Here is a 72,089-nt window from a genome sequence, read left to right as displayed (position 1 = left end):
TCACCATTTATGTAAACAAGTATTTGCGAGGAATAGGCTACCTTTATATGATCATATAGTTATTTAAGAGAATAAATGAAAAACGGGTATGAAATACTATAGGACACAAGAATACAGTTTAAAAGGGGAGTGATTAGTAAAATATCCATAAAGAAAAAGTAAATCTGTGTACAGTTCTGTTTCATATGGATGTTGAGAGATGTAGGCTATCCATAGATCTCTTCATTTTGCTCTCAAAGTGCACCAGATTGATGCATTTAACTTCAATATTTAAAAAATAATCTTCCCGGGGGAGCATGCCCCCAGACCCTCTTAGAGGAGCTTAGGTCCACCCCCACCTAAAACATGTTCACATGGATAGGATACTAAATACATTTGCACACTTTTATATGGTGGCCTATGTCCATATGTTTCTGTTTTGGTGGTCGTGCCACAACCGTGCATGTATGCACAAGTCATAGGTGCGCTATAAAATAGCACTACACCCCTGCAATGTGTGTGAAAGACAACAGACTTTACAGCATGTTTTTTTAAATTGAAGTTGCGTTGGTGTTTGTGTGTTGGTTGTTGACGGCAGTGTGCCCCCCCCTTGGTAAATGATTGCCCCCCCATTTGATTTGTTCTAGAGCCGACCCTGTGTGGAGGTATTTTACTGCTAAAAACACTCATAGATATATAGACGTCTTACCTGAACTAATTGAAAGTTACAATAATAGTTATCACCGAAGTATTAAGATGACACCATTGCAAGTGACTAAGGAAAATGCGGCTCAAGTGTTCCGGAACCTGTATAACCCTTCCAGCCTTTGTAAAAAAGCTGTTGCCAAAATGAACTTTAAGGAGGGGGAGCTTGTAAGGATATCCAAATTGAGAGGGGTATTTGATAAAAAATATGAGCAGAGTTATACGGACGAGTTATTTTCGGTGTCTGAAGGCATACCTCGACAGCCACCTGTTTACAAACTCAAAGATTATGATGGAGAAGAGATCAAGGGGACTTTTTATGAGAAAGAATTACAAAAAGTAAAGATATCCAAGAACAAGGCTTTTCAAGTCGAGAAAATTCTAAAAAGGCGGGTGGTGAGGGGGAAAAAACAAATGTTTGTATCTTGGCATAATTGGCCCGAAAAATTCAACAGCTGGGTTGATGCAGGCGAAATCAAAGATGTATAAAAGCAAACAGAATCAACGCTCAGTCCTTCATTACAGCCATGGAGATAAATGAAGGGTTCTACATTACGCTGCCGTCCAATGCCAGCCTTGATGTATTTCAAAACAATACAAGCTCTAGTTATCAGGTGAACCTGGCCCAGCCTTTACACTTGGATGATTTGTGGCAAGTCGCCATGACAGAAATGTCATACCCGCACACCTGGTACAATATACCTTTTGAAGTAGCCTACTTTGAATGGATAAAGAAACCAAAACTCCCCGACATATCTAATAAGTTAAAACTTCATATGTTTAGAGCTGGTTACTATAGTAGCATAACTCAGCTCATGGAGGAACTAGAGTCTTGCTTCAGAAAAATTGACTCTGATGTCACTTTGTACTATAGTCCAATTCACAGGAAAATTGAATTTCTAGGAGGGGGCCAACATCGTTTCCGCTTTCCAAAACCCGTCGCTTATATGCTTGGAATAAAACCAGACCACTGGCACACATTTGACGATAAATCAGCAGTCTACCCAGCGGATATAAATGCAGGCTCAACTCACTTGTACTGCTATAGTAATGTGGTCAGTCACCAGCGGGTAGGTGACGCTTTTGCTCCTCTCTTGAGAACTATAGATATAAGAGGAACATTCGGCGATACCGTAACTCAGTATTTTAATGCATATTACTTACCGGTAACAAAAACGCACATCGAGAATATACAGATAGAGATAAAAAACGATCAGAACAAACCAGTAAATTTCACCTACGGGAAGAGTGTAGTGAAACTTCATTTCAGACCTTCAAAAGCGGGGCAATCTTTTACAAAACGATGATTCATCACGACCCCCAACGTTTTGTGAGTTACTATGAAAATCAAGTGGGAGGATCCCTGCCGGGTTTTTATGGTGCCCCAGTGATGTACGGGCGAGGCATTGGCTCTATATTTTCCAGATTATTTCGTTTTGTCGCACCCCTGGTGAGAAAAGGGTTCGCCATAGCTAAATCTCATCTGAAATCGGCTGCCAAAAATATTGCATCAGATGTTATCAGTAAGGCTGTCCGTAAATTTGGCCGCCAGTCAGACCCCGGATCTCAAGAAGGAGCAGGTGGTCTGATGGTTCTGGCAAGAAGGGCCAGGAAGAGACCTCCAGGCAAACGGGTTCCGGTAGGTGTTAAAAAAGGAAAGCACTCAGTCAAAAGAAAATCATTAGGGAAAAAACACCCTCGGAGAAGGAACGTATTGGGGAGAGATATATTTTAGAGTGTTAAATATGGCTCTTTTACATCACAAATCTGCTGAATGGCAGAGCTGGATTTATTTTCTGCCCCCATGACCCAGCTTTCTATCGATGAAAAACACTACACAGAGGTCCTTCCATTGTCTGCCATTACGGAGGATGGACCCATTGAATTTTGTATTCCCGGGGATGGGGATAAATACCTAGATATGAATGACACTTTGATGCATCTCAGGATCAAAATAACCAACGCCGATGGGACTAATCTGGTAGCTGATGCCCCTGTGGCCCTGGTTAATTATCCTCTGAATACCATTTTTAGTCAATGCGACGTTATTCTAGGGGACAGGCTAATTTCTCAATCCAGTTCGACTCATCCTTACAGAGCTATGATTGAAACGCTATTGAATTACTCTGATTCTACTTTAAAAACTCAGTTCACTGCCGGCTTATTTTATAAAGACACTGCGGGTTCTATGGACTCTGTAGTGATCGCCAATGGACCAATGGACTAGACAAAGGGTCTAGTAAAGAGAGCTATATTCACGGCAGAATCTAGAGAGCTTCATCTGATCGGAGCCCTACACACAGATATATTTTTCAGCGAGAGGCTTCTCCTGAACGCTGTAGATGTGAGAATCAAACTCACCAGATCTAACGATGCCTTTACGCTCATGTGTGCAAATGACTCTACATACCGTATAAAAATACTGGGGGCTTCACTTTTTATCAAGAAGGCCACCATCTCACCTGCCGTGCGTTTAGGTCATGCTGCGGCTCTGATGAGAGGTAATGCCCTCTACCCTTTATCTCGCGTGAATTAAAAAACCTATAGTATCCCTGTGAATTCCAGAATATGCAACCAAGAAAATCTCTTTCTGGGTAATATGCCTAAATACATAGTATTGGGTATGGTAAATCACGAAGCCTTCACCGGAAGGAGAGAGCTTTCACCTTTTAATTTCCTTCATAATGATATGGAATATCTGGCTCTATGTCAGGACGGCAGACAAGTACCGGCCAAAGCATTCCAACCTCAATTTAACCGAGGGTCGTCAATCAGAGAGTTTTACAACATGTTCACTGCTACAGGGAGACACATGAAAGACTTACCTCTGAGTATTGACAGAGATGATTTCGAACAAGGATACTCATTGTTTGTGTTTAATCTAACTGCTGCTGAAGATGCGGACGCACTGTCTCCCATTACAAGCGGTAGTTTAAGACTGGAAATGAGGTTCAGAGTACCATTACCCCAAACGACCACGTTAATTGTGTATTCTTGTTTTGATTCGATTCTGGAGATTAATTCAAAACGTCAAGTGTTGGTAGATTATTACTAAGAAGACTACAAACATGAATAACCACCAATTGGCCAGTCTCCTGTGTCACATGGTGGGGGACTCTTTCGGTGGGGTGTGGGCCTCAGATCAGCTACACCGAGTAAAACAATTATTTAGATGCCCTGTATACATGATTGTAAACACCCATCCCTCCCACATGCCCGGAGAACACTGGCTAGCAGTGACTTTAGAGGAAGAGGAAGGGGTTGGAACTTTTTTTGATTCTTTCGGATTTCCCCCCGATTTTAGTCATTACCCGAAAAGCATCCTACATTTTCTAGAAAAACAATGTAAAACTATTTTATACCATAACCGGCAACTTCAGAATGTCATGTCTACAGCCTGTGGTCAACACTGTGTTTTTTATCTATGCAAAAGAGCTTCCGGGTTGTCTTACGAAAATGTGTTATCTCTGTATCAAGATGATGTGGTAACAAATGATTCTGCTGTAACGAATTTTGTGAAAAAATACCAAAGGGGTGAGAGACGTCATAAAGACACTCATTTTAATCACAGTGTTTGTTCTCTACAAATGTTTAAAGATTGTTATAAAATGTAGAAATAAAAAAGGTCTGAAGACAAAATTAATTCAGGTGACTCTGTCTTTATTAGGAAAATAAAATATATAATACAACTTTAAGGGGTTAAATGTAACCATCTTGGACTTAATATTCTGTCTTGCATTATCCTTTTCTTCTTAAGCAGGGCACTCAGAGGTTCTCCCTCCTCTGTGGTGTCTGGCCCCCCTGCCACCCCCCATCGGGGGGTCGTAGGAGATGATTTAGTAATCCTTCTTCTTTTTTTGGGTATATTTTCTCCATTTGGCTCTCCCTCTTTGATTATACGATATTGTTCACGAGCGTGCAGGTTTTGAAAAGCTGATAAAGGAATGTTGAGCTCATTCAGACTATTTAAAAAACCCCGCCAGCCTTCAGGTTCCCGGGCATTTGTTTTATACGAACAGGATAAATGTTTAAATAAATCTAACATGTGTGAACCTTTTACAGCTGCCCCTTTTTCTACAAATTCCCCCGCGGGTGTCCATCCAGCTGTACTCGTGATTCATTTACTCATAATGTACTCGGCATTCTTACGGCTGCGCGCAGGAATATTATGAAGTACCTCGTTTTTTATTTTATCATCGCACGCACCATCCTTTTCTTCTCCTTTTACCAACCCGGTGTCTTCGGGTAGAGTTAAAGTAATATGTCGTTCCTCATTCCCGTCTTGTTTGAGTAAGGTGAGATATCTCTGTAGCAAGGTGTTGTATTTTCATATTTTTTCATTTCGTTTAACACTGCTCTAATTTTTTCATCCAGAACATTTCGGCAGTGCTTCTCATTGTTTCCTTACTATGGGGGGTAGTTACACCAGTCTGATTGAGCTGATTAAACTGGTGAGGTGATAACAAAAACATCTTTTGACTCATGATCGAGTGAGCCCTCCTAAAAGTTGTCCTAAAATGGGGATCACAGCCAGTGCTTGAATTGGAATGAAAAAGGTGCCAGTACTCTACAATCAGCAACTTTTTCAAGTCAATTTTATATATACAGCCCACAAACAAGAATTTGGCTACTATAATGCTGGTGGGTTTGTCTCTTTACTACTGTATATTTTAGAAAGGTTCACTGTACTTAACATTTTTTATGATAGGCAGCGGATATGGCTAAAGCTCGGTAAGGTCAATATTAACTGAAAATATAGCAATCAAAGTCTAGATCTTCTGCTGAAGACACATGAAGCAGAGACCTTTCAGGTGAGAGCCCCTCTGGTGGTGTTCAACATTACTGACAAGGAAACAAAGCTCTGGTCAGAAGCATTTTTTATAAAAAGCTTTAACAAAATTAAGTATTTCTGTACATTTTGAATGCAATCTAACTTTCCAACTCAGAAAACGAAAAACGAAAAAGTGCCAAAAGTCTTCTCACATGGCTGAGCTGCTTTGCAATATACTTCACCACTGAAGAATACAAATATGTATAAAGTAAACTATGATGCAATCTAACTTTCCAACTCAGAAAAATGATAAAGAGCATGAACAAAGAACATGTAAAAACAAATGCAAAATTTGCACAATCTAAAATGAGAAACTGTAACTGCAAGTAACAAAGTCTGAGCCATGGTAAAGAGTTACATTGAACACCAAGCTGATCAGATAACTCCCTGGTTGGTCTGAAGTCCTTCTATCTCCAGGATCTGTACAAATCGGCACATTATGCCAAAAGTCTTCTCACTGGGTGAGCTGCTTTGCAATATACTTCACATTGTTAGAAAAGGCTCCAGAAGGCCTTGGGGACATCAGTATCAGGGGCTGGAGCTGGACAGGCTCTTTCATCAGCACTTCTCCTTCCCTTTGCCAGCCAGGACCTCACATACTGTTCCGGATTGAACTGTCCTAGTGATGGTCCATTACATTTAATGAAAACCAGGCTGGACAGTCGGCTGACAGAGAGAGCATTCCTTTTTGCAGTAAGGATATCGTTCATGCAGCTGAATGCCCGCTCACACTCACTAGTGGAGACAGCGATGTTTCGGACTGCTTTCAGTAGAGGTTCCATGGCAGCAGGTGTACAGGATGCCCTGGTTTCCTTGTATTCGCGAAAGCCCTGAACAGTCTCTCTTCTGTCCACTTTCAGCACTTCGCACAAACGTAGCACCTCTACGTCCCCATACTGTACGTCTAACTCCTCTTCAGGCCAACTTCCAGGATGGATAACTTTCATGTCCTGGATTAGCTGATTGTCCCGGGCCTCCCGGCCATGTAATGGGATTTCTCTTGTGCTGACATGAGAGGAGGTTGTGGAAGTCATTCTGTGTCTCAGATTCTCTACCATACTGCGGAAAAACTGACCTGCATGAATCTGTACAAGCCTGCCATTCTCACGCAAGGCAACACCCTTGAAGGACTTCTCAGCTAGAGCTGTATGAACTGTAGTCATGTGTGGGCCAGGCATGGTGACCATGGATTCAAAAACTCGTATTTCTCGAGTTAAGAGCCTATCTGCTGTAGGCAGTGTCATCTCTCTTTTTTGGAGTTGCCGAGAGAGGTCGCTGAGCTCTGTGAGCGCATCGTACATCAGTCCCAGATTGCTGACAAACGTTGCAGATGTGAGCACATCATCCAGGCCCTTGTACTTTGCTCTGTCTCTGGAATCCCTGCTCGTGTCGTTTGCAGCATTTGTGAAGTGATCATGAAGCACTCGGTAGTTTTCCCAGACTGCTCTGACGCTCCTTTCACTTGAAGCCACCCAGCGGATGGACAAAACACGCCCTATCACCAGGAGACGCTGTCCGACTGCTTGCGCACACTGCGCTAACTGCCTCTGATTTTTGGGGGAGGCATGGAACAAGGAATAGAGTTTGTCAAAAAAGATCTGGAAATGATTGAGCCCTGAGACCTCTTTGACCACATCCCCAACTGCCAGCTCTAGACGATGATTGGAGCAGTGCCACACAAACAGGCTTGGGAATTTACTACACAACTGGGTAGCAACGCCTGTTCTCTTCCCTAGCATGACTGAAGCCCCATCACATGCAAAAGAAACGAAACACTGACCTAAAAAGTCCTCGTTAAAATCTCTTCCAAGACACTCCATTAACGCCTTTGTGATGTCATCAACCGTTGTTCCATCCAACTCGATCAGCTCCCAAAAAAACGTTTCGGGCTCAGCATCAGCTAATGCTGAGCGTAGACACACAACAAGCATCGTTTTACCACTAATAGTGGTAGATTCATCGACCAAAACACAGAGTTTTCTTTGGTTTTCTGTAATGTCTTTTGCCATTTTTTTCTTCAGCTCATGAGCTATGTGGTCGATGATTTCGCCACAGGTTTTATTGGAGTGCAAAACCCTGCCCACGTTCAGCCCATTCAGTTTCTGTACATTCAAATCAATTGGCATGTCTGTGAATGGCCGGCTATGTTTGCCAATTTTATATGCCGTTCGAAAAACTCTGATAGTGGTGTCTAATTCAGATTTATGCATAGACTGCACTTGATGTTGAATAGTTTCACGTGAAGCAGATGTAAGGATGTCAGCAGCTTTTACATGGGCTTGTGATTCTTTATGTTCTTTGATTTTTTTTCTCAGGCTAGCTTGTTGTTTGCCCTTGTCAACACCGAAATGAGACACTGCACACTCACCCCATTCAGTTGACAGTTTCAGTCCTTGTCCAGTGTGTATTCCCAAAGATTTGACATCTCTGCATATCCGACATCCTAGCTTCTTATCTTTAAGAAGGAGCCATGCATTGGTCTTGCAAAAATATTGCACCTGGTCCGTTGTCCAGCAGTCAGGTGCATCGCTTTGCCCGGTGTTGGTGGTGGCAGTTGCGCCAGCAGCAGCTAACGTTAGAGGCTCTGGAGGAGGCGGCGGAGCTAGTGCTAATGCTAATGCACTAGAACTTGGAGCAGGAGGATCAACCAAAGAAAGCTCCCCATCAGACACAATTTCCAACACAGGCACAGCATTCTCTGTATTTGAAGTTTCTTCCGGCGACAACCGCTGTCTTTTTGCACTTTTATTAATCCACGCTAACATTTTAGAAATGCTAATTTGTGACGTGACTTGCTTTCCTTCTCTCGGGGGCGTGCCTGCTCTGTTCTATCACTCTACATAGCCACCCACTGGGTGGGAGTTGCACTGCATAAACACAACACACGTGCATCTAGGTATGTAAATTGTAAAGCATTAAAACATGGTTTTACTAACAGTTTTCAGTATGTTGTTACTTCGGCATTATTATTATTATTTTGAAACGTGTATTACTATTAAATCACGGTCAAATAGGTTAATTTTGACATAGTCGTTTCCACCACAGTATTTACATGGAGAAGATAAACCCCGCCCCCTCTCCAGCACCTTCTGTTTGAATGACAGGAGTAAACAGCTGACAGCCGCTGTGAAACTCCAGCGGTTAAAGCGATGAGAATGTCCGTTCGGCACCTCATGACGCATCTACTGAGTACCGGGCGGCTGTATATATATATATGGATGTATAATAAGAACGGCGGGAGAGTTTTGAGTACTGGCACGGTGCATGAGTACCGGAGTACCGCCAGCATGCCGGTACTGAGCAAGAAGTGCCGGTACTCCATGGGTCAGAACCAGAAGTGCCGGTACTGCGTACCGGTGCGTACCGGCCCAATTCCAGCACTGTCACAGCACCAAGCAGCGGCAAAATAAAACCTCCAGATTGTTTTCTTAAGGCCGTGAATTTAGTTTTTAAGTTAGTCTTTTTATCGGCCAAGAGTTTGAAAATGGTCTTTTGTTTCTTGAGCTTCTTATACTGAGCGCCTGATAGTGGAATGTTACCCTTTAAAAGATTTAGAGACAGCTCACAGAGTGATTGAAGAAAATCCGTGGAGCAGTTCTTGAGAATATCCTTGCGCCTCGATGCCTTTGCGTTACACAAAGCCTTCAGCATAGGCATGTTTCTTTTTAAACGGGCCGACATACTGTTTTAAGTTTTCGTTTTTGGTACATAAACAACTGGCCACTGATTAGGTAGTGCCCCCGATCTAAGTCTGTAGATGTCTGGACAGCTGGGGGTCATGTCTACGATTAAATAACCGTGAGGTTCCGTTGTAGCGTCTTCAAAACTTTGTAGGAAAAATGATTTATTACCCGGGTGTATTTGTTGAGCAAGTATGTTCATCTGTAATCTGTCTCTGTTTTTTTTAAAACAAGACCATGTAATTAGTATTCAAACTAATGGTACGACTGTTTTTCCCCTGATGAAAAACATTTTGGGTAAGCATGATAACACTCATATTTCTGTGATGACGGTATTGGGTGAAAAGTCTGACTACTTCAGGATGCTCCGAGGCCTGAAATATAACATCGTCCAATATAATCAAATGACTTTGATCAGGAGGAAATAGAGATTCATCTTGAAATGATTCAGGCAAATCTTTGATGAACTTTATATTTTTATTCTTTTCCTGCAGTTCAGCATACATGGGCTGGAAAGAAGTATACATCTACACAATATTTTGAGGCTGTACATCCATTACATGAATACAATTTTGCAATACATTCTTGACAAAAAAAGGTTTCCGCACCCACTGGGGCCCACGACTAAACAAGAAAAAGAAACTCGTAGTCGGGGCTCAAAATCAATTTGACGGGGTGAAAACTGTCAAGGAGAGACTCTGAGGCATGAACTCAATTGCACGACACAGATAGTGTTCTCAAAAAATAAAGACTTTACTGGAATTTTGCACAGTAATCAAAACAAGGAAAACAAATATACTCTTTCGAGGAAAACTAGCAAGTGATCAATGAGGTAGATCCGTGGGAAGTCCGTGAGGTAATCAGGAACGTGGGTCATAGTAAGACAACGAACTGACAATGAACAGGAGGAAGCTACCACAATATATACACAGGTAAAGGGGACACAGGTGGAAACAATCAGGGCGGGGAAAACAATCAAGGACGCAGGAGACAGAAGGGGGCGGGGAGCGTGGAGGCCTGAAATGAGAGGGATGATTAATTAAGGGAATAAACATAAAGCACAGGGCAAAGGGACATGACAAAACTAACATAAAGAATACACTTTCACTATTAGTTTCCTAGACATGACAGTACCCCCCCCTTCTAGGGACGGCTCCTGACGGCCCAGGCTCCTCTGAGTTGAGGCGGTCAAAATCCTCAATGAGGCTTTTATCTATGACGAAGCGGGAAGGAATCCATATCCGCTCCTCAGGACCATAACCCTTCCAGTCAACCAGTAGCTGTCGCCCTCTACCCCTTTTCCGACTAGCCAATATCTTCTTGACGGTGTAAACCGGACCTCCATCAATCATCCGGGGGGCGGGGGGGGTTTGGCGGTGGGAACCATAGCGCTCTCCTTCAAGGGTTTTAGTTTCCCTACATGGAAGGTGGGATGTACCTTCATGGACCTGGGAAGCCGTAGTCTCACTGAAACCGGGTTGATGACCTTGGTGACGGGAAAAGGACCCACAAACCGGGGAGTCAATTTACGGGAGAGTACGTGGAGGGGAAGGTCTCGTGTAGAAAGCCAGACTTTTTGGCCTGGCTGGTATACAGGAGCTGGTCGGCGTTTTCGGTCTGCTGCTCTTTTCACCAGTTGTGAATTCCTGCAGAGGATCTTCCTAGCCGCAGCCCACACGCGCCGACAACGCCTGACCAGCGCGTGGGCAGACGGGACCGTGACCTCCCTCTCCGTGGCTGGGAACAGTGGCGGCTGGTAGCCATAAACACAGTGAAATGGGGACAGGCCCGTGGCAGAAGTAGGGAGGATGTTGTGCGCATACTCAACCCAGGTGAGGTGCTCGCTCCAGGAGGATGGATTCTGGGACACCAAGCAGCGCAAACAGGTCTCCAGTTCTTGATTTAGGTGCTCTGTCTGGCCGTTAGACTCCGGATGGTATCCTGACGAGAGACTGACCGTGGCACCGATGAGGCGGCAGAACTCCTTCCAGAAGCGTGACACAAACTAGGGGCCCTGGTCGGAGACAATATCCTTTGGGAAACCATGAAGCCGAAACACATTATGCATCATGACCTCAGCCGTTTCCTTCGCTGAGGGCATCTTGGGCAAAGCAATGAAATGTGTCATTTTAGAAAAACGGTCCACTACCGTAAGAACTGTGGTTTTACCTCTAGAGAGGGGCAGGCCAGTGACGAAGTCCATGGAGATCTCTGACCAGGGTCTGTTGGGAATAGGGAGTGGTTGTAATAGTCCTATTCGCGCCCTGGAAGAGGTCTTATTTCGAGCGCAGACAGGGCACGCCTCCACATACTCCTTCACCTCCTTCTCCATGGATGTCCACCAGAAACGTTGTTTTATGATGAACATAGTTCTCTTGACTCCAGGGTGACAGGTGAGCAGCGAAGTGTGAGCCCAGTGGATCACCTGTGGTCGCTCGGCCTCCTGAACGAAAAGCCGGTTAGGCGGGCAACCCCTTGGTGCAGGAGCTCCAGCATTGGCTCATATTACCTCCTTCTCTACTGACTAAGTCAGCGCTCCTACCACCCGGTTTAATGGGATGATGGGTTCCGGCTCCTTGACTGCAGGCACAGGGTCAAACAGACGGGACAGAGCGCCAGGCTTGACATTCTGAGACCCCGGCCTGAAGGAAAGAACAAAGTCAAAACGGTTGAAAAACAAGGTCCACCTAGCCTGGCGGGAGTTCAGTCTTTTGGCCTTTCTTATACATTCCAAGTTTTTGTGATCGGTCCAAACCACGAAAGGATGCTCGGCTCCCTCCAACCAATGCCTCCACTCTTCCAGTGCCAGCTTCACGGCCAGCAACTCACGGTTTCCCACGTCGTAATTTCTCTCTGCTGGGGAGAGCTTCCTGGACAGTAAGGCGCAGGGGTGAAGTTTGTTGTCCTTCTGTAGTCGCTGGGAGAGGACCGCTCCCACCCCTTCGTTGGAGGCATCCACTTCTACCACAAACTGACGAGTGGTGTCCGGCAAGGTGAGTATGGGAGCAGAGGTGAACATTCCTTTAAGCCGAGAAAAAGCCTCCTCAGCCTGAGGAGACCACAAAAAAGGCACTTGAGGGGACGTGAGGACATGAAGAGGGGCTGCAATAGCACTGAACCTCCGCACAAAACGTCTGTAAAAATTTGAAAAGCCTAAAAACTGCTGCACTTTCTTACGAGAGTCAGGGGTAGGCCAACAAGCTACTGCGCTAACCTTCTCTGGGTCCATCCTAACCTGACCTGGCGAAATGATGAAGCCCAAGAAAGTGACTGTCTCTACATGGAATTCGCATTTTTCTGCTTTGACAAACAACCTATTCTTGAGCAGCTCTTGTAGAACCTGGCGGACATGTTGTTTATGGGTGTCAAGGTCAGGGGAGTAGATCAGAATGTCGTCCAGATATACAAAAACGAAACGGTTCAGAAACTCCCTCAACACGTCGTTGATCATAGCCTGGAACACAACAGGAGCGTTTGATAATCCAAATGGCATTACACGGTATTCATAGTGGCCTGAAGGGGTGTTGAAACCCGTCTTCCATTCATCACCCTCCCTGATCCTGACTAAATGATAAGCATTACGCAGGTCTAACTTGGTGAAAACCTTGGCTCCCTGAAGCTGTTCGAAGGCTGACGAGATGAGAGGAAGGGGGTACCGGTTTTTAACCGTAATGTCATTGAGATGCGAGTAGTCAATACAGGGCCTAAGAGACCCATCCTTTTTCCCAACAAAAAAAAACCCCGCTCCTGCTGGTGATGAGGAAGGGCGAATAAGGCCTGTTTTGAGGGAGGCATCAATATAGTCCTTCATGGCCTCTTTCTCAGGTCCTGAAATAGCATATAGTCGACCCTTAGGAATTGTAGACCCAGCAATCAGGTCGATAGCACAGTCATAGGGGCGGTGAGGTGGAAGAGTCAGAGCCTTGGATTTACTGAATACTTCACTTAAATCGTGGTAGCAGGAAGGGACTGAAAGAGCATCAGGAAAATATATTTCTGGGATAGTTCCCTGCCTAACCCTCCCAGTGTTACCTCTTCTGTCAATCTCCGCTACCTGCTTAACACAGTGATCTCTGCAATTCTTTCCCCACCCCTCCACCCTCCCAGATTGCCAATCAATGTGAGGGTTATGAAGTTTCAACCAGGGAAACCCCAAAATGAGTGGATGTTGGGCTGAATTAAAAAAGTGAAATTACATTGTCTCGTGATGGTTATCACCACATCTTATTTCTAAATGCTCTGTTTGGTGAGTCACTTTAAACAACAGCCGCCCATCGAGAGCACTCGCTTCAAGAGGCTGGGGTAGAGGTTTAGTTTTTATGTCCAGTTTTTTAACTAAACCCCAATCCATCAGACTTTCGTCTGCCCCTGAGTCAATGAGTGCACCATGAGTAACCACATTGTCTCTGATGTTTACCTGGATGCGGGTCAGGGTGCGAGGAGGAAAGTCAGAGGAAGAGATCCGGCTCACCAACGTACTCCTCTTTATTGGGGAGCCTCCTCTTTTACCGGACAAGCCGCTTGTGGATGTCCGCGCTGCCCGCAGTAGAAGCACAGACCCTCCTTTAATCGACGCTGACGTTCTGCCATCGAAAGCTTGGCGCGGCCCAACTGCATTGGCTCCTCCACGGAGCCAGGGGGCGCTGTTGTCCGGAACGCCGGTGAGGGGTGACGGGGCCTCCAAGAAGAAGTAGTATCCAGCGGCGAGCGTCTCCTCTGGGGAGGCGGATCAACCGCATCCTTGGATTTATTCCTTCTCCTCTCCGTCAAACGATTGTCTATCCGTATTGCCATGGATATGACAGAGTCCAAGTCAGCGGGCAGATCGAGAGGTGCCAGCTGGTCTTGTAGGGAATCCGAGAGACCGCTGACGAAAGCGTCAAACAATGCAGCGGAGTTCCAGCCGCTATCGGCTGCCATAGTCCGGAACTCGATGGCGTAGTCAGCCACACTCCGCTGATGTTGTTTCAGCTTAATCAGAGCCCGAGCTGCTTCCCTGCCCGGCGTGGTTTGATTGAAGATCTTTCTCATAGTGTCTATGAAGTTTTCCAGAGACCCGCAGATGGGGGAGCCTCGGGACCACTCTGCCGTAGCCCACGCTGCTGCTCGGCCGGAGAGATGGGAGATCATGAAAGCCACTTTGGAATTGTCCGTGGGAAAAGCAGCCGGTTGGTGGTGATAGTGTAACTCACACTGCACAATGAACGTCCGGCAGCCCTCCGAGTCTCCGGAGTATTTTTCGGGTGGAGCCAGACGCATGGAAGTACTGTGCGGCTCAGTAGACCGGTTGGGATCAGAACCGGTCGCCGCCGGAACCGGGGGAGTCGTGGGAGGAGAAGCAGCCTTCAGGTGAGTGAGCACACGCTAGATCTCAGCTGCCAGCAGATTCACCTGGGTTGTCACCGATGATTGTAGTTCCCCGTGGCTGTTGGATAGGTGCTGCACTCCGTGCTGTATGGCGGCCATCTGCTCTTCTTGTTGCCCAAGACGTTGGCCCTGAGAGCGGATGGCGTTCTTTAGCTGGTCTGAGTCGGCTGAGTTCATTTTAATGGTCAGTTCGTACTGTCAAGGAGAGACTCTGAGGCATGAACTCAATTGCACGACACAGATAGTGTTCTCAAAAAATAAAGACTTTACTGGAATTTTGCACAGTAATCAAAACAAGGAAAACAAATATACTCTTTCGAGGAAAACTAGCAAGTGATCAATGAGGTAGATCCGTGGGAAGTCCGTGAGGTAATCAGGAACGTGGGTCATAGTAAGACAACGAACTGACAATGAACAGGAGGAAGCTACCACAATATATACACAGGTAAAGGGGACACAGGTGGAAACAATCAGGGCGGGGAAAACAATCAAGGACGCAGGAGACAGAAGGGGGCGGGGAGCGTGGAGGCCTGAAATGAGAGGGATGATTAATTAAGGGAATAAACATAAAGCACAGGGCAAAGGGACATGACAAAACTAACATAAAGAATACACTTTCACTATTAGTTTCCTAGACATGACAAAAACATGTTGTCTCAATACCCAAAAGGCAAAGTATTTCTTCCGTCTAGCAGACGTCTCTTATCAAACACAACTCGGAACTTTTTGGTGAATGACACATTTCTCAAAACGAAACCCTTTTTATTCCGTACAATGTTGTGTTGATGGGCCTGAAGACACCTCCCCCTCTCAGAGTTTTGAACGTAGCCTTCCACCAGATCTGTCAGACTGTCAAAGTTCACTCGTTCACAACATTCATGCGTTTGTGTAATGCCTTTCACACGCATCACCACCTTTTTTTGATTTTTGGTCTGATAGGCATAACTTTTAGGGCCTGCTGAAACAAACTCTGCAATCGTGTCGCCCCTCAGTTCGTCTGTCAGATCCCCCAGATAAACCCCCATGGGCAGTGGAGTCTCACCCGGTCTCGTCACATATATGATACTGTCTGTGTCGTAGTCGAAGACTCTGTGCTGTAATTTCTCCAATTCACTGTACAGTTTCAGCCTGGCATACACAGTGGTAAATGCTGCAATGAATATGTTATCTACCTTGTTGGGAGGAGAGTAGCATTTTTCACCGTAGCACCACTGAACAAGAGCCGTTCTGTCGTTGAGGAATGAGAAACACTTAACCTTATGTTTAGCTGAAAACAAGAGGTTAAGAAATTCTTCTGTTTTGGTCACAATCTTAGTCTGAGTCAGGTTGCTTCTCTGGGCAAATTTACCCCAGAAACTGTTGAGACATAGTTTTGCCAATTGTCTTTTGGCTGGATTTGATTTGATTTTATCTGCATCCAGCAAGATACCTTGCTTAGCATGATAGTCTGCCACATACTTTTGTCTGCTCTCATCATCTGTGGCCTCTGAAGGGTAACCTGATGCTTCTTGTTTGCCCTTCAAAAATGTGTGTATATAGTCTACAAAAATGCTGTCACTTTTCTTCTCAAAATGCCACACCTCTGTGATCTGAGTCATCTTGTATCCCATGTCCAGGGCTTTGGTGAATTCTGTGGTCACCCAAACTCCTGTTAATGCTCTTTCCTCTTTGCTGTGCATGCAGGGCCCCTGTTGATTGTTAAGCTCAGCGCATGTACGGCATAGGGTGAACACACAGGAAAGTAAAGACCCCTGGGGGGGTCTACTGTGGCTCTGATTAACCCAAAATAACTGCGAGGGTCTTTGAAATCTCGGAATATGAGCTGGGGGTGTCCAAGGGGATATAGGCCTGTACAGTTTACAAAAGGGTAGAGTGAAGTGAAATCACAATAATGAACCAATTCATCTGCCACTGTCGTGTGCCTCAGCTTTACAGCACATGTCCTCCCTCCGTATAGAGCATCGCGGGGGGTCAATGGCTCTGGCGCTTTGTATTCCCTGAGGAAAGCCTGTAAATCTTGGTTGGATTTTTTCATCTCAACCCGTATGCTCACGCATAACGATCACTTTGGCCCCGTGAACAGACTGTAGCTCATGCAGCTTTTCCTCACTAGCAGCATGGAGCTGCTCAAATGTGCCACCTGTCAATGGGTTTTTCTCATGGCCCTTGTAGCAAGATGAACACCCGTGATAGAAGCAACCGAGAAATTCCCAGACAATCTTGCCCCCGGCTACTTCGGCAAAACCATCCACGACAAAACGTCCCACTCGTTTTTCTCCTTCGTTCAACGCATGTTGAATAAATACACCTTCTGTTTGGGCTATCCACTATAGCCACTGAACACCTGCGTCAGAGTACGTCTTGTTTTCATAGCGGTAGTCATCGGGTGGTGGAATTGCCAAGGTTTTGGGTGATAGAAAGTTGGTGGTAAAAACTTTCATACACGCAGAAGCTATGGTCGCACGACTAAAAGGATCAACTCCTGTCTCTGCGAGAAACCCTTTCCGAAATAAAGTGGCTCCCTGGGCAAGAATGTCCACATCGTTTTTACAGTAAAGCCGTGCCTGCTTTTGAAAATCAAAAGTACCTGTGCGTACCGTCTCATACCAGGTGAAAAAGTCACTTTTTTCATCAGTGGTCATGCATTCAATCCCATAACAGTGTGCTGGGGGGTAAGGTCCGATATAACTCAGATTAGCCTTAGAGTTGAAACTGTGTGGGAAGTATCCCTTGATTTTATCTTCAAATCCCAAAGCTTTTGGCATTGCTGCTAAACGCATAGAGAGATAAGACAGTGAGTCTATGTACTTTTGCCCGAAATCCTGGTCAGTAAAATAAATCACTTTACTTCCCTGCATTATCAAAGAGGGTTTTAATCCTTGTTCTAACATTGCATTGATAATTAGATAGCTGTCAAAACCCTTAGCATTGTGCGCGATGAAGGTTGCATTTTTGAACTTTGGACGCCTAAAGTGTGTCAGAAACTGCAGTGCACAGTCGGTGCCCTCCGAGACCCAAATTTCACCCGCCAGGGTTTTTGTGCACACCAGGAAGGGGGCATGTACACCATCTGCCCCAGCCATGGTTTCAAAATCATAAAACACAATGTTGTCATTGTGTTCTGTCTCTTTGGGCAACACTCTGATGTAACACAGATGTTTTTCACCATCGGCTGTAGAAGCAGAGGGTAATTTTTCCTTTCATGTCTTACATTTTTTCACCGCACACTTGTGTGTTTTATCTGCACTACTCTTGGGAGTGTAGTAGGAAAGTTGACAATCTACACACTTTTTGTGTAAATCGCATTTACTGGCAATGTCTGATGATCTTTGTGTCTGTTTTTTATGTCGAGAGTGACAGCCAGCCGTACGACACGTTTTGTTACAGTCTTTACAAAAGATGGGTTTAAACTCGTCCAGAGTACATGAGGGGTCAAGACAGACATAACAATGACCAGTACAGGAATGACTCCATTGAGAGCTGTAACCTGTGTAACAATGTTCGCAGACAAATGCAGAGCCTAAAAACCCCTTCAAGTTTTTAATCCCATAGTAGTGGTTTTTGAAGAGAAACAAAAACACAGTTTTGTCTCGTTTGGGACCCTCTGTCTGGAATTTACAGTGAGTACGATCTTCATCGTACTCACTGTTTAATTTAATTCCAGCTATGTTATTTCTAAGGCATGCTGACCTTCACTCCAAAACAGTAACATACCATACAGCAAACCACCGTCCAACCCTGCCAAAGTGACCACATACAATATTTAATGCTCATGTAACATGTTGAGTAATCTTCTGCGTAAAAGATGCGTTCCAATCAAGCCGGATCCTCAGCAAACCTTCACTTTAGTTGCTCTGTTTCCTAACCCTTGTGGGTCAGCCGCAGTATACTCCATTGTTTGCTGCTGGTTGTTTAAAATTTCGTCAATTATACTTTCTTACTTGACAGGCTCAACTATGTGTGACTGTGGCTTTACATTTATTTTACTGTTGAGCTTCACTTTCTGAGTAAAACCTTGCGAGGAAGGAAACTATTGGTATGATAGTGTTTAAGTCTGAGAAACAGGATATCACAGATGTACATATGAATGTATTGCACTGTGGTATTTTGTTTGGAATGACACATTTGTTCTCTACTGCATCCTACAAGTATGATAAAGAGGAAGGATACCTTAATAACTGTGCTGTAGCAAAAATAATACCCTTAGCCTTGCAAACTAGACACCATTTCAATAAATACATTGACTTTTTAACTAATTTGTATCAATTTACCCTTTGAGACCATGAAGAACACTCATAACTGTACTTTTTGAAAATTCTATTTTTGTTTTGGCATGTGAGCAGTGGAAACTTGTTCTAATCACTGCCCAATCCCAGTTAATCTTTTCACGTTTACATTCAGACGGAAACAATTTCAAGCTTTTATGTGTACTGACTACTGAGAGGTCATTTTGGTTTCTCTTTACCAACCTGACCACAGTATCAGCACTGTAATGGTTGCCTTAAGAGCCTACATGTTTCTTGACTCGAGGAATGGCGGAATTGGTCGGTCGGTCGACCACTTTGGTTTAGATCAAAATATTTGAACACATACTGGATGGAATTTCCATAACATTTGGTACAGATATGTAAGGTCACCAGAGGATAAATTCTGATGACATTGGTGATCATCTGACTTTTTATTCAGGCCTCTGACCTATCATTATCATCTGTACTTTGTCTCTACTTTGTTTGTGTTAAGCGCTAGTTAACACGTTAGCATGCCAACACATCAAACTGAAATGGCAAACGTCACTTCTCAACAGAATTGTTGCATTGTCAGTGTTAGCATTAGCATTTAGATGAAAGCACTTCTTTGCATAGCGCAGTCTCACAAAGTTGCTAGCATGGCTGTAACACCTGACACAAGCTCAGTTATCATGGAGAACCAGCAGTGGTGTAAAGCAGGTAAGAAAGGTCCCAGTGCACTCAATGAGTTGACCTAAAGACAGCTTGTTACTGATTTTGAGACACTCTTTGGACTCTTTTTGCCAGACCCAACCGGCAGCTGAAAGGAAATGGCAGTAATCAAAATACCCTGATGACCTTCTCACCTATTGATCTGTTTTCTGCTCTTTCTCTTCTTGCAGCTTAAAGCACTTTCTTTCAATCTGAAAATCCAATATTCCTTTCCCAACCTCCAAAAACGTATCACCATCTTCTCCACACATGATTACCAAAAAGGTTCAGCTCATTTAAAGTAATGCACCAGCACTTACTGTACAATTATTTGGCTTATTTGAAGTAAATGAGCATTCAGGTTACTAGCTGTTTCTTGCTGAGTTTGTATCATTAAAGTTGATTGCACTTGATTGCAAGTTACTTTGTATAAAATGTGTTAGATGAAGTGTGATGTAATGTACTGAAGTGGTGACTCAGAATGGATTCATATTTATTGGAATGTTCTGTTCTCTCCAAATGATTCAATAACAAACATACAATCAAATACAATCGGTGTGAAGCTGACCGTTGAGCGGCCCGACCAAGCAAGGAGGCAGAGAATTCAAATATAACCCGGTGTGGGCATTTATTCATCGCTGTGGTACAGGATACACAGCCTCAATATTGCTGCCCAGGTGAACACAGTCACCAGCCACAAGGATCTCACCCACACTACCAGCCTCCACCAAACAGGAAACACAGAGCCTAAATACACACCCACTAATCAGCAATTAGACACAGGTGAGGGGGGAGGAGACAACACAGGGCACCAGGTGAACATAATCAGGAGTAATAGAAAGAACGGGAGGGGGAACACTTTTCAAAATAAAAGACATGTGCAATATACAAAGCCGTCAGTCCACAGTGACGAAGCCATCTTCGTCACATTTCCTCCTTCCTCTCCCGAAAGAGTACAGTACCTTATTCCTGCGACACTTATTGATCTTGGCCATTTTGCTCTCCTCCATGTGTCTCCACTCCGCCCGGTGTTTCTGCTTCCCCTTGTGCCGCATGGTTTCCTCAGAGGAGGGCGTGAAGTCGGAAGGAAGCTTCCCTTTCTTCCTCAACTCTTTCTCCCGCTCCTTCGCGATGGCCTCCGTCAGGTTCTCCACGTACGCCGCCTTCTCCGCCTGCAGCGTCTTCATCACCTGCTTCTCCCCCTGAGTCTGAGCGGCTGACAGGGCCTCTGCATAAGCCTGAGCCCTTATCTCCTCCAGCTGTTGCTGCATGACGCGCTCTCTCTCTCTCAACGGATCCCCTCAGCCATTTTCACCCGCTCCTCCTACGCTAGAAAAGCATCTTCCTCGTCTTTAATTTTCTTCTCCTCTGCAAGTTTCTTCTCCTGCAGGTGTATCAGACGAGCCTCCTCCACTAAGCGCATCTCCTCTTCCTTTCTCAGCATCTCCTCTTCCTGCCTCTGCAACCTGAGCTGCTCCTCTTTCTCTTCTATCAGGGAAACATGTTCCTGTATCGGCTGCTCCATGTTCCTCAAACGACACTCCTCCCGCTTGAATCTGGCTGTCTCATACTGCAGGAATGACATCATCTCCCTCAGTTCCTCCATCGTTTTCACCTCCTCACTTGGTCAATCCCACTTCTGACACCAAATGTGAAGCTGACCGTTGAGCGGCCCGACCAAGCAAGGAGGCAGAGAATTCAAATATAACCCGGTGTGGGCATTTATTCATCGCTGTGGTACAGGATACACAGCCTCAATATTGCTGCCCAGGTGAACACAGTCACCAGCCACAAGGATCTCGCACACTACCAGCCTCCACCAAACAGGAAACACAGAGCCTAAATACACACCCACTAATCAGCAATTAGACACAGGTGAGGGGGGAGGAGACAACACAGGGCACCAGGTGAACATAATCAGGAGTAACAGAAAGAACGGGAGGGGGAACACTTTTCAAAATAAAAGACATGTACAATATACAAAGCCCGAAGCCGTCAGTCCACAGTGACGAAGCCATCTTCGTCACAATCGGCGTATAGGAAACAATCAGTCAGGAAGAGCTGCTTTTGGAGTTTGCCACAAAGTGACTCATTTGATGGGGTTCGTGCACTTCACCACCGTATCCCTTTCAGTGATGCTCTCACGCTGGATAAAACTGTCTGCTCAAGCTTGAGATTTAATTTTACAGCCAAATGCCTCAACGTTTTTTAAGGACTTCACGGTTTCTGAGTATGCACACACTTCCACAGACTTCTGTATTTGATGATGTCCTTCCCCCTGACTTGTAACCACTGGATCTTCCGGTTGAGCATTCTAGATGATTGCATTTTCTTATACAATAGCAAAGACAACCTTTCTAAATGTCCTTGAAGTTCCAATTCAAAGCTAAACCTTTTTTTCCTACCACAAGCCTTACTGGACATCAATACCCAAAAAAAAAATACTGAAGATGGTCTTGAATTTGGAAATACCTGTGGAAACCTTCTGTTGCTTACACAAAGAACATTTTCATGTCTGTGTTCCATTAAAAGTAAAATGTGTTTACCACGGATACACGCCACTTTAGGTCAAACTGATCTATGGTATTTAAACAAAAATAATTATGTTTAAAGTTTGGCTAATATAACATGAATACTTCCTGGTTTTGTGAGCTGATGAGTATAGCACAAGAAAGCCGTGTTTGTGGCTGGAAGGATAAACTGTCTCCGAACTGCTCCTGAACGGGTATGCAATTCATATTTGTGATTAATAGGAATATGATTTATGGACCGTCACTGTTATTTCGGTTAATAAAGTGCAGCATGCAGTCTACAGCTTTTATTATGGAAACCCCGCATCTGTTTGAAGGCACATGCTTTCACTTTGCTTTGCAAGCCTCATTTTCCTAAATGGTGCCTTTCTGGTGGCGGTTACTTTAAAAGCTTCCCTCTGCCAGTATTCTCATCACAATGAAAACTCAAATGTGGTGAAGGTCGTAGTGATTTTTAAATGTGCTATTCTCTGGAAATCATTGGCTTATTTCAAAGGTCTAATTGCCTTTAGGTAAATATCTCTCACTTTGATGTCTGGCACAAAAGCAGAAGGAACAAATGAGATAAAAAAGCCAAATCACCACAGAGAGAGGGAGCAGCTGGCCTGCATGGATGGGCTAGATTAGAAATGTTACGAGATCTTTAGATGTGGTAACAGTGTGGTTTTTGAATCCTCTCTCCTCTGCAGCAGCAGTGTTTGTCCTTTCTGTCCAATTTAAAGGTTTGAAAACCATAGAGGCTGCCCAGATTCCAGTTTGGAGGAAAAGCCAAGCAGAGCCAGGACCTTCTCATTATTTAAACCCCCTATCCAGTCTGTGACCCATAAATTCAAATAATTTCAAGCACGTTTCTATAATTCATCAATGGTTTATGAGACATAGGAAGAACAGCAGTTTTGCCTCTGATTCAACCACACACATTTATCCTGATTGTCTTTTGTAGACAGGAAACTGACTTTAATAAGGACTGGTATTGATAGGAAGACTATTTGTAAGACCATACTTTGAGCATAATGTCGCAACAAGTGATTTTATGTTTAAATACATAACAATTCCAAAATGGTAAATTCTGGGAAAATCTTCAAAGAAGTATCATGTTGTTAACTCTATTAATTTATATTTATATATTTAAGTCTATTCGGGATTCTATTAATTCCCAGCTTTTCTTTACATTGAAATGTTGTCATTGTAGAATGTAAGTCTTGAATGGTCATCATACCTTATTAGAGCTTACAAATTGAGCAGAGTTTGTCTGAAAGACGGTTACTACAGCATGCAATCAACACTTTGCCCTCCAGCTTTTTTTGAAGAGAGGATCAAATATTTAATTGCAAAGTGGCTGTTCGAGCAACTTAAAATTACATTGAGACACAATCAAAACAGGATCTGTAAAAGGTATAACAAGAGATACAGCTTTCACTCAAACTAATTAAAAAAGTTTGATATATCCAATAAGTATCTTCAAAAAACAATTGTTTTCCTTCTTACTGCCCTCACCAAGTGGTCAGAGTCAGACCATTAGCAGAAACTGCGTCTTTACATTTATTATATGAAATAACCAAAATTCAACTTATATCCTTTGGAAGGATGTTTTCTGAGGTACAGTGGTGTTTGTCTCCATCTGTGGGAGAACAGAGTTACATGCAGGATGAACCTTCATGGTGTGGATAGAGATAAACTCACATAGCCAAAGCAAGAGAGAGTTAGTGTTGCTTAGCACAAACCAGACCTGCACTTGAAAAAGTTAGTTCTGATTTACATACTGCTATGTCAATATAAATGAACGTGCAAATAAGAAGATTGCTATTATTTTTGCATCAAACGCTTTTATTTTTGCAAGGCGGAACTGTTCCCTTCAGATTCGTGGGGAGGGATTTGCTGGTCGGACTCGGTTGTTGCTTACATTTTTCGGAACAGGAACTACACTGGTGAGTGTTTTCTTTATTAAATGATGTTCTCTGCAACTACTGTATAACCTTATTAATAGATACGTAGCGTTGTTTACAAAAAGGTTCGTGTTGTCGTGTAAGAGTGTGCGAAAATAGAAGATGTGCTGTCAAAGCATTGTGGTTTAAAGGCCTGGACAGCTAACGTTAGCCGTGCTAGGCGGCTAATGACAGCAGCACATCAACTTCCTCAACGCTGGCAGGCAGCCCTTTATGTCTTCTTCTCTTCTTTGTTCCTGTTTGTTTGTTTCGCACTGTAGTCTTGACCCACTTGCCTTTGCTCAACCTCCAGGGGCGTTGTTTACTAAAGGCTTGAAAATGCAATGCAAGCTACTGTAAACAACAAGTAAGTTTGAGTCCAAGCTAATGCTAAGCTAAGCAACCTTATTACGTCATTTCAGACCTAACCGAAAGTAACTGTAATCAATAAACCTGTCCATACAACAGCTACTGTTGTGGTTCAATAGTGTATACCACAATGACATTAATAGGATACAATGGAACACAATGATAAGGTGTATGCAGATATATCCGTTACTTTAGCTAAATAAAAGTAGCATCTCTTTTTCAAATGTAACCTAGCCAACAGGGCATCATAAACACTGATGGAACAATAAACATAAACAATACAAACAACTGCCACACCCCAGCAATGAGTACCACAATGTCCAGTAAATATTCAAAACAGGTTCAGCTTTCTAAAACGGTGTCAGAGGGAAATTCAGGAGCAATTACATTGTGCAAGGGTCACATTTTATCTCTGCTCTAAAATGGAGTATAGTCCAAAAAAAACCAATTTGATTTCATGTATTTTCTTAATGATAAACCAGAGGCATGCCAATTCATGAACCGCAGCATTGTTAGGTTATGGTTACATCCGTTTCTCAACACTTCCTTTTTAAGAATATAAAAGTTGTGTTAATAAACTTCTCTTGCAGCAGACTATAATGTTTCCTTTATTCTATCCCTGATCCAGTAACAGAGAAAGGGTTAAAAATGAGTGAGTATTACATCTCAGAGACCACATTAGCAGTGGTCCTTTATAACATAATACCCAGCGGCCCTATTAAGCAGTGGTTCATAGAAGTATGGTAACTCCACCCTAATTGGATAATGGATTCAATATAGATGTAATAATGTCTAACAGTCTCTATCCCTCCCCCAGCAGGCGGAGGGATGAGTCTCTCCCCTGTGATTGGCACAGACGTGCCAGAAACAGCTAATGGGGATGTGGCCCCCATCTCTTCAGAAAACGGCCCTCACGATCCGACCTCAGTGAAATGCGGGGGCAGCAGAGTGCCCTGTCTTGGAGAGGGATCAGAGGACACTGACAACCACGTAGAAATGGAGAACAAAGTTTACGATGGCGAAGGCTGCTTGGACTCAGAGACATTGAATAATGGTAGAACATCTAGTTTATCGTTACGCTCTTCTGACGAGCCGGACGCCTCCCTCCCTGCTGCCACGTGCACAGGAGACTCAGAGGACTCAGAATCTGGCTCCAAAGACACAGATATTCATGAGGCCTCTAACACTGTAGGGCCTCCTGGTGCAGCTCTGCTGTGGGACCCTGCACAGCGAGCACACTTCAAAGAGTTACCTCCCAGAAAAGGCCCTGCCAAGTCGGACAGACAGCCGAGGGAGACGGACACCGACAGCCGAGACGAAGAGGAAGATGGAGAGAAGGAGAAACAGGATGAAGAGGAAGATGAGAAGAATGAAAAAAAGTGGATTCATCAGCGAGCAGGAGGGAGAACAAGGGTCGAGGTGATTATATTGTCCTTTAGCAGATTACATGTACCAGCAGGAGCAGATGGATTTAAGAGATAATACCGGTCATGAGATGTAATGAACTCATCCTGAACAAAGGTCAATGTAAGTAAATGCTTTAGAGCCTTTAGGAATGAACTGTTGGCTTTAAAGAAGAGTGGATCATAACTCTAACGCTTGAGGATGATAGAGAAGAGATGTGAAGCTTTAAAGCTGGTTTCATAGTGATCTGTCAGCATCATTGAATAAGCAGAAATGTAACCGTTCCTCTTTACTTCCTCTCCTGCTTTTCAGTCTTCACGACACTACTCCTCCTCCGCCCCTGGTCCCAGCACCTCGTCCTCTTCCTCCACCCCGCCTCCTCTTCTTCCCTCAGACGAACTCCCCTGCCCCCCCCACGTCATGGCCCAGGTCTGGGTACGCAATGTCCGGGGGATGCAGGATAGCAAGAGCCTGGATGAAATCAGCCAATCGTGTGGAGGTAGATTTGATGTTGTGTGTGTTGCAGTGTGGCTCATCCCGTTAGTGTATGTAAGTGAACATAAACATTTGGAAATCAGTCATTTCTGGAACATTTTTACAATTGTATCCATCCGTTGTTTGCGTTTTCTCCTCAGGTGGTTTGGGGGCCCGGGGAGGGGGCAGAGGGGGCCAGTCAGAGGGCCGACGGGCCACCATCTCCTCGGCTCTGGAGCTAGAGGGGACGGTCCACCAGGAGGGGGATCTGACTCACTTCATCTGCAAGAACCTGGAGCAGAAAATCAAGATGAGCTCCAAGCCCAGTCTGGACTGCAGCGACTGTGAGTATGAAGCTGAGGCAGAACCTTAAACGTGAATTATAATAATCCTTATATGGAAAGGATTTAGAACTCCTGTAAGTGTGAAGAGAAGTGTAATAATGTGAGTGTATTTCATGTACTGTTTACATGTACATTTGTGCTAAGAACGCGTGTTCGTGCTGTATATGTACTGATTGACATAGATGATATGCGTGTTGCCTCTTTGTACGTTGCTTTCATTACTGTGTTTTTCAGGAGGGTCTAACAGATGAACTGTTCAAATTGAGGTTTCAGAAATGTTTTTCACAGGTTAATAGCATTTGGAGAGGCAGTGGGGCTGAAACAGCAGTCAGATACACAGACACTTTTTCCCTGCAGAGGATTACACGCTGAGTCAGCCACTCTTCATCATTTATTTATAACTTTGGTCATGTCTTACCCAAAACCAGTAACGGAGAATCAATGCGCTATCTTACCGAATGAATCGCTGTGTCTGTCGAAGCGATGCTGACATTCATCATCTGAATGACTTTAAGGAGGCAAGTGTGATACTGATGTATGACTGAGATATATGGAGTCCATGAAGAAGTCCACTGTGAACTCACCATAGCTTTGTTTGAAGATCAGTGCAGAAACTTTATAACAGTCAAAAGCTTGTTGGTTGGACCGTAACCTTGAATGATTACATGACATTTGGTTTTGTGGTAACAGTGCAAACACAATTGAATGGAAGTTGCAAAAAAAGCATCAAAATGTTTGCGACTTGTTCAATCGGATAGATTATCTGGTGCCATATTTATACTGAAAAAGTCTTAGTGTCTCTCTTTTGTTCTACAGGTTTTAGTTTCGCGACCCATTCAGCAAAGGCTGGGTTGAGAGACACTGTTTAAGTAGACTACATCATTATATTATTTTAAAGTGGCTCTTTGACCTCTAGTGTCATACAATTTGAAGGACATAAAAAGGGATTTTTTTTTAAGGAGAAACCTTTGCTTGAACAAGGAAATCTCAGGTTATTGAATGAAATGAGTGTTATCATTTCTTAGAGTCCTCTCTCTGTGACATTTTTAGTTGAATAATTAAATTGTGATGAACTCTGTTTGCCCTTGCTCTCTCCTTCTTCCCACTTGTTCCTGGTGGATTAAATTAGCCTCAAGTCTGTTTTTTAACGAGCAGCAGAGGCCCAGAGGAACTGAAACAGAGATGGTTTTCGAAAAGGTCACACATTCACTGCAACGTCAGAGATTAAATCACGTCTATAAAATCAGCAGGTTGTCTGTGAGTCCAGCAGGTCCATTATCAGCCATCTGTCCTGTCACATTTTCCAGGAGAAAGATGCTGAACCGCTGCCCTTCACTCAGAGGAAAAATTGGAGGGTCAGATGAACTGGCCACTCAATTTAAACAGAGCGACACAGTCAATACGCCCTCTGTGGCAGCTCATTCCCTCTACCTGCTGATTCAATTAGGAGGCATGACTCAGACTGTGTTTGGACTGGAGACATTTATAATGGAGATTGAAACCTGCGTCTTCCTCCTTTGGGACACTTCTATTGTGTGTATTCCACAATGCAACAAGGCACATCTGTTCTTTTAATTCAGTGCCATGATTTGTTTTATTCTGTTTTGGCAGAGCAGCTGTTTCAGTAAATAGGAATAATTAATCAGATTCTTTTGACTTTGTGTGTGTGTTTTTATTTGATCTATTTTCCTAGTTTTCTTGTCATTTCTAAAGCGTTCCTATCATGCTCTTTTGGGTTTTTCTTTCCTGTAGTGTGTTATAAAGGTTTTTGTGCATGTGAATGGTCTGCAAAGACCCACAACTCCCTCCACTCCTGAATAGCTTCCATTGTAGTCCTTTGTTAACTTCCGTGACATAGTGACATCACAATGAAGCCCTCACATTTCTATTGGCTAGTTCTCCAATACATTGTATGTGATAGGCTAAGGGACGGGACATCTATTAGTGGTTGACCGATCACAACAGAGCCAGCCAGCTAACCAATCAGAGCAGACTGGGCTTTGTAATTCACTGTAGAGGCACAAAATCAAAATATGAAACCTTAAATTGAGCATAATAGGCCCCCTCATTTTGTAACTTCTTCTTACCAGCGGACTGTTCCGGTCCCATTTACCGAAGCCGGGGGTCGTCACGGAGACCAGCAGACATCCCCCCCATTGATCCTGCTGTCTTATTGGATCTTGAGAGACACACCCAGGAAGTGTCGCACAGCGTGGAGATGATGATGCGGAGCCTCAATGGCACCATCCAGAATGTGAGTTGGTATAAAATGCATTAGGCTTCTTTTCATTGTCATCGCTCACTATTGGATTTGTGTAACAAATGTAACTCTGTACATCTGTGTGTTCATCCAGATGACGGCTCTGAGTGTGGGCTACATCCAGACCTACAGGGACTCAGTGGACAGCCTGGGGGAGTCTGTGGATATGAGCATAAAGGTGACACTGTGTGTATGTGTGTGTTTTCTCCATTGACAAAAAAGGCTCTAACAGAACGAAATAATACACTTTCACTACAAAAGGGGTTAAAACATTATCTTACTTCTTTATAAGAATAATGTTGTTAATAATTTACTTTAATTCTAGAAGCAATGTGTTGCATTTTAGCCGTATACTCAAAGCAAAAGAAAGGCAGAACTGAGCACACTTATTCATCACATTTTCATTCATTGAATAATATCCTCATATGGTGCTGTCTATAAGGCATCATCTTTTTTATCGCTTGCTTTGTGTGTTCCTTCCAACAGGGCATGTACACACTGATGGCTCGCTGCGAGGAGTTGGACCGCTCCATGCAGCCCATACACACCCTGGCTGCACAGATCCGGGACATCAAACGCACCCTGGACGCCCTGGAGGTGATCTGCAAGTAACCCCGCCCGTCCGGTACGAATACACACTCCACCTGCAAAGATCTGACGCCAAGCACATCCTGAGCGAGGCCATCTGCAAGTAAACACACCTTCCTGCAGGTAGCACACACACACTGCAGCGGGATTAAGTGCACCTCTGGATTCTTGGAACCATTGCCACCAGGAATTCTGGATGATTGGCCATCATAGCCCCTCCGCTTGTTCATAATTTGAAGTTGTTTGTCTCGTGAGATTGACTAAATAGCGCTTGATTTATTCTCGGGCCGAGCTTAATCCTCTTCTTTTTTTTAAAGAGCACCCACACTTCCCCTAATGAAGTTTTCGCAAAACTAAATCTGACAATTTTACTTGCTTTTGGGACACTTGGTCAAGTTCCTTAACACATACCTGTGGAGAAAACACACAAATACAAACAGATACGTTGAGTATGTGTGGCTGAGTGCTGCCTTTCTCCACTTTACAGCCTGAGGAGTATTTTGTGTCATTATCCGTCCAGCCCGCTTCGTTCAGATTGCACTAGTCGTTCCTCCCCACATGGGGGCGATGTTTCTCTCTCTGTCACTCTCTTCTCATATGGAGAGGCCAGTATGAACTGCTCAGAAGACACTTGACTTTTGCACAGGAACAGAAAGTCTATTTTTTAATCTTATGCAACAAAGATCAGATTCTTTCACTGCGGGCTAAATGAGGGGAGGGAAGCATTATGTCTGTCTGTCTGTCTTTTTAAATGTTTATTTATTCGCTTCTCTCAGTGTGCATGCTTTTTCAACTACACTGCTACTCTGTGTCACTATGAACAGACCAGTACAGCCAGATTTGTTCACAGGTTGCCACTGAACAGCCCACCTGTAGCATTTGGAGTTCTAACTCAAATGCTGCTTGAAGGTATTTACTAGTCGAAGGTCATGAAAGTGTTTTCTACTTAAATTCTCTCAGATTATTTATCAATTAAAAACCGGTAACCTTTAATTCAAATGTCTGCCTTCCTAATTTAAAGCTATCACCAGCCATGTGTCATTTGGCCTTGAAACTTTCCTCCTCTGCGCCAATGCAAGCTGTTTTCGAGCACATAACTGGAAAAATATCTCATGTAGCCGACAACAGTGGCTTTAAATGTTTGAAAAGCTCTTGGTACTCATTTGACTTTTAAATGTCATCAAAAGTAAAACAACTATTTGTGCAATGCTGATAAATTCAGCCAACTGAAACCATTGAAAATCGAATTGAATTTCCAGACATGGAGGTAGCTAACAAACCGCTCAGTGTCATTAATTGGGTTGTGTTGTTTTAGCTTTCAATTAGTCAATGGAAAGAAATGATATTTTGTATTAGAAGAACTCGGTGTCAAACACATTTTGAATCTATTAAATGTGGCCAATATTCAACCAAATAATATTCCGTTTTAGGTTGTGGCTGTAACTGTACTTCTGTTAAATGGTGGATTCCTTCATTTGGAACATTGTTTATTTATATCTCATCCCCTAGGTTTGTGTTCGAACCTAGGGGGGAAAATCCTGTAAATGAAATGTAATCAGTGAGGCTTCTGACTGTACTGAACAGTCACAAAGAAGCGAGCATTACATGTCTGTGCAGCATGTCCTAGCATTTGTTTTCTTCAACACTGAGGAGATTGTTTGAACAAAAGAGGATCTGGGAAACGGCGCTGGAGTCGGGACAGAGCCTCCGCATGGGAACTAACGTGGACTCTTATCACGTTCTATGAAGTGAGTATTTATTAATTTACTTAACCGACCAAAAACCATTTGGAGCATTATACTTAATTTAATGAAAATACTGCAGTACGTCTGTCATTGCACTGGTAGTAGATAATTGTACGCGTTGTACGTATTACTGATGGATTTGGGGATTTTACATCTACAAAACATTTATCAGAGCAATACTGCAAAGCAGAGTAGTTACACTTTTTAACCTTGGCTCTGTACCTGTTAATGTGTTTTCATCTCTGTGGGGAAAGATAATGTGATTGGCTTCACAAATTAAATTCTGTGTGAAATCTGCTCTTTGTCTGCTTGTCACTTCAGTTGACCTTTTTGGCAAAAGTTTGTGAAAATTGTCGGGGATATTATTAAAAGTGAAGATGAGCATCTCTTAAAAGCCTACAATAAAAAAATATATTGATCCTGATTCCCTTGATTTAACTGTAATTTCCTCCACGTAGTGAAAATGTAAATGCTCTCTTGCAGATGAAGGTAAATGTCCAGAGAGTGGACCTTTGGTTGATTTTCCACGTGAGAAAGGATCCTTGAGCTCTGGCAGGAAATGTCCTTGTTCATATCCAGTGGCGAGCCGTGACTTTTATACCTAAGCCCTCTGACCCCCACCCCTTCCCTCGAAAAAAGAGTTATTACGTATAACAGCGTATACTTCAGCGGAATATCAAAACAACGGCCCGGGGTGCAAAAATGAAAGCGACCCTCTACCACACAAAACAACACCTGTAAATAACCCAATTGGTGTTCTTTGAAATTGAAAAGGATATTGCATTGTTTGTTACTTTCGTTGCAGTTGTATGTCTTAAGTGTAATTTGGCATGCTTTTATTTTGAAGGCGAGTTTACGCTGTTGACAGGAAGTTGTTGTTGCTATGGAATCAAGAAAAGCTTCACAGTGGGCAGAACTTGTCATAAAGTCCGCGATAATAAAACCCACCCATTTAGAGGGAAGATATGCTGTATAATTTACAGCAGGACCACCAAGCTCTCCCGTCTTCACAGTAACTCGCAGGAGCTTCTTTCATTTAACCCTTCACATTCAAACAGAAACTGAATTGGTAGATTCGAAGGATTTATTTCTTTGGAAATACAATTTAAATCAAGTTATTTTGGTAAAACTAATGAAAAATATAACTAATAAAAATAATATATTTTTTAACGTTTTTAAATATTATTTTGTAGAATGTCTTAGGCGGGCCTAGAGGGCCCTGACGGCTCGCCACTGTTCATATCTCATAAATGTATGATACACAAATGTTCTGTTGTACAATCAGATGCACCTGTGTACATATTTCTTTCTGTAACTAAAAGTGATTTAGATAAATAAAAATAGAATATAGAAAAATAACAAATACATTTACATCAGCTGCAAAAACAATCATTTCCGGGTTTATATTTTTATACTTTTTTTTACAGTGTAGGCTACTGCCTCAAGAAGCAATGAAGGATGTGATGGATGAAGTAACAAATATAAACAACACTTGCTTACAAAAATATGTACATATATGAACAGATGCCTATTGTGAACTGAATGTATGTCCTTTAATCAACAGATACTGCATTTGAAACAGACATTTTAATTTCACTAACTACATGCTGGTGAGACCAAGAAGCTTTTTCACAGAAGATATTTTGATGTCACAGCAGGAAAAGCACAATGTCAGAAATAACATGGCTCTGTTGTATTCCCTGTAAGCTGTGACAGTGAGCCAGCATGCACAACAGGACCCTGAAGCTGAATCAGTTAAATTAAATCCAGCCATCAATAATGGTAATGTTTACACCTCTGCTTTTGCTGCTTTGACATTTCAATTACAATCACCATGTTGAATTTAGCTACAACTCAGGCAGAAGAAGCTAGTGAGCTGCAGTTAAGTGAATGGACCTTTTTAAAAAATACTAATATTTGATGCCACAAAGTCTGGATGTTTTTGACAATATGCAACATTTGAAGGCCAATGTTAACACATATGTCCTTTGTCCTAGATGTCAAACTTACTAATGGAAAAGAAATGAACAAAAACGATAACTCGTTAAGACAGATTAAAGGGCTGGTTCACTTGTATTTCAAATATACCTCACCCCTTTAAATCCCACTTAACTACTAAATGAAAAGAGAAACTTGCAAAGCACAGACAGACAAATGTACAAACAAAATGTGCAAAAAAAACAAAAACAAACAGACTGCTTTCCTGTATCTGTTGTCACGGTAAAACATGGCTGATTCGATATGACAATAAATATCTAATATGTCACATCTCCTTTCTCTGAAAATGATTTAAATACAGCCTGGAGAAACTGAAAGAAAAAGTGACAAGTGTTTGTACCACTAATGTCTCTTGGCACATTTGTTGATATGTTTGAAGTTCCAGCTTTAAACATAGGGTGTTGTACTGAACAGAGCAGCACTCCTGCAGCTAGCAGTGATCAGTGTCTTGCTCAAGGGCACTTCAGAAGGGCTCATATTGCATTCCTAACCCAGAGCTTCCTGATAAAGGCTGGTTTCTTCACATTTGAAAGTTCCAGGTAAGACTTCCAGCCACCAGCAACAGCAGACCAGTAAGGTTTGGGGCACTTGATGGAGTCGTACAACTACTGGTAGTTACTTCCAGGGAAGGCGATGGACTTTCAGTACTAGCTGAACTGCTTCCTCTTGACTCAATCACAGAGGCCCCTTTTGTTGTAGAAGCTCTTGGAGAAGGAGCTCTTGTTGTCCCCATTACATCTTCAGCCTTTTCTTTTACTTTAACCCCAACGGACGCTCCGTCTTTGGGGGACTGCTGGTCTGAGACCTCCCCGTCTGCGGTCTTGTACCACTGGCACTGGAAGTCCTTCTTCCAGATCTCTGCTGGGTCTGGTTCGGCTCCTTTAGTGTTTGAGTCTGGCTGATCTGTGGCTTTTTCTGCCTCTCCCTGAAAGAGAAAATAATGTTCAACATTAGAAGATGTTTCTTAGATTATTATATTATTTAGGGGGGGAACCATTTATAATATCATTGTGGAAATGAAATTGGATAAATAAAGTCGGCCTCAAATTCAAAGGAAAAACAAATGTCATGGTGTTCTGCGGTTATAACATTCTTCAGACTCCACATCGTGTTGTACTTTTTATGACAACTGAATATCCTCAAAGTACATCCAGACATTTCCAAGCAGTGATAAGTGTTCCCAGGGAGCACTTTGTTCCTGTGTTCCGGGCTCCAGCTAAACTTTATCCATTGTACCTCCTCTAATGTTTGCCTCGCTGCTTTCTTACTGTCCAAACACAGAAGATCCTCAGGCAACTGCTGTTGTCTTGGTTATCTTTATCTTTCGTGAGTTAAAATTAGTTGTTCCGTTTCCTACTCTTCACACCGAAACACAAGTTGAGAACATGTTTCTCTTCCTACACCTTTCAAATCTTCGGTAGCAAAGGGGAGGGATGTCAACGAGACTGAGAGATTTTATGATCTTTTCAGCACATACAGTAGTACTAGGCTCTTGTATCTCACCATTGTATGGGTTTGTTAACTTTGACGCTGTAAAAAGCAAGTCCAATTATCTGCCTCGGCCCGCGGCAGATAATTGGATGGCCTACCTGCATGTCAGCTTTCCATCTCGTGCACAAACTTATCTCGTGCCCTCATTGGTCACGTGCGCGTTCGTGTGTGTTGGTGGAGGGGCTCTGTAAGGAAGTCTGAAGGAAGGGGCAGATTTTTTTCGGTTGTGTACTTTCAAATTCTAGCGCACTCGAGCTGGTTTCTCCATTCTTACCTACCATACCTTTTAAGGACATACTGTACAATCCAGAGGCCAACATGTAGCTAAAACTGTGGTTTGCTCAATTTAAAAGCAAGACAAAAGACAGCCTACAAATAATTATAATGTTGAATCAACCTGGCCTGATATCAGAGAGAATAACACTCAGTTTCGAATCCTTCGTCGGACATTGCGTCTACCAATATTTGAGTGGAGACCAAAGTATTTGCCTGAACATAACCACATTTTTATTTCAACACTGTAACGTAGCCATGCAAACATACTAGATTTGCCATAGTTTTAAAAGTGGAGAGGAGCAAAGGAAAAATTACAAATAATTTAGGAAATAAAAATACATTTTGGAATCAAAGTTGTCATAGCCAATTTACTAATATTCAACATCCCAAATGCTTGACAACGCTGTCAGTACCTCCTTCGCGGTTATTGGATCAATGGCTTTTCAACCGAGGAATCAATGTTTCGTGTCAGGATGCCAGATAAATCACTCAATTTAGTGGGTGAATTCAAAGCTCTGGAGCCAGAATGAACTCCTCTCTAAATACAGTTATCATAATATTCTTTAAGTACTTGGGGTTTATTATTGAGCAGTTGCTAAAGTCTTAAGCTACGCGTAGCCAATTAACTGAAAACTGAAAGTTATTCCGTAAGGCTCTTAGAGTCACCCCACGAAGAAGAGAACGAGCCATAACCCGAGTGGGCATCAAGCTGGTGGACAGGATTAATGGTCACTGCAATTTAATAGTATAAGAGTATACAGGGCTTTATAAATCTGGAACGGATACATCCTTACATCTTCCTTAAAATCACATTCTCTCACCTTTTCTGTCTCCTTCTCCACCACTTCCGATGGAGATGGAGATGGAGGTGTGAGTGCGGAGGGCGGCGGGAGGTGGAGGTATGCCGAGCTTTCTGGATTTTGACGAACACATCGTCCCTTTCCCTGGCACAGAGAGGCTGAGCAAAGCAGAGTTGCCGTGGTTACGTTCATGGAGTAGGGTCCCAGTACCTTACGGACGAACTCTGCTAGGTCCTGACATTCTCTCTGAGAAGTAGATGGGTAGATCGTAAATAACGTTTGTACTTCTTTTGGATGAAGAAACTGTTTGCCCACATAAAGCCATTTTTGTAAGTAAAATGGTAAAGCTATGGATTAAGAAGCTGAAGTCCATTATTTCCTTTATAATACTCAGTGGCTGGAAAAAACATGCAGAGATATTTGTGGGTGTACTGTATGCACTTTATGCAAATGTATAGGTTTATACCTCCGTCTTAGTCTCACTTCTCTCCCAGATGACAACTCCGGCTGTTCCCATGGCAGCACTCTCTCCTATGGTGCTGACCAGGTCTGCCTGTTAACAAGAAAGTATTCAAAGAAGCTGTAAAAGTCAAAACACAGCACACTGTTTTTCAGCTATCCTCTGTATTAGTATGAACACCATTATACTTGTTACCAGAGGAATCTGTTTATTTCACCCTTAATTCATTCACTGAAGATCAGAGTGCAAATCCAAAAATCCTTTCTTATTGTTTATTTTCCAATATTCCAAGAGATTTGAGAACCTCTTAGAATAATTATTGCTATAATACAACATGATTCTGATCAAATACCGGACAATAATACCTCACCTGTGACAGGAAAGTGTTAGTAGAGGCGTAGACACTCTTGATCAGTGGGAATACAGGAAGATCAAATGCCGTCCCACTCAGAGACGAAACTCGTAGTGCTTCTTTGATTTGACTGGACAAATAAAGCCTTGCTCCAGAGGTACCACCCTATCAGAAAAAGTGGCAGATTTATATATTGTATTGAATATCTGGCTTTACAAAGGTGTTGGTTTATGATGGTTTTGACAAATTCACAAGTCCTCACTGATAATCCAGTCATGGTGTTTTTCATGTGCTTTTTTGGTGTTACACTACAAGTAGTCTTTTTGCAGTTGAGTAACGTTGTTAATGTTCGGCGGACTAGCTGAAGTGCCACGTGCGTAACTGTCATGCAGCAATCGTGTAGTATTTGCGCGTTCAACTAAATAACGTTTTGGGGGCTTTGCCTTTGGTCTGAACTATTTGGTAGGACCTCAATCTTTTATTTTAAACACATTTTTCTTCATCCAAATAGATTTATTTTGGTTGTTTGTTTAGATGATGCAAAGAAACACACATCATACAATTTGCAGGAAAATTAAGTTGCGTGTTTTACAGATGACATCAGCATGGTTTGCGGAAGTGGTGAAAAATATTACATCGTATCGCAGTCCATGCAAGACATAATGTTCACTTGTTTATCCAGTCTCCAAAAGGTACTGCAATGCTCTCAAGGGTCAAACTATTTTATTCTAGAAAATTGGGCTACCAGTTGATTCTTTACCGAAAACAGAAATCTCAAATGATAGACAAAAGAACAACACATTAACGTTACCCACCTGCATCTTCTCCAGGGTGAAGAGAGGGTAGAGAGCGGAGCATCGTTTCCATAGCCACAGAAGCTCATCGTTAAGGGCCATCTCCGTAGCAGGGCACTGGCTGGTGTAATTGGCTAATATGGTCTGGGCGGGATCCCCGCTGTAGCAGCTGGGGTAAGGGGAGACTCCCCATAATGCTTTGGGCCTCAACCTTTTGACATCCCGTAGAGTTTCCGTCATTACTGCCTGCGCTGCTGCCTCGAAGTCCACCTGTGACAAGATCAATAGAACCTTTTTCAGTGCCCTCAGGACACTTCCTCTTTTGTGATCTGAAAACGTGCAGCTCTTCAATCTTCTGGTTTTATTTTTTTATTTAAATGAAAGCTCTGGAAAATGATGCAAATCAGTGAGCAGGACAGCTGTTGGATTGACAGGATTTTTTTATATGTTTAAATAAATAGTTTGACACAAAACACTATCAGATATTTGCATACAAAGTGTCTTTGAGTTCCAGAAAAGCGCTATATAAATATAATTTATTATTATTAAATACGTAATCTATAGGAGAGAAGTCCGGTTGTAGCACGAACACTATGACCTAATCACATCCGGAAACATGCAGGTAAGCAGTCCTTATTGCATATAAGGACTTATTAAGACTTAAGGACTTATTGCTGCATAACAGGCAGAGGGCATTGGCCGAATCATTGTCTCTCAACTCTAACTCCATTCATGTGTCTACAATTGCTAATCAGATTAAATACAATCAACTGCACACAGGAAATACAGGTGTTTGCCTGAATATCCGCAACCTACATTTAAACCCTAAAACTATTGACCGCGCCCAGATGCAAAACTGATTGGCGATAGACGGGATAGTTATTGGACTGGCATCGCAGAAGTTAACTAATTAATACTCTACATCTCGTTTGTTTAATCCAGGGGTGGGGAACCTTTTTCCTCTCAAGGGCCATTTCAATTTTTTCAACATCCTCCGAGGGCCGTACAAATTATTGACCTCTGCTTAAAAATCACAGCCCATTCATTTGGCCTTTCTTTCATGTTGTGCAAAGAAAAAGCAACCTCTTAATCCAGATATCTTGCCATGACTCACGCATGCATGCACGTGCACGGTTGTGGCATGACCACCAAACAGAAAGATATGGACACAAGATGTGTGCAAATGTATTTAATTTCCTATCCATGTGAACATGATTTAAGTGGGGGGGGCCTATCTCCTCTAGGGGGGTCCGGGGGGCATTTTCCCCCGGGAAGATGTTTTTTAAATATTGAAGTTAAAAGCATCAATCTGGTGCACTTTGAGAGCAAAATGAAGAGATCTATGGAAACATCTCTCAACACCCATATAAAACGGAACTGGAAGCAGATTTTCTTTTTCTTTATGGATATTTTACAAATCACTCTCCTTTCAAACTGTATTCTTGTTTATTAATAACAACTTTTTTTTACTGTCATAGTATTTTATACCTGTTTACTTTATTATCTTATTTTTTGATAACTATAATGATCATATAAAGATGTGCCTTTACTTCACTGGTTGTAGAAAAAGCTTCTTATAATCGTTAGCTTAGCTAGCTAACCAGATGCTAATAACAACAAAGTTATTGACTGTATGATCAGTATGACAGATGAACAGATCGTCACTGGGCTTTCAACTAAAGACACAGCCACGCAAAAACTGCGGCATGTGTACGGATTTATGGGTACTGCAATTTTTTGAAGTCCCGGAGTGGCGTTCTGGTGCTCTCCGTCAGAATTGCACCCCTGTCAGACGAGACATATACCACGTGATGACACGTTAGGCTCGTGTTGTGTTCAAGGACCATGACCGTTGCCAGGAAAAACAGGCACTTGCTTGTTTAATTATTTTGCAGTCTAGATTTCTTTAATTTTTTTCTTTTTTGCGTGTGTTTATAAATTACCTCGAGGGCCATACCAAATGGTCTCGCGGGCCGTATACGGCCCGGGGGCCGGAGGTTCCCCACCCCTGGTTTAATCCATAGAAAAACTGAGTTGTAACAGTGACTCTGTGATTAAGTTGCAGACTATTTCTGGACCAGGCACAGTCCCTTTGCGTCTCTGCCAGTTGCTGGGAAACTTAATTGGAAATACAGAACTCCGGAATGTCCAGTACATGACCGCCTGTGTTTCTACACTTTGGTTTTTGTATGAATTAACCAAAACTATAACATGGTATTTATTCATTTTTGCTACCTTTGGACAGAACCCAGCTACCTGTCTCATCCTGTTTCCAATCTTTATGCTGATCTAAAAACACGTGTTAAAAACATGATAATGGTATCGGCCTTCTTCTAAAGGCAAGAATATGAAGGAGCCTGTTTTCCAAAGTGTAATGTTAAATTGTGGTTGGACATATTCCAGTCCAACCACATTTTAACATCTATTTGCATACATTTAAACAGGAGATAATAGTCACCTACTATGTTAAAAAGGCTCCTTGTTTATAAAACCATTTAAAATGAACAAAATCAAAGTAAATCTGTTTTTACTCTTTGTTGTAAATTATGAATCCTTGTTTCTTCTCAGAAAATCGTACACTTTGTCATGTGAGTCATCACATTAAGTAATTATATTCTGTCACTCTTCTTTCTTCTGTTCCTTACTCATATCTCTCCTCCTAAAAGGTGCTCACATCAGAAAGAAATATAATTGCCAACATAATACCGATTCTTCAGTTTAATAACCAAAAGCAAATGGTAACATAGTGATGTTATTAGCCAAAATAGGTATTTGTAGCAAAGATGTTTTTTTGAATAAAGAAAACACTTTTGGAAGTGTTTTCCTCCATCCAGATCGTACACTCTTCCCCGTCAACCACCAACAACTTTAAAAGCTTGCTCTCCAATAACAGCCATAACCTGACAACCTGACTTTTTATGTTCTCTTATCTTTCCTCTTATTATTTTTGCAAGTGTGTTTCCTACCTTGTTCCTTACCTCCATAGCTGTTTCTTCTTCTGCCATTTACCCATTTTATAGGTCATTATGCTTAACTTGTCTTACCTGTGACCACCTCTCGACCTCCTCTGGGGTCCAGCTCGGAAAGAAATTCTTCATCAGGTTTCTAGATGCCTCTAGACACATCGCCTGCTTCTCTCTGTTTCTTGACCACTGGGGAACCCACTCTGCCCAGCGCAGCACCCCCAGCCCAAGGTACCTTGGGGCAGGTAAAGCTGCCTCTATGTCCTGCTGTGTCTTTTGAAGGTGGTTGTCCAGCCGTGTGTGCTGTGGTAACCCGCCATTGACCGGTGTGTCTTTATCTATAAAATAAGGGTAGTTCCCCAGTGTGTCCTCGTAAAAAACGGCCACACGGCCCTCCCGTTCCATCCCATAAGAGCTTGGATCTGGCCGACCAGAGCAGGCAGAGTCAGAAATACCCCAGAAGATGATAAAAGGCTGTCCAGACAGGAGAGGGGGACGGGCTGGCTGGGGTGGACCGGCAGTTCCCAGGTCAGCAAAGGCAGCAAGCAGGAGAAGGATGGGCAGTAAAAATGGATGCTGCACTTGAAGGATGGCTGATGGAAAAGTCCTGCCATTGTAAGGCGTCAATTTTAGTTCTTGCTTTGGGTCTGGGCGCGTCCGTGGCTCGGTCCACGCCATTGGAGCGGCCACCTCTCAGGATTTCACCCCTTCAAGCCCTCACAGCCAATCATGTTCCTGTAAATTATAGAGAGGAAGTCAAACCTTTATCCATAGAACGATATGGGCAAATAATGAGCAGGAAGCAATGAAGGTCCGTAGTATAATTCCCCTGTATCATTTGCTGCTGAACAGCACGTACATATCACAAAACATACAGGATCTTATCCTGGGAAACTGTATCTTCAAACACAGAAGAAAAAGTCTCAGGGTTTTGTCCTACATGAATCTCCTGATATTTGCTTCCATCTACTCTATATTGAGCTACACCCTATTTTGTATCTCTCATCCATGCAGGGTCGGCTCTAGAACAAATCGAATGAGGGGGCAATCATTTACCAAGGGGGGGCACACACTGCCGTCAACAACCAACACACAAACACCAATGCAACTTCAAAAAACATGCTGTAAAGTCTATTGTCTTTCACACACATTGCAGGTGTGTAGTGCTATTGTATAGCGCACCTATGACTTGTGCATACATGCACGGTTGTGGCACGACCACCAAAACAGTAACATATGGACATAGGCCACCATACAAAAAAAGTGTGCAAATGTATTTAGTATCCTATCCATGTGAACATGTTTTAGGTGGGGGTGGACCTAACCTCTTCTAGGAGGGTCTGGGGGCATGCTCCCCCGGGAAGATTATTTTTAAAATATTGAAGTTAAATGCATCAATCTGGTGCACTTTGAGAGCAAAATGAAGAGATCTATGGATAGCCTACATCTCTCAACATCCAGATGAAACAGAACTGTACACAGATTTACTTTTTCTTTATGGATATTTTACTAATCACTCCCCTTTTAAACTGTATTCTTGTGTTACTGTCCTATAGTATTTCATACCCGTTTTTCATGTATTCTCTTATTCTTTAATAACTATAATGATCATATAAAGGTATTCCTCGCAAATACTTGTTTACATAAATGGTGACCAAACCGTTTGAGACCCACTGAGATAAGTGAACCTACACTAAAGTTAACTATCTAAACACTGATACACACAATCTCTTTTTGATTCTGTCACTAACTCTGCTTCTGTGAACACTACAGTATGTGACTCTGAAAAACGTGTGTTGGAAGACCCTTTTAGTTCTACCCCTTTTACTGTTGATGTTGTTCGTGAAGCTTTAACCAAGTTAGATCCTAAGAAACCGGCTGGCCCGGACAACGTAGAACCTTTCTTTTTAAAGATAGCTGCAGATTGTATTGCTCCACCTCTCACTACTCTTTTTAACCTCTCCCTCAGCACTAACACAATTCCAAAATTGTGGAAGTCAGCGTATGTCCTGCCTTTGCTAAAAGGAGGGGAGGCCACCTTATTAAATAACTATAGGCCAATCTCTAAGTTGTCAGTTCTGGCTAAGGTTCTTGAACGCTTAGTGAGTGAACAGGTAAAGGTGTTTTTATGTACAAATGACATCCTGTCTAAACATCAGTCAGGCTTCAGAAAACAACATAGCACCATCACTGCCACAATGAAAGTGGTGAATGATGTGGCGAGTATTTTAGATAATAAGCAGAGTTGTGCAGCTCTATTTATTGACCTTTCAAAAGCGTTTGACACCGTCGATCATCACATTTTAAAGCAGAGGCTAGCCAGTATAGGCATGTCCAGCCATGCAGTGGGTTGGTTTGTGAACTACCTCTCTGAAAGGTCCCAATGTGTTCACTTTGATGGGCTGTCTTCTGAGTGGTTAAACATTGCTAATGGTGTTCCCCAAGGTTCTGTTTTAGGTCCACTTTTATTCTCCATATATATCAACAGTTTAGGTGAAAATGTGGATGAAGCTACTTTACATTTTTATGCGGATGATACCGTGTTGTACTGTGCAGGTCCCTCCATTAAGGAGGCTGGTGTTAAATTACAGGATGTTTTTAACATTATTCAGGCTCAGCTCTCTGAACTAAAGCTTCTTTTAAATGTTGATAAAACCAAGGTAATGCTCTTTTCTAAAGCTAAAAAGACACCAGAGCCTGTTTTAGATATTGTAACTACGCAAGGAATAAAACTTGAAGTGGTTACCTGTTACAAATACCTTGGTATCTGGCTTGATGATTGTCTCACTTTTAAACTTCATGTCAATAACCTGCTTAAAAAGCTGAGGGTTAGGCTAGGTTTCTTCTACAGGAACAATTCCTGTTTCTCGCTTGAGGCCAGGAAAAGGCTAGTCACTGTGACCTTTTTACCTGTGCTGGACTATGGTGATCTGATCTATATGAATGCACCTGCCAATTGCCTGGTCAAGTTAGATGCTGCGTATCACAGTGCACTGAGATTTGTGACAAACTGTAAAGCATTAACCCATCACTGTACCCTGTATGCAAGGGCTGGTTTGCTTTCACTAACTGTACGGAGGCTCAGTCACTGGTACATTTGTATATACAAAGCCATGTTAGGGAAACTTCCATCTTATATCTGCTCCCTGATCTCACGGAAAATTGTAAGTGGCTACTGCCTGAGATCGAATGCTGTGGTTTTATTAAATGTGCCAACTGCTAGGACTGTCTTAGGGAAGACAGCTTTTAGATGCGCAGCTCCTCTGTCTTGGAATAGTCTGCAAATTAAATGGGAACTGAACAATCTGGTGCCACTAAATGTTTTTAAAGCTCGGTTGGATGCTACTCAATCGGAATCTATAGGTACCTGTTTATGTGGATAATTATGTAAATGATGCTGTATGATGTCCTTTTGTTGTTCTATTTATGTTTTTATGTTTCATGTGGAACTACTTGAGCAGGTCTCCCTTGAAAAAGAGATCAATGATCTCAATGGGATTTATCTGTCTAAATACAGGTTTGAAATGAAATGACTGAGAGAGTCCTTACCTCACTGAGCTGATGTTATAAGATCCTCTCAGTCTGACAGGAGAGGACTCTCCTCCACCTTGGTGTAGAAACAGCTCTTTATATCCGTTAGCATAGCTAGCTAACCAGATGCTAACAACAACATTCCATGTTACCGCTCGCGCACTCACAAAATGCGCTCGTGCCACACACACACAGAGCCGAGCTTGAATGAAACACAGAGACCCAGAAGTAGGCTACTTGTACTGTACTGTATATCGTATTATTTTCGATGGCTTTACTGTATAATCAGTGTAACAGATTAACAGATCGCCACTGGGCTTTCATCTAAACACACAGCCACGTAATGATAACAAAACAAAGGTCGGGGTTCATTGGTCAAGCAACACACCAATCAGAGAGCAGCAGTGAGCACACCTCAGGCTGTGTTTTATATTTGTATTCTTTATTTCTGATGTATTTCACACACGCCGACCCTGCATCCATGTCTTATTTTCAAGGATTCTAAATTGTCCCTTAAACTGCTCTTATCTTCTCTACCATACTTTATTTACCCCATTGTAAGTGGGTGTAGTTACATCTGTGACAGATTATAGATTTCTCATTGGTGCCCCCAGTCACACAGAGAAATAATTTAGTGTAGTTAATATTTGATTCACTTAGTGACGCTCAGTTGTAGTCCAGGTTTTAAACTGGTTGGATCGGGTTCAACGCTGTGACAAAGTGTATCTTAGGGGGCCAAAGTAAGAAAACTTCCTATAACGACTCATCTTCTTCATCTTGCTTTACACTGACATGCTGCAACACCAGTGACTGCTTGGCAGTTCTCCATGCCCCAAAACATAAATAAATTAGAAACAACATAAATCCATGAACCATTTTTACATAACCAAGTTGCTAACCCAATGTTAATCTCATCAAACATGGCTTCTCTTAACAAATAAATACTCCTTTCGTAATTATAAATTCCACACATTTATCACACCTTATTTCTCGACCAAACTAGATTTTATTTTAAATCCCAATTGAGCTTTCTTCCAGTCAGCCGGTTTCCTTAAGTAGCCAACTCCATAACTCAGGAGCAAATATGTTCTGGCAAAACTTCCCATTGATTTCCTCCATACAGTATGTATGTATATTTGTGCATGCATAAAATATTTCTTATAGGACCTTTCGCTCTGATTCACACATAGCCAGGCCTGTGGAATAATCAAGTGTAAGACACGCGCTACTACTGCAGTACTACTGTCCTATATTTAGTACTTTTATCAATAATATAATTTTCTCTGGAAAATAATTAAGATTTTTACCCCAGCGTGTGTTACACTGCATGATTTCTCTAACATAATCATTTCCATCATAAAGAATTGCAAAAAGGAACCAAGGAATAGATTGAAGTTGTTATATATTGTAATTCCTCTCTGCAGTAACATTAGTTGTCCAACAACAACTTGTCTTGTGTTTTGCGTCCAGACGCTGGCTTGAGTTTCTCAGAGACCTCACAATTTGTTAGCATAGTGTAACTGAAGCAATTATCACACAAATTATTTGTGACACATCACATTATAATTTGCCTTCAGTATCAAGGGATTGACAGCCATGTGAGACTCAGTCAGCTAATGAAGATAATGATGAATAAAGTGCTTATAATGGTTAGCAACAAAGTATCCGGTCAGAGATACATTTCAGGATAAAGGGGGAAATTTAATTTTATGTAGTACTTCATTTTTGTTGAATTTGAATTTTTGATGTTTCAAATTGATATTTTTGGATTCACTACACTTCAGATTGACATATTCTACTTTTTCTCCCCAAGAGGTACCTGACAGTTGAAAATTTTTCATGCAAATCATGCAATAAGCTTATTAAATGTTATGCATTTTTTGAAGTTTAAACGAACAATTTGGTAGACCGCCTGCTATTTTAAAGTACTGCCTACAGGTAAATGCATCAATAATTAAACACAAACACACACAGAAGAGGCAGGAGAACTGAGACTTTGAAGATAAGCTCTGCAGTTTCTTCCCCCCAGTGAATGATTGTGTGCTTATATATAAATTAGGGCTGTCAAACGATTACAATTTGTAATCAGATTAATCACAGTTTAAAAATTAATTAATCATGATTAATCACCATTCGAACTATGTCCAAAATATGCCATTTCTTTATGTATATTGTTGTGGGAATGGAAAGATAAATGAAAGAAGGCGGATATATCCATTTAATACAGTATGTATGTTTATTATAACATTTGCTTGTGTGTCAAAATGAAAGACAGCCCACACACCTATCAATCATCAAACCGTGGGGCAGGGTCGGCGTCATGGGGGGTCATTCGCGGGCCATGCCCCCCCAAATGAGTCACTGTGCCCCCCCAACGCAGGGTGGGCAAGCCTTGCCACTTTGCCGTTTAAAAAAAAAAAATCATATAAGTGAAAACGTTTCCACTAAAGGTTTTTTGTGTGAAATACGTCAGAAATAAATAATACAAATATGAAACACAGCCTGAGGTGTGCTCACTGCTGCTCTCTGATTGGTGTGTTGCTTGACCAATGACCCCCGACTTTTTTGTTGTTATCATTACGTGGCTGTGTGTTTAGATGAAAGCCCAGTGGCAATCTGTTAATCTGTTACACTGATTATACAGTAAAGCCATCGAAAATAATATGATATACAGTACAGTACAAGTAGCCTACTTCTGGGTCTCTGTGTTTCATTCAAGCTCGGCTCTCTGTGTGTGTGGCACGAGCGCATTTTGTGAGTGCGCGAGCGGTAACGTGGAATGTTATTGTTAGCATCTGGTTAGCTAGCTATGCTAACGGATATAAAGGGCTGTTTTCTACACCAAGGTGGAGGAGAGTCCTCTCCTGTCAGACTGAGAGGATCTTATAACGTCAGCTCAATGAGGTAAGGACTCTCTCAGTATTTAGATAGTTAACGTTAGTGTAGGTTATCTCAGTGGGTCTCAAACGGTTTGGTCACCATTTATGTAAACAAGTATTTGCGAGGAATAGGCTACCTTTATATGATCATATAGTTATTTAAGAGAATAAATGAAAAACGGGTATGAAATACTATAGGACACAAGAATACAGTTTAAAAGGGGAGTGATTAGTAAAATATCCATAAAGAAAAAGTAAATCTGTGTACAGTTCTGTTTCATATGGATGTTGAGAGATGTAGGCTATCCATAGATCTCTTCATTTTGCTCTCAAAGTGCACCAGATTGATGCATTTAACTTCAATATTTTAAAAATAATCTTCCCGGGGGAGCATGCCCCCAGACCCTCCTAGAGGAGCTTAGGTCCACCCCCACCTAAAACATGTTCACATGGATAGGATACTAAATACATTTGCACACTTTTATATGGTGGCCTATGTCCATATGTTTCTGTTTTGGTGGTCGTGCCACAACCGTGCATGTATGCACAAGTCATAGGTGCGCTATAAAATAGCACTACACCCCTGCAATGTGTGTGAAAGACAACAGACTTTACAGCATGTTTTTTTAAATTGAAGTTGCGTTGGTGTTTGTGTGTTGGTTGTTGACGGCAGTGTGCCCCCCCCTTGGTAAATGATTGCCCCCCCCATTTGATTTGTTCTAGAGCCGACCCTGCCGTGGGGTCTTAATTCATTACGTGTTGATTTATATCAACAGGGGGGGGCTAGTGGAGTACTTCGTGACCACAGAGTGTGAACGTTGTGATCAGCTGTTTTAGCGCAGTTCTCCAGTGAAGGGGGGGAGTCTCCCTCCGCAGCCGGTTGGCGTAGTTTTGGCACAATTCCGTTGTACAGACCAACGTTAACAGCAGCCCTGTCTGTGCACACGGAGACCGACTCTGTCGTCCGGTGATCTAACCGCCTTCTGGAAAAGCTTCCCAAGTACGTCGGTACGCAAATGCGCTTTGTGACACAAGTGACGGTACGCATTTCAGATTACGCACATAACCTGCGTACCAGTTATGTGCAGTGCTGGAATTGGGCCGGTACTCACCGGTACGCAGTACCGGCACTTCTGGTTCTGACCCATGGAGTACCGGCACTTCTTGCTCAGTACCGGCATGCTGGCGGTACTCCGGTACTCATGCACCGTGCCAGTACTCAACACTATCCCGCCGTTCTTATTATACATCCATATATATATATACAGCCGCCCGGTACTCAGTAGATGCGTCATGAGGTGCCGAACGGACATTCTCATCGCTCTAACCGCTGGAGTTTCACAGCGGCTGTCAGCTGTTTACTCCTGTCATTCAAACAGAACGTGCTGGAGAGGGGGCGGGGCTTATCTTCTCCATGTAAATACTGTGGTGGAAACGACTATGTCAAAATTAACCTATTTGACCGTGATTTAATAGTAATACACGTTTCAAAATAATAATAATAATAATGCCGAAGTAACAACATACTGAAAACTGTTAGTAAAACCATGTTTTAATGCTTTACAATTTACATACCTAGATGCACGTGTGTTGTGTTTATGCAGTGCAACTCCCACCCAGTGGGTGGCTATGTAGAGTGATAGAACAGAGCAGGCACGCCCCCGAGAGAAGGAAAGCAAGTCACGTCACAAATTAGCATTTCTAAAATGTTAGCGTGGATTAATAAAAGTGCAAAAAGACAGCGGTTGTCGCCGGAAGAAACTTCAAATACAGAGAATGCTGTGCCTGTGTTGGAAATTGTGTCTGATGGGGAGCTTTCTTTGGTTGATCCTCCTGCTCCAAGTTCTAGTGCATTAGCATTAGCACTAGCTCCGCCGCCTCCTCCAGAGCCTCTAACGTTAGCTGCTGCTGGCGCAACTGCCACCACCAACACCGGGCAAAGCGATGCACCTGACTGCTGGACAACGGACCAGGTGCAATATTTTTGCAAGACCAATGCATGGCTCCTTCTTAAAGATAAGAAGCTAGGATGTCGGATATGCAGAGATGTCAAATCTTTGGGAATACACACTGGACAAGGACTGAAACTGTCAACTGAATGGGGTGAGTGTGCAGTGTCTCATTTCGGTGTTGACAAGGGCAAACAACAAGCTAGCCTGAGAAAAAAAATCAAAGAACATAAAGAATCACAAGCCCATGTAAAAGCTGCTGACATCCTTACATCTGCTTCACGTGAAACTATTCAACATCAAGTGCAGTCTATGCATAAATCTGAATTAGACACCACTATCAGAGTTTTTCGAACGGCATATAAAATTGGCAAACATAGCCGGCCATTCACAGACATGCCAATTGATTTGAATGTACAGAAACTGAATGGGCTGAACGTGGGCAGGGTTTTGCACTCCAATAAAACCTGTGGCGAAATCATCGACCACATAGCTCATGAGCTGAAGAAAAAAATGGCAAAAGACATTACAGAAAACCAAAGAAAACTCTGTGTTTTGGTCGATGAATCTACCACTATTAGTGGTAAAACGGTGCTTGTTGTGTGTCTACGCTCAGCATTAGCTGATGCTGAGCCCGAAACGTTTTTTTGGGAGCTGATCGAGTTGGATGGAACAACGGCTGATGACATCACAAAGGCGTTAATGGAGTGTCTTGGAAGAGATTTTAACGAGGACTTTTTAGGTCAGTGTTTCGTTTCTTTTGCATGTGATGGGGCTTCAGTCATGCTAGGGAAGAGAACAGGCGTTGCTACCCAGTTGTGTAGTAAATTCCCAAGCCTGTTTGTGTGGCACTGCTCCAATCATCGTCTAGAGCTGGCAGTTGGGGATGTGGTCAAGGAGGTCTCAGGGCTCAATCATTTCCAGATCTTTTTTGACAAACTCTATTCCTTGTTCCATGCCTCCCCCAAAAATCAGAGGCAGTTAGCGCAGTGTGCGCAAGCAGTCGGACAGCGTCTCCTGGTGATAGGGCGTGTTTTGTCCATCCGCTGGGTGGCTTCAAGTGAAAGGAGCGTCAGAGCAGTCTGGGAAAACTACCGAGTGCTTCATGATCACTTCACAAATGCTGCAAACGACACGAGCAGGGATTCCAGAGACAGAGCAAAGTACAAGGGCCTGGATGATGTGCTCACATCTGCAACGTTTGTCAGCAATCTGGGACTGATGTACGATGCGCTCACAGAGCTCAGCGACCTCTCTCGGCAACTCCAAAAAAGAGAGATGACACTGCCTACAGCAGATAGGCTCTTAACTCGAGAAATACGAGTTTTTTAATCCATGGTCACCATGCCTGGCCCACACATGACTACAGTTCATACAGCTCTAGCTGAGAAGTCCTTCAAGGGTGTTGCCCTGCGTGAGAATGGCAGGCTTGTACAGATTCATGCAGGTCAGTTTTTCCGCAGTATGGTAGAGAATCTGAGACACAGAATGACTTCCACAACCTCCTCTCATGTCAGCACAAGAGAAATCCCATTACATGGCCGGGAGGCCCGGGACAATCAGCTAATCCAGGACATGAAAGTTATCCATCCTGGAATTTGGCCTGAAGAGGAGTTAGACGTACAGTATGGGGACGTAGAGGTGCTATGTTTGTGCGAAGTGCTGAAAGTGGACAGAAGAGAGACTGTTCAGGGCTTTCGCGAATACAAGGAAACCAGGGCATCCCGTACACCTGCTGCCATGGAGCCTCTACTGAAAGCAGTCCGAACCATCGCTGTCTCCACTAGTGAGTGTGAACGGGCATTCAGCTGCATGAACGATATCCTTACTGCAAAAAGGAATGCTCTCTCTGTCAGCCGACTGTCCAGCCTGGTTTTCATTAAATGTAATGGACCATCACTAGGACAGTTCAATCCGGAACAGTATGTGAGGTCCTGGCTGGCAAAGGGAAGGAGAAGTGCTGATGAAAGAGCCTGTCCAGCTCCAGCCCCTGATACTGATGTCCCCAAGGCCTTCTGGAGCCTTTTCTAACAATGTGAAGTATATTGCAAAGCAGCTCACCCAGTGAGAAGACTTTTGGCATAATGTGCCGATTTGTACAGATCCTGGAGATAGAAGGACTTCAGACCAACCAGGGAGTTATCTGATCAGCTTGGTGTTCAATGTAACTCTTTACCATGGCTCAGACTTTGTTACTTGCAGTTACAGTTTCTCATTTTAGATTGTGCAAATTTTGCATTTGTTTTTACATGTTCTTTGTTCATGCTCTTTATCATTTTTCTGAGTTGGAAAGTTAGATTGCATCATAGTTTACTTTATACATATTTGTATTCTTCAGTGGTGAAGTATATTGCAAAGCAGCTCAGCCATGTGAGAAGACTTTTGGCACTTTTTCGTTTTCTGAGTTGGAAAGTTAGATTGCATTCAAAATGTACAGAAATACTTAATTTTGTTAAAGCTTTTTATAAAAAATGCTTCTGACCAGAGCTTTGTTTCCTTGTCATTAATGTTGAACACCACCAGAGGGGCTCTCACCTGAAAGGTCTCTGCTTCATGTGTCTTCAGCAGAAGATCTAGACTTTGATTGCTATATTTTCAGTTAATATTGACCTTACTGAGCTTTAGCCATATCCGCTGCCTATCATAAAAAATGTTAAGTACAGTGAACCTTTCTAAAATATACAGTAGTAAAGAGACAAACCCACCAGCATTATAGTAGCCAAATTCTTGTTTGTGGGCTGTATATATAAAATTGACTTGAAAAAGTTGCTGATTTTAGAGTACTGGCACCTTTTTCATTCCAATTCAAGCACTGGTTATGTGCAACGCTGTACTACAGCAAAAGTATTCTCCGTCGGGACTTCCTGCAACAACACCACGCCGTTATCTTGATTCTGATTGGCCAGGAGACATTATCAAGATGTTCTATTGAGAAGACGATCACTACGTGACAAAAGTTTTCAAAACCGTTTCTGGTCTTCGGTATTTCCAGACAAGTGACTACTGAAATCAATCTTACTAACTGCTGTCTGTGCAATTTACTCTGCGCGAGTTGGCGGACTTTATTTTGCTTACTTTAACATCATTTTTCATGGTGGGGCTAAGCCATTTCTTGGTATGGGTGTAGCCTACCCCAGCCATACCCTGGCGCTGCCACTGATGGCATGTATGGGGCGGGCCATTCTGTACATGCGTTAAATGCGTTAAATATTTTAACGCAATTAATTCAAAAATGTAATTACCGCCGTTAACGCGATAATTTTGACAGCATTAATATAAATGTATTCCACTTAGCATCATACAACTTTACGCTTAGAGATAATGAAAGACATAGAAATATAGTGACAGAACACCAAAACAGTGCAGTTTGGACTGATGAATAAAATCCTGAACATCCAGATGGCTTTTTAGCAACATTTTAGGAGAAAAGAAGGTGAAAACATCATCATGTATCACTGGAAAAAATAATCAGTGTTTTTCCAGGATGGAGGTTTTGTTTCCTGTCTTGTAATTTGACAGGAAGTATTTGAAATTAGGCTCTGCTCATGTGACAGACAGAAACAGGAAAAGCCCTTCTATATGAAAGACAGGTTGCTGTCAATAATGGGCCTGATTAGCGCAGCCTTCAGCCAACTGAGAGAAATAAACAGTGTTGTTCCACAGTTACATCGACTCTGCACGAGTTCAACAGGCAGCGCAAGATATGAGATAATGAGAACGGCAATCACCACCAACTGTTTTTCTTTGTAAATGATGTGGGTGGCTGAGTGGCAGCTTTGCGTAGGCGGGACAAACTGGAAAAGAAAACTGAGGAGTTGCTAATTAACTGAAAGACCAATGTCACAAATGTTTAGTGTCTTGTAATGTATGTGACTAATCCAGCAGTACCAAAGTTACCAAATGGAGACAACTAAGTTTCAAAATGTTCTAGATTGGATGTAAACGGTGGATTTACGCAACTATATTTCCAATGGAAAAGGAGATAATGATATTGCTGGCAAGCGAAAGTCACACTGAATGTAATAAATATGTGTTTTGTGTCTTTGTTAACATTTGTCACCGCCACTGCAACTGTTGACACCATTGGTAAGATGGCCAAACTGCAATAACGTACCTCCTGTAGTTTTAACAATACCACACCTGTCCCTTTAACCTTTCAATATCTTTGTTCACACAATTTCTTCCTCCACACCTTCATTACAACTCCCCCATGCCCGCTTGTGAAGGTGCGTCTCACAGTATGATAATCTCTGCTTTAGATTCTCCAAGACTTGGAAGTCTTCTTTTTTATAATTTTTAAACTTATTCCCTCAATTGTCAGTCTGATGATGATGGTGGATCGATAAATTGAGTTGAGGCTATATGGCTGTAAAAGCCGAATAAATTATCATTATAATCCAACTATTTAGCTATCCTAAGTGCCCTGTTTGGTAGTGTCTTGTTATTTATCTCCACACATTCTTTCTGAATCTTTTTCCCCCATGCATTTCCCACAGAAAAGTCCCATAACTCTCAGGTTAAAGGGGACATGTTAGAAAAAAACCTCCACTTTTACTTCACTTATATTTGGGTAAATAGAGTGGCTCCCAACCCACCAACTGTAAAACAAGTCAATCCAGTTAGTTTTCTATGTGCTGCCTCAAGTCAGAAAATATTGTTCCTCTCCTTCATATGTCAAATGCAATAGAATATACTGCTCCCATCTGAGTATCTCCATCAATGGCTGGAGAACAACTTTTGCAGTTCTGAAGCCAATCAGAGCAGACAGAGGGTAAAAAACAGATACATTCGGACCACCAGTATGAGAAAAATGAAGGAATTTAAGCTTTAGGAAACCAAAAAACAAGTATGAACCTGAAATTGAGTCTTGTATGTTTCCTTTTAATGGTCTGTAGCATTTTTCCTTCTTTATCTTGTTTTAGCTACACCCGGTCCCATTTTGGAGAAAAGGCCAGACTTGTTAGCAAGGGAGCCTTTCTCCACACCGGCATGCCTTCTAACAAGCAATTACAAGAGAGAATAAACACTGATTTAAGACTGGTGGTGCAGACAAAGTGCATCTCAAAATGCCAAGGGATTCTCGTAACATTAAATATACTACATTTAAATGAATACACATAAAGCTTTACCTTTCCCCATAAGAGGCTCTGCTCACCCTCACAGCTGATTATAACCATATGGTGCTATGTTGGAAATTGTGATGTCACCAAGAGATTTGTCAATAAAGTGCTGTCTGCACACGCCCACACGCTCCTGAAGGTCCTATCAGGCTAAAGTGAGGACACCTGTGAGGTTGTGCAGGGACGTTTTATTTGAAACATAATCACAAGTTATGTTTAATATTCGATTCAAAAACTTAGACATGAATATTTAACATATTTAAAGAAAAATGATGACCCTTTCAATGCATACATTAGCATTTTATTTTAAAGTAACCCTTTTTTGGAAATGTGTAATGTTGTCATAGGTTACAGTAATCCAGTTGATTGACACATGTTCCTCCTCGGTCCAGTTTAAGTATTTAACGTTTGTACGTTCTTATCCTCACAGACTTCCGCAGAATGCTTGAATAAGCTTTGAGAACACCAACATTATAATCCACTAATACCTAGAAGGTCAGAGTTCACAGATGCACTGCTAATATCCCAGTGTTTCTAATTCCATCACGTAAAAAATGTGCCAAAAAACATAAAGAAAAATAGGGCAGAATGTTTTTCTTTAAATTGTTTGAATATTCCAAACCTGTGAAATATAAAGAGATTTTTTATTGAATTTGATGATTTATTTGTCCTACCTTATAAAGAGTATAATTTAAAGATATTACAAACATCACCTGCCAGTTATAATCTGTTCCGAAACTGCTATTTGTTTTACTCCATTAACTTCCATGGCATCATACTGTATGTGATCCCTCACTCACTGGTGAGTGGTAAACGTAACAGCTGACTAATCTGTTCAGACAAAGCCTCTGGTCTGTGTTTACTCGTCTGTCTGGAGGGAGCTGATCCCGAGCCCACCGCCTCCGCAGCTCACAGCAAACACCCTCAACCATAATCATTATACACTATGGAGCCGGTCAGTTTATATATTACACACTCGCTAAGATGTTCACTTTTAAAATTCAATTCACTGAATAATGCATTATGAAACGCAAACATTCTGTAGATTCTTAATAACACACTTTAAACATATCAATAAGTAACATGTATTTTGACGGTGTCCTTCAGCCAAGATTCAAAATAAGCATATTTATATAGCATTTTCTATTTGCAATTATTTCATTTTCTATTGTGTTCATTTTGATCTCACAGCTCATTTATCTGCTCATCTCCCATGAAAGCCGCCACGCTGTGCCAATATAGCAGGGAAAATTAATCTATTATTTCAACCTGCTGGCAATCTGATTTGATCTCGTTGTCATCAAACAGTGTTCAGAAAATCTCTTTTTGAGGTGAACTTAACTCAATGCAACACATGCTGATTAGGTTACATTTAGACCTCAGGATCTTGTTTGAAATCCGGAAGCTGCGAGCTTAAGGTCGCATTTGGCTGCTGCTTTCTATTTCTAACATTGACTACCGGAGGTTGGCTACATTGTAGACAAACTGGTTCTCCTTTTGTGTTATGTGTCAAGTGAAACCTTTGTTTTATCAAAAGACCTAACTGTGTTTTAGTTTCAAACCGTTTAAGAAAAAAAGGGGCACTTGGTCATGTTTTGTTTAAAAAAACAAGCCTGAAGGGAAGAAGTAGTTTCTCCTTATTGGGGCAAAATAACTGATATTCTACTTTTGAATGTTTGCATTGTAGTTTGTTCTGTTGCTGTAGTTCTGTAGAGAAAGCAACGGAAGGGTCCAATCAGGATGTGGAATCGGTTGAGATTAGAGCCATGAATGCGTCACTCCAGTCTGATGCCCAGAAAAGAACCATGCTACCGCGAGTCAAAACATAGTACATTGGTTTAAGTGTTTAGGGGTTATAGTACGTTTAATGGTGGACAAGCAGTCCTCACATCCTCAAGACTTCTCTTATCTTTTATATTGTTAATAATATATATTATATAGCAGTCTTCCTGAGGAGTGTGTGAAGAGTTTGCAGTGTGTGCTCACTGACGATAGTTGCTTCTGTTTGCTCAGAAAATGGATATCAAAACATCTGGAAGAATTGTAAATTGTAGGAGCCACAGGTTGTTGCCATTTTCGCTCACTGACGACATTTTTACACCAAGGAGTCTAAAGATAGAGATGTCAGTCGAGCACTCGTCACATCACTGTCAGGTAATAATTTCTCTTTGTCCAGCAAATTGGACCAGTGCATGGTACAGATACAACCACAGAAAGTATCTGACATTTACTGTGAATCATCATGGCCTCCAGGAAATGAAATCTCGCCCAATGTCAGCTAGTGTTAGCTCCTGCCCCAAAGCGATAGCAGGGCATTGTTAATGTATGAATGGATGGACAGTGTATATAAGATATCTTAAATTATTTCTACATAATTACAATGTCTTACAATTGTTAACTCTCTGCCGTGGTCCTTTTTTTCACAATATATTATTATGCTATAGTATAAAACATATAGAATAGGTCAAGCTGGCCTTCACAACTGTGATGGCAGGTTCAGAAGTGTTTAGCTTAGATGTGTTTGATAACCTTTGTGGATGTAGTTGTGATCAATTCTGGGTTAATGATGACACATGATTTTATCTAGAAAGGTTCATCAGTTCATCCACTGACACCACTGAGGTGAGAGTGAGGAATAAAACACGTTAAACTTATGCAGTTACAGTTACATTCTTGATTTAAGATTAACTTAAATATATATTTTGTTTTAAATCCACAATATCAGTTACCCTTATATGAAAACTTTTCCCATTATTAGAAACAATTCTATTTTAATGGCATTTTTAATGACAGCAGTTTTTTAGTTCTTAATTTCTAAGACATTAATTTGACTTTGCTTTTAGGGCCATCGTTTCTGTTTGTGTTGCCCTTTCCAAACAGTGACTCAAAGTAACTATAAAAACACAGACATGAAGTCAGTGTTGCATGTCAATGTTTCACAGTATTTATTTAAGTAAGATCAAACTCCTTGCCTTGCATTTGAGGGTTATCGTTTAGAAAGTGAAAAAGACGTCTTAATTATTTTTACCCTATTGGTGCAAATTAGCTGTTGAGCTAACCCTGGCACATTAACATTGATGGTGCTAAATGTCCCTGTTGAATAATTTGCAATGCCCCCTAAATAGATAAACAAAAATGCAGAGATTTTATAACAACTGCAGTTGTGCCCACTCAAATTCAATGGAGGTCAATGCAATTTATTATAGCATAATGCATAAATGGGAAGGTTATGATAAAGCATAACACATTGAGAAATAGGTTTACCTAACCTTTAACTTAACACAGAACAGCTCCATCCAAATAACAATTATATTATTTGATGCTGTTCATTCCCTTCTGTTCAGGCTATAATGCTTCTTTTAAGAACTTGCAAACACTTTACTTTTTACTAAACCCAACAATATCTTAAGGCCACTGATTTAAAATGAAAACGTTTCCCTAACAAGTATGTGTATATGTTAACTTCCTGCCTGGTTCCAGACCTTTGAATGGCTGAATATGTATTCATTGATTCAGACAGAATAATGACCTGAAACAAAATGGAAATTCAGATTAATTATGAGGCTCGTCCCTGACCAGATGGCATGAATACAACATTGTGATTGCATTTGATTCAAAATATGGAGATATGTGCTGTTGTGTTATCATGTATCTAATTCAGATGTGAATCTATTCAATGTTTTCATTTGGCATTTTATCTTCTCTACTTTATTCATTATACAATATTTGTCATTTATATATTGCTTGTTCTAATGTTTTTTGCGTAAACCACTGGCTAAATCACTTTACTTATATTACATTTGATCAAATAACGAAAGTTCCACCGCCATATCAAGTCAAGAGAAACTTACCGAGGCCGGGCTTGTTCCTGTATTTACTCCTCACCGTCTGGACATTATTTGAGTAACTGCTCCTGACAAGGCAATCCCTTATTCCTCTTTCTTCTGTTTTACTCGTTACTCTTCCAAAGAGAGAAACCAAGGAATCCTGCTGGATTTGTGCGGGCATGGATAAGCTGTGCATGTATAACATGCAGCAAAAAGAAGCCTGACATCTGGAGGACAGAGATAAAGAACGAGATGGAGGGAGATATAGAGACAGAAATAGACGAGCATTTAAAAGTCAGATACAAGTGTCAGTGGGGAAAGAGGAAGAAGGAGAAGACAAACAAAGAGATAAAAGAAAAGCGAGAAGAGGCGCTGAGGGTGTGAACTGATGAGTGGGCAGGTGTGTGTGTGTGTGTGTGTATCTGACTTTGCCTTCACAGCCAGGCTAAGCTTCCTTACTGGGAGGTGGTAAGCAGGGTCAGTGTCGGCCATGACAACTCACATCGACACCGACCATAATCCCATAATCCTCTGCTTCACCGCTACTACTCTTGGCGAAACAAACACCCGAGCTGTGGAGGATCACACCTGTCCTCCGCCCACTCACTTCCTTCTATCCCTCCTCTACTTCTTCATTAGTCTCTTTTCTCCTTCCTCTACCTCTGTGTCTTTCTTCTCGTACCTCCCTCATCCTGTTTAAATGACCTGTATTTTTCTATTCTTTATTAATTCCCCCATTGCTTCTTTTTGTTCTCCTCCCCCTCTGCCTCCTCTGCTCCTTCCCAAATCCCTCTCTCCCTAATCTCTTTTCCTCCACTCTTGACTCTGTGTTGTTCTATATTGACCTTTTCTGTCAAGGACTCAGCAGCCACTAAAAACACCAAGCACCGTCTGGGTTGGTGTGACACCGCTATACATCTTATGCTTTCCTATCTTTCTTTTTACCTTCTCCTTCTTGTTCCCCCCTGATTTCCTGCCCACCTACTTGATTGTCTTTTACTCTGTTGCTTAACACATGATGTATGTGCCTCCTGAAAGCACGAGTGTTTACACAACACTATGGAGGCTGGAACCACACCAGCACCCCCGTGAGGATTTAAACGAGCGGTTACTTTGACCTGTTGGTGATTAAAAGGTCCAGATGAATATCCGGAAATACCTCACTTGGCGATGGGTGCTCCCCCCAAGTGAGAATTTACTGTAGGAGTGTGGCTATTGTCGGTTAACAATTGATTTTAGGGAATCCTAAATGTACAGATTGTTTGCATTTTTTTTTTACATTCTTCATTTGACCAATTGAACCACCCATAATGTAGTTATAGTATTTTTCATACATTCTGTTAGTCAGTGTTTTAGGAGAAACGGCATGTAGCATCTGTACTTTGATGTACAGTATTGACTTACATAGAATATGTGAGGGGTTGACTAACCAAATGGGATTTGAAATCTAATATTAAGATTTGATTGGATTGCTTGGAGCAGGTGTGGCTGACTGATGGGAGAATGTGTGCTGAGTCATTCCTACTCCCTCCGAAATACACACAGTAGTTTACCCCAGAGAGTTTTGTTTTTTCAGACCCTATAAATCAATGTCAGACAGATATAGAGTTCCACAAAGTTTATTTTCGTACCTCTAAAATGTGAAGGATCCTAAAATGTAGGATTGTTGGCGGGAGGTAGTGTACCTGCCATGGTCAACACCCAAGTGCAGGATTATGAAATGTGAGCAAATCCTGCTAAAATAACATGCAATTAATAAAATATAAAAAAGCTCAGTTAAAGATAAAACAGGAAAACATAAGAAAGGGATTTTGCTATAAAACTAGTCCCTAATTTGAGGAGGTTGTGGCTCAGTGGGAGAGTGCGCTGATCTTCAAAACGGGAAGAGCAAGTTGGAGTCTCGCTGGAGTCTCTCAGCATGTCGTTGTGTCCCTGGGCAAGACACTTCACCCCAAAGTGCTCCTGTGGGGATTGCCCACAGTATCGAGTATGTAAGTCGCTTTGGATAAAAGCGTCTAACAAGTAACATGTAATGTAATTAGGGCTGTCAAGTTAACGCGCCACTAATTATTTTAACGCGATTAACGCATGTGTATTTTTTTTCCTCGGCCGCCCCGTAGTTTCAGACAGTGGCGGCGCCAGAGATTTGCTCTAGGGGGTGCTGTGGGGTAGCTTGACGTTTCATAGAGGGTGCTCAAACATTAAGGGTTTCCCATTAATGCACCAGCGCTACAGTTTAATGTTCTACTGCAACACTCCCCACACACACACAGTGTGCCCGCGACTGTTACAATGAAGGCTCTGTAATCAGCTCATGGCATATAGGTGTAAGCAGGGGTAAAGTGCTATTTGTACAAGTGGGGAGTGGACCTCACCTCCTCTAGGAGGGTTCTCACCTCCTCTAGTGGGGTCTTCCCCCGGGAAGATTTATTTTTAAATATTGAAGTTAAAAGCATCAATCTGGTGCACTTTGAGAGCCAAAATGAAGAGATCTATGGATATACAGTATCTCTCAACATACATATGAAACAGAACTGTAAACAGATTTTCTATTTCTTTATAGATATTTTACAAATCACTCCCATTTTAAAACAAACCGTTTGAGACCCACTGAGATAACTAGACTAAAGTTAACTATCTAAACACTGAGAGTCCTTTACTTCACCTGAGCTGAGGTTATCTGAGACTCTCCGTCTGACAGGAGAGAGTTCTCCCTCCACCTTGTTGTTGAAAAAGCTCCTTATATCCGTTAGCTTGGCTAGCTAGCACCAGATGTTAACCACAACGATCTCCGGTAGATACCCACCGGTGCGCAAGCTCTCTCTCTCGCTCGCGCACTGTAGAGTTATATTTGTATTTATTCATGTTAGCAAACTATGGATAAGCTTAAAATGAGAATAATTTGGGTAAAACTGTGAGCTGCATTTGGGGCCTTTTGACATGTGTTTTTGAGGACAAAGGAAGATGTGGGGGAGGTGTAGGTATGCAGGCCTTGAGACTTTTGGTTGTAAGGTGAGCCTGTTTGGTTTCCTGCTGGCCAGCGTTGCGTCTCCCAATGAGATGACCGGAAAAAGATGACCAGCTGACCTAACACCAAACCCCTCCTTCTTACTCTGGTATATATCCGGTGGATCCCTGGCGTTCGGTCTCTCTTCACATGCTGCCTCGAGCGGAAGGATCTCCGCAGCACGCGAACCAGGGCAGGAGTAAGCCGGCATTACTCCTTAAGCATTACAATATAACTGTAATATATCATGTTGTATTGTAATGATTGTATTGCATTGTCATATTGCCATTAAAGTAGATTATTGTTAACGGTTACTTTGTAGATATGGATTCCTTCCTGTATTATAACCAGCTTCATAGGAACGCGCGGAGATTTGAAAAGCGGACCAGTTATCCCTCCAAATCTCCAACAAATGGTGACCCCGACGTCTAGATATAACGAAGCTGGGGAAGAATTCAGACGCTTTCAAACATCTCAGACAATCAGCAGGACTGCAACTCTGCAAATAAGGTAAGCAGACGATGAAAATCGCCTGTCTGTAATTGGATACGCTAAAACTTTAGGATTGTCTGTAGGCGTTTCACAGTGTTTTTATAGTTTAAATGGAATATACAATGCATATTTTACTATGTTAGGAAAGTTATATACAAAACGTAAACGTTGATCGACAGGTAGACGAAAGTCCCGCGTGACGTAAAATAAAGCAGTTTGACGCGGATTTGCAGGTAGTTTATTCCTGAGTGGCGTGGAGACGGTGCAGTTTTGTGGGTTGCGAGGTTTGATTCCTGCACGACAAAAACCTGGAAACTCGATATATTAGATCGGGTCGCCGTTTAAAAACTGGGGTTTAAATAACAGACCAATGCTGAAAGCTTAAAGCCAGAGCTCTGTTATATATTAAATCGAGGGAGAGCGTTTCCCTTTGTCTGTAAACTTCTGCTGCTGCCATCTAGTGGCTGAAAGGGGGTATCACACCCTTGAAACTTCTGCTGTTGCCATCTAGTGGCTGAAAGGGGGTATCACACCCTTGAAACTTCTGCTGCTGCCATCTAGTGGCTGAAAGGGTGTATCACACCCTTGAAACTTCTGCTGCTGCCATCTAGTGGCTGAAAGGGGGTATCACACCCTTGAAACTTCTGCGAGCTTAGAGTTTAATCATTACATTGCTGGCCGGTATTGAAGACGGGAAGCACGTTCCCAGTATATTAATTATAACTGATTTTGGAAAACTGGTACAAAACAATAAGGGATTGAACATTTTTTACAACGACAGCACCAGGAGATGAGTAAACTCAAGAATCTGTAGAGTGTAAATACATTGTGCAAAACACATTTTACACTCGAACTGTTTGCACATCATAGACAAGGAATTTAGACAATATAAATAAATGTTCAGAAAGAAGACATAGACCTACACTTGATTCAAATGTCATTACTGTGATCCGATTGGTGTGCTCTGCAGGTTTACTATTGTTCGAAGTAACAGTGGGATTTAAAATGAGAGAAGATATGGAGATGTTCTTTCATAGTGTGTGGAATATGTGATGCTGGAAACATGTAAGTATTTCAGAGTTGTGTTGGGTAAATATGTAACAATGGATGAAACAATTTTTGGAGTGAGTTTTTGTAATATCATTAGTAGACATTAATTATGTTGTTTAGATGGCATTTAACAACTAAGACAGATAGTATGATTAGAAAGACACAGAGTGGAAAGGGTTGGATTTATTTAACATCAGTGGGCTAGACTTCTTATAGGTAATGTGTACCGGGACCTGGACTCCCCCTCTGAGTTAGAAAGGCTTTGATCCCGACCCTCCAAGCAGACAAAAAGACCTAACCCAACAGGAGACTCCTCCTTCTCCATCGTACAGACAGAGAACCAGAGCTGAACCAACAACAACAACAAGACCACATCAAGACTGCAGCCAGAACTATGGCATCCAGAACCAAACCAGCATGCTGACAAAGAGGCAAACTCTCATCGGTCCCTCAAACAGGACATGAAGTTCCAAACTGCGCCGCGAGATTTGGCACAATAGACATGAGAGCAGAATCCGCCCTCCATAAAAACAGCAGAGAGACTGTAAAGGAGGAGTGCAACAACAGTGGCATGATGGGGCTGCAGAGGTAACTGGGCCAATGGCTGCCTAAAAAAGTTACAGTGGATGGATTCAACAGCTGATGGACTGAAGAGAAGACAGAATCAGAGGAGTTGGCATGGTCGATTAGAAGTGAGGAGGCCGGGGTCACGGCTTGAGAAAACCAGGGGAGGAGGAAAGGAGAACGGGAATGAGTGAGTTACACATAAACACACTTATTCACGAAACGCACATTTAAATAACTTGAATTAACTTCATAAATACGTAAAGACAGAAAGATTTATTAATCATTTGGTAAATTAAAAATAGCAGTAAAGAGGAAACTATTAAAGTAAAATGATAATCATCCTAAAACACACTGACAGAGTAGAACCATATTCTTCAATATTTTCATCATGTTAACAAATCATTCTTTAAGACATTTTTATTCACGTGTGAATAAAGTAGTGATCTCATTGGTTACAATATTGATCACCATTAAAAGGATAGTTTTAGGAACCACTCTATAAGACAAATCTTTATTTGTATTAATAATGTTAAAAAGGGAGCTGGTGCCAAGCCACATATTAAATTCCAATCTAAAGTGTTGATTTCACCATTGTGGCATAGTTATTACCATAGGACTTCGGTTTTAAATCCTTGATAAAGGAGGGAGTAATTGTTGCATGTTCCGACACCCAAGGTTCCACACACTGCTAAAAGACTTTAACATTGTTTTTTAAGTAGACCAGAATTATAATGAGCTATGAAATGCAGAGCGACACAGATCCTAGTAATGTTTTGACTCAAGATAATAGTTATGTACACAAGTTTCTGAAATAGATCATTAGACATTTTAATACTAATTAGGTGTAATTGGATTGCAGTAGTAGTGGTACTCGAAGGAAGTGAGTTTTGTACCAAGTTTCAGGAAAAGTGGGAAGCAGAAGTCCCAATGAAAAGTGAGAATCATCTTGAAAATTATAGTTAAAATCGTGACATATTTTTGTAGACAAAGGATACTGGCCTATGCTGAAATGTCAAAGTCTCTGCAGAGCACGACACATGGCCAAAAAAGACGGAGACCAACTGACCTTTGACCCTGACCGACAGTGTAACTTGACAAGGCACTGTGGATGACTGACTCTGGGGTGAACCTGACCAAACTTGACATGACAACCAGACAGTGTGAGTGTGAATGAATGCCGGCATGTGATCAGTGTAACTGCATGATTCTAAAACAATAACTAACCAAGCATGTTTTTGGACTAACATATTATTTTGGAGCTCCAAGGGAAACGAGAGGTTTCCTAAAAATTCCACAAAAAGGGGAAACCACACAGGTGATATTTTACTCTCACATGAGTTGGTGGTTTGCAAATGTAAAACTAAAATCTGAAGATTCTGTTTCTTTTAGGCCGGAAGGACGGAGAGGAACACTTCTTTTCACTGAAGTGTTCGCTGTGGAAATAATGATAATGATGTCAAATTTAAAATAATGTTCGTTATGTCCCTAACCAATTACCTGACAGTTTTTGTTCCCCTCCCATTACAGGGTTTTGTTACACATGATTTCATGTGTAAAAGGGGGGAGTGAGTATAATGTATAAAGGTTAACATGGCTGTAAAATTCACAAGTTACATTTTTCTTTTAAGGATTGACAGAAACCTTCCGCCCCAACCCAGATGTTCAAACTGAGCATTGCATGTAATTAACCTGCTCCATATCTGGGGATAAGATACTGTTTAATGAATGTTGAGATGTTTCTAAATATTGATTTGAATTATAACAGGTAACAAAGAAGTAGTGGCCAAGGGGCTACTGTGAAACCGAAGAAGTTGACCTGTGATAATGAAACAATTTTGTAATATTTTAACAGACATTAGAGCAACTGAGGTTTGAAATGTAGAAAGAACATATTACAGTTAAAGCTAAAACATAGTAGTGTATTGAGAAAGAATTTAATTTAGACAACATCCTGTAACTAGCCTGGTAAAGGAGTAAAAGCCATAGACTTTATTATTTAGGTCATTATGGGGATATACATTTCATCTAAATTTAGAATAGAAAGACATTTGATGACAGTTTGTTGGAATTCTGTATTCATTTTTTCAGCGTGATAATATCTAAGCACTGACAGGTAGAAGCAGTATCACCAGGGAATCATTCACTTTGTTAGTATCGTGATTTTGGTTGTTTTTGAATCCATAACATTAGTGTGTTTCTTTGCCAGAAACATTAGCAGTTCATATTATATTTAGATTTTAAATAGGATTTCATTTAAAAATAAACACGGATGCTTGTCAGAGGTTCGGAGCTGTTGAGGTGTGTTGTTTGGTTTGCCTAGAGATGTTGGGGTTCTTGTTTGGTTGGCGCGGTCCGGGTGTTGGGATTCTGGGGCTGCGCTGGCGGATGGGAGGTCTGCAATTGGTTTGGAGGGCCTGTTCACGGACGGCTGTTGTTTCAAGACACCCCACCAACAGGCTCCAAGTGGGTCAAAACAGCTGAGCGTAGGCTTGAGGGAGTTGTATCAGATTTTTCTCCACACAGGTCGCTGGGCCAAAAAGGGGGACCCGAGAAGCACGAGGCCGACAGCAGAGTTCGTCTGGCTGAAGTCATCAGGACAAAGTGGCTCAACCCCAGGCTCTCCGACCCCGACCGAGTGACCCAGCGGACCTCTTATGCCATCTGCCTGGGAGAAAACGGGGACAGCTCGTACCACGGGAGCCAGTGTGCGGCGGGGAAACCACCTGCTAGGACCAGGGGACGACATCAGGACGGACGTGGCCCTGGCAGACGTGGACTACTCGGAAGCAGCAGACTGGAGGAGCAGGACCCTGGAGGACATCTCTACAGCATCGACCCGGAAGCCGCCATCAGCGGGCCGGAGGACGAGGAGGAGGAAGACATCTCTCTAGCAGGCAGCCCAGAAGCTGCTGTCAGCGGATTGGGGGGACAAAGACACGGCAAGCCAGGACGGCACAGGGGACTTGTCGAGGCGGCAGAGGAGTCTACTTCGCTCTGATCAGTTCTACCCGTGAAGGGAAAGCTGCATCTCCCCCTCCCTATTAGCTGTCCTTGTGAGCTATTCCTCCGAGGGGGGGGGGCTGATGATTCTAGCACTCAGCTGCCCCCTCATGGTTCCTTCACTGCCATGGAAAGTGGTGTTCTGTCTCCATGAAGGTTTCAAGTACTCTAAATACCAGCTTCGGATGGATTTACGGACACAGTAGAAAAGAATGACCGTGGGTATATTTCAAAATGCCTTGTCTAAGTTTATCTCTGGAGAAGGAGATAAAAAGGGGGGATTTGTAGAGTTTATTTGTATTTATTCATGTTAGCAAACTATGGATAAGCTTAAAATGAGAATAATTTGGGTAAAACTGTGAGCTGCATTTGGGGCCTTTTGACATGTGTTTTGAGGACAAAGGAAGATGTGGGGGAGGTGTAGGTATGCAGGCCTTGAGACTTTTGGTTGTAAGGTGAGCCTGTTTGGTTTCCTGCTGGCCAGCGTTGCGTCTCCCAATGAGATGACCGGAAAAGATGACCAGCTGACCTAACACCAAACCCCTCCTTCTTACTCTGGTATATATCCGGTGGATCCCTGGCGTTCGGTCTCTCTTCACATGCTGCCTCGAGCGGAAGGATCTCCGCAGCACGCGAACCAGGGCAGGAGTAAGCCGGCATTACTCCTTAAGCATTACAATATAACTGTAATATATCATGTTGTATTGTAATGATTGTATTGCATTGTCATATTGCCATTAAAGTAGATTATTGTTAATGGTTACTTTGTAGATATGGATTCCTTCCTGTATTATAACCAGCTTCATAGGAACGCGCGGTGATTTGAAAAGCGGACCAGTTATCCCTCCAAATCTCCAACAGCACGCACACACACAAAATGGCTCATGCCACACACACACAGAGCAGAGCTTGAATGAAACAGACCCAGAAGCAAGCTACTTGTACTCACGAGGTCTATTATGTGCAGAATCCCTCTCGCTTTCAGGTGGTTTTGATTGAGTGTCCACACGTGGACGTTTAAGTACTAAAAAACGATCCATTTGTCACTTTGCTGTTAGCAAATCATTTGGGGCTCCAGCTAACAGGAAGTCACTCAAGTGTCACAAAGTAATCTACCCTATGGGTAGGTCAAAAATCGAATGGGTGCTGGCCATTGGCCTAATCATATCACCTGTGTTGGCTTTATGTTTTTGGTCAAACATTTATTTGTTTCACATTTGCATTGATGTAATCAATAATTTTTCTGATTTAATTTAATAAAAATAATAATAATTTTCGAAAAAACACATATTTTTTGGGGGTGCTTAGGGGGTGCTTTGGCAATCCTGGGGGGTGCTTCAGCACCCCCTGGCGCCGCCCCTGGTTTCAGAGCGCATCGAGTTTAAAATACCATCTACAAGCTGATGCTGACAGCTCCTGTCGCCCGCTTGCAGCAGACCACACTTCCACGCTCACCGGCAGGCACCGACTGGCTATTTGGGAGGACCGGGAGGGTGTGTGTATGTGTGGCCCGAGCGAGCGAGAGAGAGACCTTACGTGTATTGTTGTTGTTAGCATCTGGTGCTAGCTAGCTGCGCTAACGGATATAAGGAGCTGTTTAAATGAAAACAGAGGAGCGACATTTCGCCACAACTGTGCCGAGCACTTGACTTTATGCAGGTAGCCAGACAGTGGGACATTATACGAAAAGTCAGCACACTCAGCACGGATAGTATAGTGCGCGCAACATGATTGCAGCGTCCAGGCAGCTCCCGTTCGAGCATATGCCTTGAGTTGCACATAGCTCCAACGATCCATCACACACACACACACACACACACACATACACACACGCACGCACGCACGCACACACACACACACACACACACACACACACACCTTTGTATTGTATTATTGTATGAGAGAGGTTCCAGGTTGAATTGAGGCGAATATTTGTAATGTTCAGAGGTTGTTGTGTTTAATATTCATGAGAATATTTCTCATTGTTCAAATGATAATAAACATTAGCATAAAGCATATTTGTCCACTCATATGTTAATAAGAGTATTAAAAACTTGAAAAATATTCCTCTAAGGTACATTTAGAACAGATCAAAAATGTGCGATTCATCGCGATTAACTATGGACAATCATGCGATTAATCGCAATTAAATATTTTAATCGACTGACAGCCCTAAATGTAATATTTGGCATATCAATTTTGAGAAGGTATATTTTACAAATCTAGATTAGGAAGATATTTTTGAATTTTTCACGGAATTTTCTTGTCTCCCCTTAAAAGAGACCCTATGCTTTTTTAAGTTTTCCCTTTCCTCTAGTAATATATATATTTTTGTGCATGCACATCTCTCAGCTGTTGACCACAACAGAGCCGATCAGCTAACCAATCGAAATGCTCATTCTTCTATTGTGCTATCTAGATTTTCTTCATTAGATAAGTTAAAACTGAATATTACATTTCCATTATAAGCTTGCCATACTAGCTTATGTTATTATATTCTGTTATTTTAATACTTCCATCATGCATTTAGCTCACTATCACTCAGGCTAAAACAATATTGCAGGTTAATGGATGACTGGGCAGCGCTTACATATTTATATGGGCTATATTTGTCATGCAGACTGGTGTACGTGCAGACAATATAGAAAAGTGTAGCTCCACCATGTCTGGCTTTTGTGCAACAAATCACATATTTATATTCTCTCTACCAGCATCATTTCTTCCTATATTCTATTCCTCACTGCATCATCTTTTTCTTCATTGTTTTTGTCTTTTTGTATTTTCCTACCTATACTGTATTTCCACCCCAGTCCTGTATTTAGGCTCCATACCTTTCACATTTCATCTCTCTCTTTTAAGTTGCTTGTCATTTTTGCCATTAGAGCTGTCACTGCACACAAAAGCTAATAACCTGGTCAAAGAATTGCACCTGTGCTCTCGTGCTTTTTCTATACATTCCCCTTTATTCTCCATCGCTGCTGGTCTATTCCTTAGAATGTATTCTTCCTTGTTAAAAGATTCCCTTGGTGCTTTTTGTAGCCTTTTATTTTTTAGTTTGCTAAAAGTAAGACCATTCTTTTCTGCAGCAGATTCATTAAAATGTAGTTAGTATCATTTAAAATGCAATATAAAGGCTGGCAATCCTCTTTGTCATGGACTCATTCTTTTATATCAGCGTATCAACATTAATATGGCAATGATTTATTACACTTTGAAAGTCGCTTATACAATTTTTTTTATATTAGCAAGCTTCACATTATTCCCTGAGTGTGTCTGCTTTTTGATGTGTGTATGTTTGTGGAGTTCAGAGCGTTCCTCACAGCATCTGCATCCAACTAATGCTCATGGATCTTACATTTTCCAACCTTTTACTTTATTCCCACTGAGGTTTCCTGAACTCAAAAGACATGCATTGCACCACGGGGAGTTCTGGATAAAAGCATTCACGACATGCCGAGCAGCAGGCTTTACATGGATCCTGCGTGTCTTAATGTCAGCGCTTGTGTTGCGCCTGTGTGCTCACATTTATTTCCAGTCCTCCAGTCGTCATATACTGTACAATGTGTCCCTCTATGTGCATCAGTGCTTTTGTAGCTGTTGCATTGCACTACAGATATATTGCATTTATCTCTTTGCGCATTTTGTGCATCTGTTGGGTTTACATTTCACTTTTATCAGATTTGTTTAAATAGCTGTTCACACATCTAGCAAGCCTGATCTTGCCTGCTAATTTTCAACTACACCGATTTAATGTAGCCAAAAATAATCAACGTCAATGATATTATTGTAATATCTATACTTTTTTTGTATTAAGGTACTTATAGTAATCCAATCCATTGTATTTCTATAGCACATTTAAAACAACAGAGTTGAACAAAGTGCTGTACATTAACAACTGTATAAAAACATAGCATAAATAAAGTCAAATAAAGTCAGACTGAAGCACTCCTTTGTGCATCAGTCAATCCTCACAGTAAATACAGAGCTAAATCCCAGATCAAATGCCACGCTGAAGGCTCTTTGAGCAGCTTTTCTCTCACTGATTGTGCTGTTATGGTTAAATGTTTGTTGTTTGTGTTTCATGTATTGTGTCTGGATACTTGTCTGTTGATGTTGGACATGGAGCTGCTGTGATGCAAGTACAATTTCAGACTTGATCTGACAAAATAAGAGTATATCGTATCGTAAATACATAAAAAACAGACAGGACATGAAACAAATGTAAAACACGAAACAATGAAACCACGTAATGCAATCAGTTCAATTAATCTCAGTCTCTGCAAATCAAATGAGGTAAACCAAAAATACAGTATGAGTGAAGGTGGCGAGTGTGAACTATAACATTACAAAAGTATACAATATAACATATAATGTGTATTATAAACTTTATAATACTTAATTTCACCCGAACATTATTATGATATTTAAAAATTCACCTCATTTTCACATACATATGAACATATTAGTACTTCTTTGTCCAATATAGCTGACTCTGATTCATTGAACAGCTTTGTGTATTGCTCAAGGACACCTCAGTAATGACGGGGTTGACGTCCATTAAGTCACTGCTTACAAGAACATTTGTGATTACATACATTGTGTCACGTTTGACAGCATATCACACTTCTGTGTTTGTATGTAAACTGTTATGTGTTATTGAGTGTCTTGGTGTGTTGCATCAGTGTCTGTTTAAGTTTGTCTACTTTTGTGTTTATCCCTCTTGGCACTGCTTTTGTTGCGTTTTGTGTTACGGGTAGTTGTGTTGTTACTCGTACAGCCTGTGGTATCTGTGTCATCTTGGCATGAGGAGGTTTCCTGCCCCCTCGAAGGTGGAGCAGGCGGATCCCGGAGTACAGGGATTATAGGTTACCAACAATACCTTTAGGTTAAACACACATCTGCACGCCAGTCAGATTATATGCTTTCAATACCCTAAGGTTATCCGCTTAGCAGATCCGGAAGGGGATGATGGCTGTGATGGTGATCTCAAAAGCCGACATATATGGATCGAAATAGGACACACCGGGGGACGGGGGAAATGGAGATAAGGAGACAGGACACGGTTAAGTAAGGAGGAGGAAGATAAGGTGCTAGGAGGCATGGAGCAGCTAGGAATATTTGCAGGTTTTTTACAGTTCAATCAATTCACATATTGCCGGATGACAACATATCAGTGTCTGGGATCCAGATGTTTGATTCCTGTTATTGCTGTCAGATAAGCTGCACAGATGCCTCAGTTTGTGTGCTGCTGAGATAAAACCTGCTCCCAAATACATTTTAATCTGACATTGGACACTCTGATAGTTGGACAAGAGGGGATAAGAGTGACGTCATACTGGTTTTACAAATTATTTCCCCTGCATCCCAGAGTGCACAGTGTCCAGCGTCTTGAAAACATGCCCATTAGCTTTGAATCATCCTAAACAATGGACGAGAGGTTGAGGTTGTGCTTGTGCCGTCGTGAGATAATGGCCTCAATGGTTAGCGGGTGTAGTTTGGTAGAAAACAATAGTTCCTACATTAAACCGCTCATAACAAGGTGTGATTTATGGGAAGTGACAATGTGGTTGAGTCTTCCAAAGGTATATTTTAGTGCTTTGATCTCTAAAGGTTGATCACCATGTTAGAGATAAGACAGACATATATGCAGCCAATATCTCCAACAGTCGGACAAACTCACAACAAACCAATCTTGACTTATTAATAACTCTGAGATAAGATATACTTTATTGATCTAAATGTTATACAGTTAAAAGAGAAAATAAGTACTATTCATGTTGGGATGACTTTAAAGTAGAAGAGCTGTACAGGGAATGTGCAAAGCATTGATTTGGAGATATGGAGGTATTCAACTTGCTAGCACCTTTTTTACACATTTTTTGCCTTTGGACAATTGCTCATGTTGGCCTTTAACAATGCTGCAGCCACCTCTTTATTCATTTGTCTTTAAATGTTCTGGTATGCAGGTGGCTTTGTGGGCAATAAAAGCATCAAACCACATATCACAGTGAAAAGCTATCGGTGGAACCTGAATTTCTTCGTCACTTGGGCGTTCATAACATATGTAGATATTCAAATAAAGAGATTGTAAGTTGCAATCTTTGGTGAAAACTCAACCGATGTTGGAATCGGTGTAATGTAATGTTTCCAAAAGGCATACAGAGGAATAATCTAATGATTTGACAGTGACATTTCCAAACTGGATATGCAGGCACTGAACGTGTAGTGATTGTTTGAGGTGATCGCACGGCTTAAATACATCTGTTGGACGTCATTCTTGGCCCAGGCATAATTGGATGTGGGCTCAACCATTTCCTTCCTGCAGTATGTAAAGTAAGTCAATGCGCGTTGTAGACTCTTTTCATATCAGATCAGTTTAGGAAAATATGTTCTT

The 72,089-nt window shown here is 42.0% G+C and overlaps 2 protein-coding genes across 3 annotated transcripts; one reads left to right on the top strand and one right to left on the bottom strand.

Moving 5' to 3' along the window:
- The first annotated feature begins 23,907 nt into the window (after nt 1-23,907).
- Nucleotides 23,908-31,563, top strand: borcs6 (BLOC-1 related complex subunit 6). 2 transcript variants are annotated; one of them, XM_034209462.1, is made up of 7 exons: nt 23,908-23,958; nt 25,142-25,743; nt 26,041-26,227; nt 26,385-26,546; nt 28,637-28,800; nt 28,901-28,984; nt 29,293-31,563. In XM_034209462.1, the coding sequence occupies exons 2-7, from the start codon at nt 25,153-25,155 to the stop codon at nt 29,416-29,418; spliced, it is 1,314 nt and encodes a 437-aa protein (XP_034065353.1). In that variant the 5' UTR covers nt 23,908-23,958; nt 25,142-25,152; the 3' UTR covers nt 29,419-31,563. The 2 variants fall into 2 exon arrangements, with proteins under 2 accessions (XP_034065353.1, XP_034065352.1); XM_034209461.1 differs by having other exon boundaries at nt 26,364-26,546.
- A 1,280-nt stretch (nt 31,564-32,843) lies between these two features.
- Nucleotides 32,844-58,030, bottom strand: si:dkey-72l14.3 (Glyco_hydro_56 domain-containing protein). The gene is made up of 7 exons (XM_034209390.1): nt 57,604-58,030; nt 40,355-41,008; nt 37,332-37,580; nt 36,535-36,681; nt 36,171-36,257; nt 35,726-35,950; nt 32,844-34,062 (listed from the first exon to the last, which is right to left on the bottom strand). The coding sequence occupies exons 2-7, from the start codon at nt 40,949-40,951 to the stop codon at nt 33,658-33,660; spliced, it is 1,710 nt and encodes a 569-aa protein (XP_034065281.1). The 5' UTR covers nt 40,952-41,008; nt 57,604-58,030; the 3' UTR covers nt 32,844-33,657.
- Nucleotides 58,031-72,089: the final 14,059 nt, after the last annotated feature.

Source organism: Gymnodraco acuticeps, unplaced genomic scaffold, assembly GCF_902827175.1.
Source record: "Gymnodraco acuticeps unplaced genomic scaffold, fGymAcu1.1, whole genome shotgun sequence".
NCBI lineage: Eukaryota > Metazoa > Chordata > Actinopteri > Perciformes > Bathydraconidae > Gymnodraco > Gymnodraco acuticeps.
Note: the sequence above shows the minus strand (reverse complement) of the source record. Positions and strands in the feature narration are given on the sequence as shown.

What these genes read in the sequence shown, in the direction of transcription:
- borcs6 (XM_034209461.1), top strand. Translation starts at nt 25,153, where the DNA reads ATGAGTCTCTCCCCTGTGATTGGCACAGACGTGCCAGAAACAGCTAAT. An exon ending in GAGGGAGAACAAGGGTCGAG is followed by an intron (nt 25,744 to 26,040) that starts GTGATTATATTG and finishes CCTGCTTTTCAG; the next exon opens with TCTTCACGACACTACTCCTC. An exon ending in TCAATGGCACCATCCAGAAT is followed by an intron (nt 28,801 to 28,900) that starts GTGAGTTGGTAT and finishes GTGTTCATCCAG; the next exon opens with ATGACGGCTCTGAGTGTGGG.
- si:dkey-72l14.3 (XM_034209390.1), bottom strand. Translation starts at nt 40,951, where the DNA reads ATGGCGTGGACCGAGCCACGGACGCGCCCAGACCCAAAGCAAGAACTA. An exon ending in CTAACACTTTCCTGTCACAG is followed by an intron (nt 36,258 to 36,534) that starts GTGAGGTATTAT and finishes TCTTGTTAACAG; the next exon opens with GCAGACCTGGTCAGCACCAT. An exon ending in TGGAGAAGGAGACAGAAAAG is followed by an intron (nt 34,063 to 35,725) that starts GTGAGAGAATGT and finishes TTTCTCTTTCAG; the next exon opens with GGAGAGGCAGAAAAAGCCAC.